This window comes from Pan troglodytes, chromosome 11 (assembly GCF_028858775.2).
Source record: "Pan troglodytes isolate AG18354 chromosome 11, NHGRI_mPanTro3-v2.0_pri, whole genome shotgun sequence".
NCBI classification, from domain to species: domain Eukaryota; kingdom Metazoa; phylum Chordata; class Mammalia; order Primates; family Hominidae; genus Pan; species Pan troglodytes.
In genome coordinates, this window is record NC_072409.2 from 99523348 (window position 1) to 99584295 (window position 60948).

Sequence of the window (60948 nt, forward strand, 5' to 3'; positions counted from 1 at the left end):
TACAAAATCAATGTGCAAAAATCACAAGCATCCTTATACACCAGTAACAGAGATCCAAATCATGAGTGAACTTCCATTCACAATTGCTTCAAAGAGAATAAAATACCTAGGAATCCAGCTTACAAGGGATGTAAAGGATCTCTTCAAGGAGAACTACAAACCACTGCTCAATGAAATAAAAGAGGATACAAACAAATGGAAGAACATTCCATGCTCATGGGTAGGAAGAATCAATATCGTGAAAATGGCCATACTGCCCAAGGTAATTTATAGATTCAATGCCATCCCCATCAAGCTACCAATGACTTTCTTCATAGAATTGGAAAAAACTACTTAAAAATTCATATGGAACCAAAAAAGAGCCCACATCGCCAAGTCAATCCTAAGCCAAAAGAACAAAGCTGGAGGCATCACGCTACCTGACTTCAAACTATACTACAAGGCTACAGTCACCAAAATAGCATGGTACTGGTACCAAAACAGAGATATAGACCAATGGAACAGAACAGAGCCCTCACAAATAATGCTGCATATCTACAACTATCTGATCTTTGACAAACCTGACAAAAACAAGCAATGGGGAAAGGATTCCCTATTTAATAAATGGTGCTGGGAAAACTGGCTAGCCATACGTAGAAAGCTGAAACTGGATCCCTTCCTTACACCTTATACAAAAATTAACTCAAGATGGATTAAAGACTTACATGTTAGACCTAAAACCATAAAAACCCTAGAAGAAAACCTAGGCAATACCATTCAGGACATAGGCATGGGCAAGGATTTCATGTCTCAAACACCAAAAGCAATGGCAACAAAAGCCAAAATTGACAAATGGGATCTAATTAAACTAAAGAGCTTCTGCACAGCAAAAGAAACCACCATCAGAGTAAACAGGCAACCTACAGAATGGGAGAAAATTTTTGCAACCTAATCATCGGATAAAGGGCTAATATCCAGAATCTACAATGAACTCAAACAACACCATCAAAAAGTGGGCGAAGGATATGAACATTCTTAACACAAAGAAATGATAAGTCGTCGAGACGATGCATATGCTAATTACCCTGATCTCATCACTGTACACTATATGTATTGAAACATCACTTATGTACCCCATGAATATGTGCATTTATTATTTGTCAATTAAAAAAATGAAATCAAGAAAATAAAAATGGTACTGTACATGCAGATTTCCATAAAAACTGTATTTTATTTTTATATAATTATATATTAATAACATTTCCTTCTATGTTAATGCATAGAAATTTAACTTATTTTTGAGGGAACTTTATAGCACTAAATGTCCACATCAGAAAGTTAGAAAGATCTCAAATTGACACCCTAACATCACAATTAAAAGAGCAAGGGAGGCAAGAGCAAATTCATCTAAAATCTAGCAGACGACAAGGAATAACTAAGGTAAAAGAAGAATTGAAGGAGACAGAGACACGAAAAACCCTGCAAAAAATCAACGAATCCAGGAGCTGTTTTTTTTAATTAACATAATAGATAGACTGCTAGCTAGACTAATAAGAGAGAGAAGAATCAAATAGACAACAAAAAATTTATAAAAGGGATATCACCACTGACCCCACAGAAATACAAACTCCCATCAGAGAATAGTATAAACACGTCTACACAAATAAACTAGGAAATCTAGATGAAATGGATAAATTCCTGGACGCATATACCCTACCATGGCTAAATCAGGAGGAAGTTGAATCCCTGAATAGACCAATAACAAGCTCTGAAATTGAAGCAGTAATTAATAACCTACCAACCAAAAAAAAGCCCAGGACCAGACAGACTCACAGCTGAATTCTACCAGAAAAACAAAGAGGAGCTGGTACCATTCCTTCTGAAAAAGGAGGGACTCCTCCCTAACTCATTTTATGAAGTCAGCATCATCCTGATACCAAAACCAGGAAGAGACACAACAAAAAAAGAAAAATTCAGGCCAACATCTCCCATGAACATCAATGTGAAAATCCTCAATAAAATACTAGAAAACCAAATCCAGCCCCACATCAAAAAACTTACCCGCCACAATCAAGTCAGCTTTATTCCTGGGATGCAAGGCTCGTTCAACATATGCAAATCAATAAACGTAATCCATCACATAAACAGAACCAAAGAGAAAAACCACATGATTATCTCAATAGATGCAGAAAAGGCCTTTGATAAAATTCAACATTCCTTCATGTTAAAAACTCTTAATAAACTAGGTATTGATAGAACGTATTTCAAAATAATGAGCTATTTATGACAAACCCACAGCCAATATCATATGGAATGGGCAAAAGCTGAAAGTATTCCCTTTGAAAACTGGTACAAGACAAGGATGCCCTCTCTCACCGCTCCTATTCAATATAGTATTGGAAGTTCTGGCCAGGGCAATCAGGCAAGAGAAAGAAATAAAGGGTATTCAAGTAGGAAGAGAGGAAGTCAATTTGTCTCTGTTGGCAGATGACATGATTTTATATTTAGAAAACTCCATCATATCAGTCCCAAAACTTCTTGAACTGATAAGCAACTTCAGCAAAGTCTCAGGATACAAAATCAATGTGCAGAAATCACAAGCATTCTTTTAAACCAACAACAGGGAAGCAGAGAGCCAAATCATGAAAGAACTCCCATTCACAATTGCTACAAAGAGAATAAAATATCTAGGAATACGGTTAGCAAGGAATGTGAAGGACCTCTTCAAGGAGAACTACAAACCACTGCTCGAGGAAATAAGAGAGGACACAAACAAATGGAAAAACATTTCATCCTCATGGATAAGAAGAATCAATATCGTGAAATTGGTCATACTGCCCAAAGTAATTTATAAATTCAATGCTATTCCCATCAAACGAACATTGACTTTCTTCACAGCATTAGAAGAAAACTATTTTAAATTTCATATGGAATCAAAGAAGACCCCATATAGGCAGGACAATCCTAATAAAAAAGAACAAAGCTGGAGGCATCACACTCTCTGGCTTCAAACTATACTATAAGACTACAGTAACCAAAACAGCATGGTACTGGTACAAAAACAGACATATAGACGAATGGAGCAGAACAGAGACCTCAGAAATAACACCACACATCTACAACCATCCGATCTTTGACAAACCTGAACAAAAACAGCAATGGGGAAAAGATTCCCTATTTAATAAATGGTGTTGGGAAAACTGGCTAGCCATACGCAGAAAACTGAAACTGGACCCCTTCCTTATACCTTATACAAAAATTAAGTCAAGATGGATTAAAGACTTAAATGTAAAAACCAAAACCATAAAAAGTCGAGAAGAAAACCTAGGCAATAGCATTCAGGACATAGGCATGGGCAAAGACTTAATGACAAAAACACCAAATGCAATTGCAACAATAGCCAAAATTGACAAATGGGATCCATTTAAACTAAAGAGCTTCTGTACAGCAAAAGAAACTATCATCAGAGTAAACAGCCAACCTACAGAATAGGAGAAAATTTTTGCAATCTATCCATCTGATAAAGGTCTAATATCCAGAATTTCCAAGGAACTTGAACATATTTACAAGAAAAAACAACCCCATCAAAAAGTAGGTTAAGGATATGAACAGACACTTCTCACAAGAAGACATTTATGCAGCCAACAAACATGAAAAAAAGCTCAATGTCACTGGCTATCAAAGAAATGCAAATCAAAACCACAATGAGATACTATCTCACACCAGTCAGAATGGTGATTATTAAAAATTCAGGAAACTATAGATGCTGGTGAGGCTGTGGAGAAATAGGAATGCTTTTACACTGTTGGTGGGAATGTAAATTAGTTCAACCATTGTGGAAGACAGTATAGTGAATCCTCAAGGATCTAGAACAAGAAATACCATTTGACCCAGCAATCCCATTACTGGGTATATACACAAAGGAATATAAATCATTCTACTATAAAGACCCATGCACATGTATGTTCATTGCAGCACTATTTACCATAGAAAAGACTTGGAACCAACCCAAATGCCCATCAATGTTAGACTGGATAAAGAAAACGAGGTACATATACCATGGAATACTACACAGCCATAAAAAGGAATGAGATCATGTCCTTTGCAGGGACACGGATGAAGCTGGAAGCCCTCATCCTTAGCAAAGTAACATAGAAACAGAAAACCAAACACCGCATGTTCTCACTTATAAGTGGGAGTTGAACATTGAGAACGCATGGACACAGGGAGGGGAAAAACACACATGCCAGGGTCTGTTGGGGAATGGGGGGTGAGGGGAGGGAACTTAGAGGATGTGTTAATAGGTGCAGCAAATCACCATGGCGTATGTATACCTATGTAACAAACCTGCACATTCTGCACATGTATCCAGTTTTTTTTAGAAATAAAAAGGAGAAAAAGAAATTTAACATTTTTAAAAAGCAATGGGACAGTATTCCATTGAATATTTAATAATTTATTTAACCACCCCGTATTTATAAAGTTTAGATATCTCTAATTTTCTTTGTTAATATTAGCAATCAGCAATGAACAGTCACGCATGTGAATATTAGTACTTATCAATTACTTTCTTAGAATCAATTCTTCAATAATAATTGATGGGTCCAATGTGTTTAAGTTTTGACACATGTATACAATTGTACTCGGTGAAGGATATACCATTTTGCTTTCTCTAACAATGATGTCATTTCCTTGTAGTTTCATCAGCATTAGATACTATCAATCCTTACAAATCTGATTCATAAAAATAGGTTTTAATTTTCATTTCTTTGCTTATTTGCGGGATTAGCATGTGATGCTGTCTTTGTCACATATTAACATCTTCTGCACACTAGGTCTGTCTAAGGGATGACTATTCTGTCCATCTGTTCATTATCTTTTGTACAAGTCCCTCACTTCAAACAAATTTTGATATCTGATAGCAAGGATCCACCATTGCTCAAAAAATATTAATTGTTCTCACCTATCCATTCTTCCCAATGAATTCTGGAATCCCATTTGTGGTTTTTGGTGAAATTACAACCAGCCTAAGATGTTTATTTGGAAGAATTAACTGTTCTACAGTATTTAGTCTACTCGGGTTCTATCCAGAAATGAGCTATCTTTCTCTATTTAAAAAATCTTCCATTATGACCTGTAGTAGAGTTCTGTTTTTAAAAAAATATGGGTTCTTCATGTTTACTGCTATAGTTTTTCTTAGTTATTTATTATTATTATTTTTTGAGATCGAGTCTCACTCTGTTGCCCAGGCTGGAGTGCAGTGGTGCGATCTCGGCTCACTGCAATCTCTGCCTTCTGGTTTCAAGCAATTCTCCTGCCTCAGCCTCCCGAGTAGCTGGGACTATAGGCGCGTGCCACCACACCAAGCTAATTTTTTATTTTTAGTAGGGACGGGATTTCACCATGTTTGCCAGGCTGATCTCAAACTCCTGGCCTCAGGTGATCCACCCCTCTCAGCCTCCCAAAGTGTTGGGATTACAAGCGTGAGCCACTGCACCCAGCCTCTTAGTTATTTTTTCTTAAGTTACTTTTATAAAGTCTTTTTTTTCCATTATACTGTATTATTATATGTTCAATGTATTATGTTTGGTATGTAGAAAAATTATTTTTAAGTATTTGGTCATTTTAACTACTTTTGTTATAATAATTTTCAAATTTTCTTATCTGGTTTTATAATTTTGACATCTGGAAGTAATAATTATTCTAGTCCTTTGTTTCTAATAATTATGTTTCTTACTGTTATATGCCTTTCTTATTGGTTAAAATGTCTATAAGATTAAACAATAATTATGTGAACTGATATATATTACATAAAAGTTATATGTATATAGGTTATATATACATTGGTTATATGATCTATATCTACATATATAATTTATTTCAATAGTTTTGAGGGAGTACAAGTGGTTTTGGTTACATGGTGACTTGGATAGTGGTGAAGTCTAGGATTATAGTGCAACTGTCACCCAAGTACTGTTATGTTGTACAGAAGAGGTGTTGTTTTTCATCCCCTACCTCCCTTTCACTCTCCCCACCTCTGAGTCTTCAGTGTTCATTATATCACTCTGTATGCCTTTGTGTACCTATAGCTTAGCTTCCACATATAAGTGAGAACATGTGGTATCTGATTTTTTATTCCTGAGTTACTTCACTTAGAATAATGACCTTCAGTTACATCTAAGTTGCTGCAAAAGACATTATTTCATTCTTTTTTATGGCTGAATAGTATTCCATGGTGTGTTTTTGTGTGTGTGCGTGCGTGTGTGGGTATATACCACATTTTCTTTATCCGTTCATTGGTTGATGGACCCTTAGTTCCATGTCTTTGCAACTGTGAATTGTGCTGCAATCAACATGTGTACAGGTGTCTTTGTGATATGACTTCTTTTCCTTTGAGTAGATGCCCAGTAGTTGGGATTGCTAGATTGAATGGTAAATCTACTTTTAGTTCTTTGAGAAATCTCTATACTGTTTTCCATAGAGGTGGTACCAGTTTACATTCCTACCAGCAGTGTAGAAGCATTCCTTTTTCACCACATCCATGCCAATACCTACTGTTTTCTGGCTTTTTAATAATGACCATTCTGGTTGGGGTAAGGTAGTATCTCATTGTGCTTTTCATTTGCATTTCCCTGATGATTAGTGATATTGAGCATTTTAAAAATATGTTTGTTGAACATTTGTATATCACCCTTTGAGAAATGTCTATTGATGTCCTTTGCCCACTTTTAAATGGGATTAGTTGTTTTTTTCCTTGCTGATTTGTTTGAATTCTTTATAGATTGTGGATATTAGTACTTTGTCAGATGCAAAATGTGCAAATATTTTCTCCCATTCTGTAGGTTGTCTGTTTACTCTGACAATTAATTTTGCTGTGCAGAAAATTTTGAGTTTAATTAGGTACCGTTTATATTTTTATTTTCTAATTCTGTGAAAAATAATGTTGGTGTTTTGATGGGAATTGCATTGAATCTGTAGATTGCTTTGGGCAGTATGGTCATTTTCATGATATTGATTCTTCCAATCCATGAGCATGGGATATTTTTCCATTTGTTTGTGTTGTGTATGATTGCTTTCAGCAGTGTTTTGCCCTCTGAACAAGGGTGTCTTATCTAAGAGGTGTCATTCACACTATAGGCATAATAGAGGTATATATTGATTACGACAATTTTCTGGCCCCTGACAATAAAATATCTCGTTCTAAAAGAAAGCTGTCTGAACACTTTCTGATGGAAATAGACTTGAGGAGAGGGCAGTGTTGTGTTTCTCCTATAGGTAGGTGTGTTAATTTCAGTATGAAGGTCCTGTATGGGTCATTGATGGCCCTGTTTTGTGGGGGTCAGCATATGTTTGGTCTGCTGAAGTTCTGCCTGGGGTTTATTCTTAGACTGTGCCACTCTTTGTAATGGAAAAGCGGCCACATTATGTGTCAAAGCTTAACCTGGTGCCTACAGGGCTCAAGGCCTCCAACCTTGATGGTCATTTCAAGTTATTTGTCCCTTCCTTCTCATTCCTGTGTCAGCTTGCTCCAGCCAGTTTTTCTCTAGGATAAGCTAGGGGAGTAAATGATTAAGATTTGGGGAGCAGTGGGTGCCTGCCTCTCCCTCATACAGTTAAACTTCGACTGGCAAGAACTTAACTTTCCTGAGCCTGTTTTGCTTTTTTCTTCTCTTCTTTTTTGAGACAGAGTCTCGCTCAGTTGCCCAGGCTGGAGTGCAGTGGTGCAATCTGGCTCACTGCATCCTCCATCTCCCGGGTGCAAGTGATTCTCCTTCCTCAGCCTCCTGAGTAGCTGGGATTACAAGTGCACACTACCACGCTCAGTTAATTTTTTGTATTTTTAGTAGAGATGGGTTTTCACCATGTTGGCCAGGCTGATCTCAAACTCCTGACCTCAAGTGATCCACCCACCTTGGCCTCCCAGAGTGCTGGGATTACAACTGTGAGCCACCGTGCCTGGCCTATTTTTACTTTTTTCTAAAATGAAGGTAAATAATATTTACCTCATGGAGTTGTTCTAGGGTTAAAAGAAATACTCTCTGTAAAGCACTTACCTGGCCTCCTGACTGGTCCAGCACTCAGCACCCCCGTCATGCCTCCTCTCCAGTGCTGGTCCTCTGGGTTTTCTTGCTTTGCTTTCCCAGCCACTGTGCTCTGGTGACCTCTCCCTCCTCGAGGCTCTTCTTTCTGGAGCGTTTACTGCGTGTGGTGCATGTACCACCTTATTTTATGTGTGCTCTCTCCTGATCCCTGATGGATTTTTAAGTCCCCAGGGACATTGTTCCATAAGCCTTCGTTTTCCCCACAAGAAGCAACAAGGTCTTTTCAAGCATCAGAACATTATTACTTTGGGCCAAAGCTATTGCAGAACTGACAATCATTGGGTCTTCAAAATACAACACAAGATGAATGTACAACAAAATCAATGTAGATATTTGAAGGAAAGGAAAAACAATATGTTCATCCTTGTTTTATCGAATAAATCAGGCAAATGCATCAGATTTTTAAAAGAGGCTTTAGGTCAGTTTTGTTGAAGGGACACGTGCAAATAGAGAAACTAGAATTGTTCTATACAGTTGGCAATTTAACTTTTTCGTATGTTTTCAAGAGCTTAGATGTAATGGAATCACATAAGCATCTCCCTTGGTGGTCCTAGTTAAATGGCAAGGATGGGGATGGTGGATGTTATTTGCCGCAGGGTAGAGGGCACCTTAGTTCAGAGATCTCATGGTATCTGTTAAGTAGACTGGGGGATGCTGTGGTTTCTGTGTTCTGTGATGGCTGATGAATGGTTTGGAGGCAACTTGCCGTCATCTCCCCATCACATCCAGTCATTCACATTCTCTCAGGATCTGGCTCCGACTACTATTCATGGCTGTTCTCTTGACCCCTGCTCTGCCCCCCAGGCACTCCCTGTATCAGCCTATCTGGACATCCTGACATTTCTTAGACAGACCCAGCCATTTCCCCCACACTCTCTATTCCTGCTGTTCTTTCTGCCCTGACTCCCCCATTCTCACTTTCCCTGGTAACCTTCGCTCCTCCCACCCCCATCCAGTTGTTACAGTTGTCTTGTCCTTCAGGGTTTACATTCAACTCCTGCCACCTCCAGGTAGAATGAATTACCCTCCTGAGTGATCTCGCTGAGATTTGTTCAAACTCTCACCACCTCATTGACCGCCCTCTGTCTTCTCTGCTGGGTCCTCCATATCTTTCCATCCTCTAAATGCTGGTAGATTGAAAAGCAGAGTCCTGATTTTTTCTCTGCTCTGTCCACACTCGCTCCCTATGCAATCTCATCCAAGAACATGACGTTAAACACCATGAGATCAATATGCAGATGTCTTCCTGACTTATCTCCTCAGCCTACAACTCTCCCTGAACTTTAGGCTTGAATAGTTAATCCCCTCCTCTAGTCTTTGCTTGGATACTAATAGGCGTTTCAAGCACAATGTGTCCTAAATGATCTCCAGGTCTGAGGAAAAGGAGCCAGCATTCATTCACTTGCTCAGGTGAAAAACATTGGCCTCATTCTTGACTTATCTCCTTCACGTCCTCATCCACTCTAGAAACAAATTTTTTGGCTGTACCTCCAAATGCACCCAGGACCCTACTACTTCTTAGTATTCTCTCTTCTGCTGAATCCATATCTCTTAGCCCCTCGTCCCCGCCTACATTCTCCTGTCCTATTCTCCATAGAGCAGCCAGAGGGCTCCGATAAAACAAAAGCATGTGCATGTCATTCCCCGACTCAGAACCACTCTGAAGGCCTCCTGCCATATGCAGAATGAAATCTACCCTCCTTCTGGCTTGCAAGGTTCTCAAGGCTATGGGCCCTGGCTGTCTCCCAGTGCTGTCTCTGCCTTTCTCTCCTGCTCTGGGCCCAGTCATGTTGGCCTCTGGCTCTTCCTTGAACACACCAATGAAATGTCTGCCTGCCACAAGACATTGTACTTTGTCTCCTCTGCTTAGGTCCATGTTTTTGCTCATATTTGCCCCCTCACTGAGGCCTTTGACGACCATCCCTATTCAAAGCAGCAACTCCTCTTCCATCTCCCTCACCTGCTCTATTTTCCTTCATAGAGTTTTTCTGAAACAATATGCCACTTGCTTAATTGTTCATTGTTTGCTACCTACCCTCACAAGAGTATAAGCTCCCTGAGTGCAGCGGCTTGGTCTGTTTTAGTCACTGCTATACTCCAGCACTTCAAAATGCCAGGCACACAGTAGGGCATCAATATACTTGTGTATCTGAATGACTGAAGGACCCTATCCACAGCCTGCTTGATATAATGGCGTTTTTTGCACTTGCCTGTGGCCTCCCCTTCCTCCACCAGCAATATGAGGACAGAGGCCATCTCTTACTACTTTGAATCATCCACATTGTTCATTGGGCCCTTGATCTATGCTTGTGAACTTGGGGTTGAAAGACTTGTCTGAGCTCATGAGAGGTAAGATGAACTATGTGAGCACTCTCCAGTGACTGCTTGGATTCTCTTGAAGGCTTTATTCCCTTGGGCTTCTCCTTGAAAAGGAAGATGGAAATATGTGGAGGAAGCTGGCTCTGGTGCATTAGCTCCAAAGTGGCTGAGCCTATGCAAAGGCTCTTGCTAATGCTTTCACCTCGCATGACTGCACAGGGCTTCCCTCAGACAGCTGGATGTATGAGAAGAGCTGAGCAGCTGAGTTAGTAAAAGTGAACTCTCTGCTGCATCCTGCTGACTGCTCCAGCTATGGTGACTCTGGGTGACAGGAGGTGAGGAGGGGCCCTCCATGAAGCCTCTGAGGGGAGCGTGGCCATCCAGGGTGCTAAGCAGCCTCCCTGGAGAAGGAGCTACCACCCATTATTCACCAGGGGCTTACTCCTGGAGATGGGAGAGGTGTGGTCAGCAGTGAAGAGTGGCCGGCTCATGGGGAAGACTGTCACATATCACAGGAAGGGATCCCCAAGCACGCCCCTCACTATCAGCAGAGTGCCCCAGGTGCCCTCTTTACTTTGTAGTTAACCCCAGTCACCATTTTACTTTTCCCAACTGGTCCCATTCCGACCAACTGAACTAAAGACTGTAAATCTTAGTCAGGACATCTGGGTGCGGGCATCTAAGCAGCCCTGATGCTGATTCCTTAAGAAAACTCATTTCTTGTAATGTGAGCCCTGCCGAGGATGGCCATGTCAACTTATTAGACTTTTTACTTGGCCGTATTGATTCTGCTTAGCCCGATGCGGCCCGTAATGCTGGCTAATGTTATTGACGAGCCATCAGTCTTGCAGAGAAGTGTGGGGCTTGCAGCTCTTTCTGAACCACAAAAACCTCCTGGTGGACAGTGATGGAGAGGAGGAGGAGGACTTGAGTGGAGCTCTCGGGCTAGCTCCACGTAGGCCGGGATACATTAATGAAAGGCACGCACGTGGTGGCGAGAGACAGATGCGCCTCTCCAGAAGCCATTTATTTATGAAATAATTATGAATGCACAGTTGAATCATGGATTTTCATTACTGTGTGTGTCCAACACTCTTTCTCGGTTCATATTTTGTTGGAAATGAAGTGTTGTTGGTTATAGGGTGGAGGCGGTGAGGGGGTGGGGGCAGGGGACACCTTCAGGCAGGAGTTCTAGGATATTTTCTCTCTGTCTTCCACCTAACCTGCCTCTCTCAGCACCATTTGTTGAAGAAAATTCGTCCGTGCTGGGCTCAGCCCTGTGTCCAGAGGGAATTCAATTTTGATCTATCCTGAGAAGGACCCAAATTTTCAACCTCCTAAATCTGCAAATCAAAGACTCACTCAGCAGTCTGCAAAGTTGGTGCCTGATGACTGAGTGTGCTGCTATAGGAAACAGACCTTTGGTGGGGTATTAAAAAGGCAAGAGGACATATTAGCCAGGTGTGGTGGTGCGTGCCTGTAGTCCCAGCTACTTGGGAGGCCGAGGTGGTAGGATCGCTTGAGCCTGGGAGATTGAGGCTGCCATGAGCTGTGATTGTGGAGCTGCACTCCAGCCTGGGGAATAGAGTGAGATACTGTCTCAAAAAAACAAAAAAAGCAGGAGGAAATAAAGTACAAAAGACTCCCTACCCCACCCATTCCCAGCTTCTCCAGCCTGAAGGGAACTTTGACTCCTCAGCTCATCATTTTCAAACTGATCCCAGGGGAGAAAGATGGTCCTGGTCCCTCAGCCCTCACAGTTGCCTTAAACAGAAGGAAACCTCAGTGACCATTTACTACTGCGTCTCATGCTCTGTGTGTCTAGAGTAACAAATCCGATACAGATCCCAGAACACTGATGGGGGAAGACATAAGTAAAAGGTTGGATGTCAGGCTTTTCACTCTCTGCATTGGCATTAGGGATTCAAAGTAACAAATTTGGTCAATCCTGTGAAAGTTCAAGTGGAGAACTTCTGGAAGGCTCTGGTAAGTGAGGTCGCTGTGGGATTATTTCTAGCAGGGCGGCTGGAGAAGCAGGTGCTCGCACCAGGTGTTAGCAATTTCAGGGCTGCTTTGGTGGAGTGAGCTTCTGCATCCCTCCATTGGTGTCCCCAGCACTGATTTTATCTCTGCCTCCCTGTGGCTCTTTCCTGTCACTCCTCCCCCTGGGTTGTGAGCCGCTGGAGAGCTGGGACAGCCCTGACAGCTTTGAATCTTAGCACGTAATAAGCACTTCCAAAGTGTTTACTGGGTGGGTAGAAATGTCTACTTTATTACTAAAGTTAGGTCTTTACCAGAATCTATTACTTCAAACTATTTGCTTCCCAATACTTCTTAAAAGTCTGGTTGGTCAAAATGATCCTTACAGCAGATTTTGTGAAGAATCTGCATCCACAGGTGATTTTTTACATAACCGGAGCTGCCAAAGCATAAAACAGATAACATGGAGCTAGTTAGGTGGCAAAGAAATGGGGTGGCAGTGAGATGCGGAGTCAGGGATCAAGCACACTTTTTCTTAAGGCTCTGGTCACCCGTGTGCATCTGACAGCAGAGGCGCATAATGCAGGAGATATGGAGAAACCAAAGATGATCAGACGGTGTCACCCCATCCCTGAGCCCCACCATTCCCATTACACACACACTCTCACACATGCACACGTGAACACACGCTTGCAAACACACATTCAGAATCACACTCACACACAAACATGCCCACATAAACGCACATGCTCACACACGCCCACACACACATAAGCAGACACACACATATTAAGAGGAAGAAAAAAGCAGCCGCATTTGTTGACTGTTCAAGGGGTGGTCTTTGCCGGACTGTGCACTCTTTGTAGACTGTGGGCCCCTCACAGATATCCAGCTGCTGTCATTCCCTCCAAACTGGGCTCCTCTTTTGACTCAAAACTTTTGGAGTGGTGGCTTCACTCTGATTATGGCTTTATGGGTCAGTTACCAGCTACTAGCTGGGTGACCTTGGGCAAGTTACCAGTTTGCTTCTCAGTTTCTTCCAGTGTAAAATGGGGATAATAAGAATACTTGTCTCAGAGGTTTGTTGAGAGGATTAAATGACTTAATGGATGTAAATACTTGGAATTGTGCCTGGCACAAAGTAAGCACTCAAATCCTGTTCGACATGATCTCATCCTTATAACAGCCCTGCGAGGTAAATATTTTTTAGATGAGGAAACTGAGACTCATGGACAAATAATTTCCCTAAAGTCCCTCGGTCGCCAACCCTGCTGTCAGAGCAGGAGTCCCATCCAGCCACACTGCCTGTTGCTTGTGAGGCATCGGGGTCCTCTCAATCATCTACCATGGGTGGCACCTGCTGGGCTCTTTGTCTGTAGTCTGTAGCCTACTTTGAAGCTACTAACACCTGTGTTTTCACCCTCTGTGAATGTTTCGTCCCTTCAGATTTGGTCTCATTGTCTACCACTGTGGGGTCAAGTAGGATCCTGGTGTCAGGCTTTCTGTGTAGCCCAGAGGTGATAGCCTTGATCACCAGTGTTGGGTGGGTGCTGCAGAGCTTGGTGGGCTTGAGGGAGTGTGCCTGGTCCTTAAGGGAAAGGATTTCGAAAACAGATGCAGTCAATATATACCATTATAGGAGTTGCAGAGGCTGCTGCATTCTTCAAGGTAATGACCTCCCTAAGGGCATGGAGCGTGACTGCTTAATCACCTCCCAGTTGACTCATGGGCGCATTTGTCTTTAATCAGTCTTTTTTTAGCTAATGGTAGCAAAACTAAGAACTTTCCAACTTTGACTTTTTTCTTATGAAAGTGATTTTTTTTTCCTGTTTAAAAAAAGACACATTCAGAAAAATGTAAAATATTGGTATTTTGAGTAGAGAACTTTGGATTGCCTAGGGAATACTCAGCACCAGTGTTGGCTTGTGGGCCCTGCATATGCTCACCAGGCTTAACACATACACCTCGCCATTCAGGGCTGGCAAAATCAGTGTAGTCCCTGCCTTTAGAAAGTTTCTGTATCTCCGCTAAGGGCAGTGGTTCACACTTGTAATTCCAGCACTTTGGGAGGCCAAGGTGGATGGATCACCTCAGGTCGGGAGTTCAAGACCAGCCTGACCAACATGGAGAAACCCCGTCTCTGCTAAAAATACAAAATTAGCTGGGCGTGGTGGTGCATGTCTGTAATCCCAGCTCCTTGGGAGGCTGAGGCAGGAGAATCGCTTGAACCCAGGAGGCGGAGATTGTGGTGAGCCGAGATTGTGCCATTGGACTCCAGCCTGGACAACAAGAGTGAAACTCTGTCTCAAAAAAAAAAAAAAAAAAAAAAAAAAATTCTGCATCTAAATAAAGGACCACAGACTACACTGAAAGATGTTTAGACCAAGTGGCAAGATGTAGTGCTAAGTAGTGCACACTCCCTCAAGCCCACCAAGGTCTGTACCACCCACCTGACATTGGTGCTAAGAGAAATTGGGGAGTACAGAGACTAAGCAAAGGTCATTGGGTAGTGGTCAGAGTTGGGAAGTTGACTGGAAGGGGTAGAACCGTTGCTGCCAGGGATAAGGAGAGAGTGATTGGCGTGGATGAGGCAGACCAGTCATGATCACTGTCCAGGAAACAATCACTATAGAGGACATGTCTTAGGCCCCAGCTAATGCCAATTCATTATGTGGGTATTTCCAAAGTACTTGTGTGTCTATGGTGGACGTGACACTGTGCTGGGATGGCTGAAGGAAGGTCATTCTGTCCCTGTCCTCCGAGTGTTTATAATCTTGAGGAGATGAGACCTAAATGCTTGAAATAATCCCATAGTTACCAAAGGCAGAATTTGTATCTAAATGGGGCACATTTGGAGACAGTCTAGAGAGAAAAGAAGTCAGTTTGTTATCCTCCAGGAATAAATATGGAAGCCTTAGATGGGTGGCTGCGAGGATAGAGGGAAAGCGAAAGAAATCCTTAGATGAGTCTATAAATCTTGAGGACCTGGAAATCAAAGAGGGGGCATGGGACATTGGTGAATCTGCATTGCAAGTTGAAGTTACTAAAAAACCATGGACCCCTGAGAGAAATGCAGATGTTAGGAGAGAAAGCCAACTGGGCTGGTGCCAAGTCATTGAGTTTGAAACTTGTTGGTTTGATCTGGTTATCAGATGCAAAGTAGAAGTGTGCTGGAAGCAGCTCCAGATTGGAGAGTCACTGGCCTAGAGAAGATCATTGAGTTTTGACTTGTGATCCCTGAAGAAAAGGATCCTGGCCTTGGAATAAGCTCAAGAAGAATATAGACAGAAAGCAGTTGGTAAGGTCAGAGGGCTGGGGAAGGGAGACACCAGGCAAGCCCAGAGAGGAGAGGTTTGTGGGGAGGAGCATGTGTTCACTGGGGCACCTGCTTCTGAAAGGTCTGGAAGGTTAAAGATTAAGAAATGGTCATTTGGTTTGGAGGCTCATGCTTTTCTGAAGACGTCTGGGAGAGCATCTTCAATAGAGCCATGAGGTGAAAAAGCAATTGGAGAGAAGCGTTTAGGGAGAGAATGGGAGAGAAGGAGGGAGAGGCAAGAGATACCCACTTCTAGATCCAAAGGCTTGGAACTGAAAAGGAAATAATGTGATAGGATGCAGGCCAAATAGGTCAATGGGGTCAAGGCGAAACTCTTCAAACCGGGTGTGAATGCTGCACGTTTGCTTCAAATGGAAGTGAACAGAGGAGCAGGAGAGAGGGAAGACTGACAGTGGGCCAAGAAGAGCCCAGGAGAAAATTCTCTCAAGAGCTAGTGAAATCACTCTTGCAAAATTATAACTAAGAAAACGATGACAATGAAAGAGATCTGACCTAATCAACTCCATCTTGCTTTGAACCTCCAAGCTGCCGTTGTTCATTCCTGGGCGTTGTAATCCAACTAACTTTGGGAGAAACTTATTGTATAGTTTAACTTTGAAACAAAGACCATAACAACCCTTTCCCAAAACAAACGTTCCTGCCTAGGGACTAGCCTGCCTTTGCAGGACTAACAAATTGGCCGCAAGATTAGAAATTATGGTTTAGGAGTCATGCAGCTGGAGGCTACAAGATTCTGACCCTCCCCAAATTGCTCTTGGGGAATAACATCATTATTATAAAACCTGATACCAGTGCCTAAGATATTTAGCAGACCCTGCACTTGATGGACCAGCTGGCACCACCCAGATGGATAAACTGGCTCATCTAGTCATATGGCCCCTACCCAGGAACTGGCTCAAGTGCAAGAGGACAGCTTTGACTCCCTATGATTTCATCTCGGACCCAATCAACACTCTGGACTCACTGGCCCCCACCCACCAAATTGTCCTTAAAACCCCCAATCCCAGAGTTTTCTTCAAGACTGAGTAATAATAAAACTCCAGTCTCCTGTACAGCCAGCTCTGTGAGAATTACTCTTTCTCTATTGCCATTGCCCTGTCTTGCTAAATCGGCTCTGTCTAGGCTGTGGACAAGGTGAACCACTGGGTGGTTACGTTAGGAAAGAAGGAAGGAAGAGGAAGGAAGCGTCTGCACTGTGGGGAAAGCTGTGAGGGTGGCCAGTGGAGGACAGGCAGGAGGGATTTGGTAGGCAGAGGTCAAGAGGCTGGAGGATAAAACTTCTTGTACCATGTGACTATGGCTTTCTCAAAAGTAGGAGGTCAAGTCAGTTTTTGGCAGAAAATTCAAAAGGAGAGGCATGGAGGAAAGCTGAGGGGCCAGCAGTCAGACCAAGAAACCAAAAGTTCTTCTTCCCCACAGAGTCAGGTGGGGAGGGAGATGGGAAAACTAGTAGGGGAGAGGGGCTTGGAAGAAAGCTCATCCCCTGTTGAGTCCAGGAAGTTAGAAAAGTGTGTCAACTTGGGGAAGAAAGATGAAGTTTGCATTAGAAGCTTCAGGGGAAGGGGACCACTGGGGATACAAGTGAGGGTGCTTCCAGGAACCCGCTTCCCCAAAATGTCAGAGCTACAAAACTGTTTCCTTTCTTCCTGCCTGGAGAGTCAGTACTTTCCTGAGGCATCTGTGGCCTGGTAGGCAGGAGGGGTTAGCCAAAGCAGCTTCTCCACATGCCTGAGGGGGACAAAGCAGGGCTCAGCAAGGGCCTCCCAGGCCAAGAGGAGACACCCTGCTAAAATAGACATTTCCACAAGTGGCAGACTCCAGAAACCAACACAGACTCGGTCTAGGCGCAGAGCCAAGCAGTAGCACAGGAGGCGATACTAAAAGGACGGAAACAAGCAGGTTCCGAGAACTTCGAGCGTAATTACTCAGAACAGTGGGCTCAGGCTTCTGCTTGGCAATGAATGCCCTGTATCTAATAACCCAGGCATCCCCGTCACCAGCCCTGGGGGCCTGTGGCTGAGACAAGGTAGCAGATCCTAATGGGACCCAAGCATTCAATACTACTGCTACTAATATCAGCTAATCTTTTTGGAATGCACTGCTTTAAGTCTTCCATTATCATAACTCAATCATCTTACTAACAACCCAGAGAGATAAGTCCCATCATTATTCCTGTCCTTCAAATGAATACACAGAGGCATCAAGACTTTAAGTGACTTGCTTAAGGACCCACAAGCCAGACTTGGGACAGGGCCTGGACCCCAGCAGTGGGATGTCTCCTGGGTGACACCGTCAGCCTCATTATCTCAAAGCACCTGTTGAATGTCTACTGTGTGTAGGGCACTATGCTAAGCAGCAGAAGCCAAAAAAGGTGGACGAGTTGGGCCTGGCCTTGAGTGATGAGCAGGTAATAGTACGGCACTGCTATCTCTAGGAAATAATAATTAATGATGTTTCCAGGATTTTGTTTCCTGTTTCTGCCACCCTCCCCAGCCCCACCCCACCAGCTTCCTGAATGAATAAATACACAAATGAGGAGATGGCTTTAAATAAGTGGATAATTACTCTGCTCCTGGCTTATGAAATGTGTGAGAATTACCAGTTTTCTGAAGCAAAACACAACAATAAAGCCTTCCATCTTTGTTCCTTGTTGGGCTCAAAAGCCAATCCAGTTCAATGCCTGCTGCAGGCACAGGCAGGAAGGACTGAGAATGTCTCTCTCAGTCTGCTGCAGCTTCGGGTCTGCACTGGGTCCCGTCAAGTCCTCCCCTGACACACAGCTTTCTGTCTGCTGTTTTCTTTACTGTATTTGCCTCCGCACCTTAGTTCTGGCCTTGATCATGTCTTGGCCCTGCGATTGTCATAGCTTCTGAACAGATACAAGCAGGGGCTTCAAAGCCAGCTGAATCTGAATGTCATCTTGACTCTGCTTCTTATTTGCAGTTTAGCCCTTGGGCAAGTGTCTGGATATCTTTGACTTTAATTTTATTATCTGCGCGACATGGAAAATACCACCCTAGCTCACAGTTATGTGAGGATGAGGTGGGAGTGACCACATCCAGTGCCTAGTACAGAGTCCCCCGCGATGCTATTACAGTTCCTGGGTATTATTATTATTAGTTCTCCCACCTCTAAATCAGCCTGTATGTTGCTGCCAGATGAATCTTACCCAAATACAATTGTGACCATGTCATTTCCTATCATTCTGCAAAAGCTGCAGTTGCCAGTGGAGCAAGTCTGTTTGTAAGGGGAGTTACTTACCTCATTTTCCCATTCTGGATGCCAGAATCTTGACTACCAGAGTCAGGTAGCTCCTGCTCAGCCCACTCTGTCTATAAAAATACCTGGAGAGTTTCTCAAATTTACAAAGACAATACAAGGGCTTGTTAATGGTGGTGGAACCCACTCAGTGGGATGAGACTAATGTAAGTTTCACTGTTTGATTAGGTTATGCATACTTATGTGATGGGATAAGAATTTTTGGAAATGTCCACAGAGCCCCGCCCCCTAATCATTATAATTTCTTTGGCTCTTTGTCCCCTTCAATTAGGCTAATCATTCTGTATTCATGGTCTTGGGGAAACAATGTGATAGGAGAAACAGAGAAAAGGGGAACTTCTTCCTAGCTGTTGAGTTCCAAAAGCTAAGCCCCTTTGGGGAAAGAAAGAAATAATTGACAAAAGGCTGAAGAGAAATTTTGAATTAAAAGTACGTGACCACCCCAGGTCCAAGGCAGCACTCCTAGGGTTCTGCTAGCTCTTTTGCACTCTACTGAGGATTTCCCTTCACAGCAGCCAGAATGTTCTTAGTAACCTACAGAGAGGATGCGTTCCCATTCCCTGAGACTTTGCTCTGAACCATTTGACTAACTTCTGGTGAACTGCCCTCAAGGTCTCCTCTGGGCCAGCAAGACTTTGTGAACACTCTGCTATAATTGTATATTACAAACAAGATCACTTACAGTGGGGCTGTAATCCATATTAACTAAGGATGTCTCTACTGAAGTCAAACCTAAATGTTCCCCCTGCAAAGAATGAAATAATGGTGAGGTGGCAGAGAGTGGGGTTATTTTTTGAGATGGGGGACCTGCTTGGTGCCTCTTGAAATTGATGCCACATAGGTGATGACACAGAATGTAAATTTCTGACTTGAACAAAGCGCGTCCTATCCCTTGCCCTTCTGACTTGAGCCCTGCCTCCCAGAACCACCTGCTGGGGTGGAGCTTTTGGAGGGAGGATGGATGCTAGGAACATAGCTGACCCAGTGCCCTGGGAGAGGCAGCCAGTGGGTCAGACATCCTGTGAAGCTTCTTGTGGTAGACTGTCCATCAGTGGTGCCCAGTAGACCATGATTCTCTTGGTGTGATCCCCTCCCATATGGACTCTGGGCTCAGCCATGGGACTTGCTTGGCCAGTGAGACATTAGAATGTAGAGACTTGATAAGTACTTGCACAGTGGGACCTCCTTCTTGGGAATCAGCTGCCATTTGATAAGGAGGCCAGTGGAGACTAGTGGAGGAAGAGAAGCCACTTGGAGGAAAATCTACGCATACCAGCTCTCAGCTGGCACCAGTTGCCACACATGTCAGTGATGCCTTCATGGATATTCCTTGGCTGAGTTCTCAGGGGATTGCAGCCACCTAAGAGACCTTAGGAGGGCCCCTCTGAGCCTTGTCCAAGTTGTAGAATTATGAGCCAATAAATGGTGGTTGTCATCTTAAGCCTCTAAATTTGAGATAGTTTAGGTAGTAATAGATAACCGAAATTCCTTCTTTCTAGAGAATATTTTTCCTTTCAATTGCAGGGACTTTCCAGAGGATGGGAACCTCATCCAATTTGATCATTATATCCTCAGCCCCTAACAGCCCATAATAGGTTTCTAATAAATATTTGTGGAATTCATGACACAAAATTATATACTACAGCATCTATACTGTATTACGATGCTCTATTTCCTGACTATTTTTCTCCCTTTCAAGCCATGAGCTCCCTAGCTTTGAAGCTTCCATTTATTGTTGATGAATGGTTGACAAAGTTCTAAGAGATTTATATAAGTAACAATATATTAAATGGAACTTTGACTATTGTCTATGGAATTTTGGTTGACTGAAAGCTGAGAACAGAGCGACAAATACTCCTGCATTCTGAAGATGGGTACTAGACACAGTTGCGGCACATGCCAAAAAATAACTAACATATTTTCAGATGCTTTAGTCCATTCTTCACTTCTACTTAAGAGAAAGACAGAGAGGAAATAGGAATTTGTGATTAGGGTCCAAAAGCTAAAGCCCAGAGAGTCTGAGTTCAAGTTTCCTCTCTGCTACTACTAGCTGCAAGATCTTGGCTAAATTACTTAGCTCTGTACTTTCATTTACTTACCTATGAAGTGGGGTGACGATAGCATCTACCTCATAGGGATGCTGTGAGGATTAAATGAGTTGTTATATATGGACCAGGCAGTTCTACATCTAGAATTCTTAGAACAGTATTTAGCTCATAGTGAGGGCCTATAAGTGTCAGCACTGTCATCCTCAGTACTGTCAGAGTGAGTAAAGATCTCTTTGAAAAGAATGGGCTACCTGGTGGAGGGACATACATTTCCTAGCAGAAAAACTCAAGTTTGGGGTGATTAGCCCGAAGGGGACTGATATTTCACTCATCACTCCACCTCACCCTCTAGCTGAATGATCGTGGAACTGAAGAAACACCTAGACACTTCCATAGCTGCTGTGGGAGTAGACATGGTGAGAGAATTCTGGGCAAAATTAATCCGCATCCTCTGGCACATGGAGGTACTGAAACTGCAAAAGTCCAAAGGAGAAGGTTAGCAGAATGAGGAGAAAGGCTGAGGTGGACATGTCACACACTGCCAGGATTGGAGGGGTGAGGATGCTGAGTTTCCCACTAGCTAAGTGGACACTATGGATGGGCAGTCTTAAGAGTAGAGGCCTCATGATAGGGCTATGCCCAAGAGGATGGCCTTTCCAAGGGCAATCTCAGCCACATGGGTAGAGGGGGGATTGGGGAGGAGGTGCTTCCATGGAGGTAGAGGAAGGCACTGAAGTGCCTGTGGGTGACAGTCAGGGTTTGGCCATCTGCCACACACAGGGCCTCATGCAGATCTTCACAGTGCAGCTAAGTCAACTGACCATTTTAGCCCTTGCTATAAACTAAATATTTGTGTCCCCTAAATTCATATGTTGAAACCTAATGCCTAGTGCTACGGTATCAGGAGATGGGGACTTTGAGGGATAATTAAGTCATGAGGGCAGAACCTGTATAAATGAGATTAGTGCGCTTTTTAAAGAGGCCTTGAGAGCTCCCTTACCACTTCTGCCATGTGAGGTTACGGTGAGAATATAGCTCTCTGTGAACCAGGAAGAGGCCCTTACCACACACCAAATCTGCCAGTGACTTGATCTTGGACTTCCCCGCCTCCAGGACTGTGAGAAATAAATTCTCTGTTGTTTATAAGACACCAGTTTATGGTGTTTTGTTATAGCAGTCTGAACTGTCTAAGACCACCCTTTACCTTTCCTCCTTCCTTCTGCTGCAGTCCTGGAGAGGCCAGAGGAAGTGGAGGAGGGACTGAGAGTAAGGAAAAGCCCCCCCTTCCCAACTGCAGGTTACTGAGCCTGGTGTAGGCCTGAGCTGGGGAAAGAGAGAGCCTTTGAATTGGATGAGAAATTGAAGTTTTAGTGTTAGGAGAATCTGAACTTTATTGATTTCTGAGAATCAAACTTTTCTAATGTCTAAAAAGTGACTGATAATGCTCTGAGCTCAGCCAAGATAGCACTGCTGGAGGAGTTGGGGTGCAAGGTGAGTGGGCTGAAAGCTTATGGTTGAGAATAATATCTGTCACAGCAATATATTCATTTATATTGACATCATCTCATTTTATCTTCACAACAGCTCTGTATTAGTCTGTTTTCACACTGATGATAAAGACATATGTGAGACTGGGCAATTTACAAAAGAAAGAGGTTTAATGCACTTATAGTTTCACATGGCTAGGGAGGCCTCAAATCATGGTGGAAGGTGAAAGGCACGTCTCACGTGGTGGCAGATGAGAGAGAGAGAGAGAGAGAGAGAGAGAGCGTGTGCAGGGAAGCTCCTATTTTTAAAACCATCAAATCTCAGGAGACATATACACTATCATGAGACCAGCACAGGAAAGACTTGCCCCCCTGATTCAATTATCTCCCTCCCACAACAGATAGGAGTTATGGTAGCTGCAAGATGAGATTTTGGTGGGGACACAGAGCCAAACCATATCAAGCTCTTAGAGGTAAATTGCTCTATTCCCATTTTATGTAGGCTTAACAAAGTCAATGATCTTATCCAAGGTGCAGCATACAGCAGTGGCAAAGCTGGAGTTCAGGCCCAGCCTTTTCTGACCACAAGGTACAAACTCTTAAACACTCCTTGGGGTGGACGCTGCCTCTCACAGCTTTGCACCCCCAACAGCTTCTCCCTGTCCCCACATACAGGAAGTGTTCTTGCAGATGAGTGCATTTTCTCAATCAGCAGCTCCCCTGTGCCCTCACTGCAGCTGAAACCACCTCTGGGTTGGCAAATTAGGATTCTTTGCAAGCTTGTCCAACCTGCCTTATTTGGTGGTGGTGGTGGTTCTGTTTTGTTTTAGGCTTTTTAGCAGCCTGAAGCCATGGTTTTTAGTTTCTGTCTCTAGTGATAAGCAGAAAAGAGGGATGAGGAAGGGACTTTACTGGCCCAACCAGGAACAGAAATTAAGAAGCCATGACTGTATCCTTTCCCCTGGACACTCCTGAAGAGCCAAGCACATTAAACTCCAGAGCCTTATTGCTCTGACAGACCAGGAGAGAACAGTTGTACTGGTTGATCTTGGGTACTTCTGACCCACTTCCCACCATCCCTACCACAAGAATCTGCCCTGGAGGAGCTATGGTAGCAAACACTGTGCCAGACTGAAGCTTAGGCTGCAGGAAGGAAACTGCAGCCTGAACCATCTTTGTTGAAGGTCTCCAAGAGCAAAGTTGTTTGCTATCAGGAAATATCTCCAGTGTCCTAAAATACTTGAATAAATTAGCAAGGATTCCTGTGTGTGTTTGCTTTTTTCTCTCTCTCTCTCCATCAGAAGCCATTGAGTGGAATGGGTGAGGGTTCCAGGTAGTTGCTTTGGGAGATGTTTGTAATTTACATTCTGCAGGGCAGCTGATTGCATGGGTGGAAGGAAGGGAGGAAAGAAGCAAGGAAGGAAGGCGGGCAGACCCAGCATGAATAACCCTGAATTGAGAGGGGCCAGGATTCCCAGCACCCTTGGCTTGGGTGTGTTTTTTACTTACATTTGACCGTGGGTGTGTCTGATGTTCTGGGAATTCACATCATTTCAAACAAAAGCCCAAAGCCACACACTGAGAAGATTGTCTCTGGAGGTTTGGGAAAACTGCTCAGTTTCCCTGAGCTGCCCCCAGAGCAGCTCCTCCCCAATTTCATTTGCTGTTTGAAAAGCATTTTCACAGATATCCTTTCATTAGCTCCTTACAACTCCCCCACTGCCTCAAAGCAGATGGAAAAATACCATTATCCTTATTTTTACAGAGTTCTCAGAGCCTCACTGTCATTAAAATTCTTGCCTGGGGTCAAATAGCCATAGGTGAGGGCACCTGGCCTAATTCTGGCCCTGTTATTCACCACATCCCCTTCCCTAGTGGGGTGGCCAGTCCTGGCCGCTCCTAGGGTCATCCCTAGTTCTGAACATCCTGCCTGGGCTGGGACTGGGGCTCTGTTTATTCTGGAAGAGTGGTCGGGTACCTGTGAGCATTGTGTGTGAGGTTTGTTTGCACAATGTCATTATTTTCATCTCCCTTTCTGGTGGGCCTTAAATTTTTCCAGAGTCTTGGACCAAGCAATTCCATTTGTAGAGGTTTGTTTTTAGGGTGTATTCAGACCCATTTACAAAGATAGAAGTCTAAAGTGTTCATCTATAGATAGTTGTCTATAGAGTCAGTCATAAAAGGAACACATTGAAAATAGCCTGGATATCCAAGAAGGAGTTCTTTTACATAAATTACTGTATATTGAATCAATGTCATATTTTCAGCGCTTAAAACCTCATATAGAAGGAAATTGAATGGCATGGAGAGATGTTTCTGGTCCATTGTTAAATAAGCAAAACAGGTGATGTAAAAAGTGTTTCAGAATGGTTCCATTTTGCTTTAACAAATATTTATATCTCTGTAGACATGTTGACAAATACCCAGAAGGCTATATACCGAAACCATAATGGCAGCTGTTTCTTGTTGCCAAGATTCTGGATGATTTGTATTTCCTTCTCTTTGATTATCTATACTTCTTAAGAACTCTACATCAAGCATGAATTCATTTTATAATGTGAGAAAACTATTTGCAAGATAGCAATGAAGGATTAGCTCTATGGTTCTGGCCATTCATTAATTCATCACTCAGCTTTTCTTGTTTAATGTGTTCAGTGCTGGAGATTTGGAAATGAATTCAGAATTCGGTGTGTAGTCCCTGTGCCATTGCCCATTTCCAGGTGCACAGGGTCAACCCTTTAGAAGGAAGCCAACATTTACTGAGCATTTACTCTAGGCCAGGTATTTTTTTTTCACATGATACATCTCATTTAATCCCCAGTGCTGTTCTGCAAGAGAGGTATTATGATTCCTGTTTTAAAGATGAGACTTAAAACGTTAACTAACTTGGTTAAAGTTGTGCAGCTTGTAAATGATGGAGCTGGAATTTGGCCACAGGTCTGCTTGAATCCACCACCCCTGCTTCAAGCTCTGGTTGCCTGGCACCAGGCTCAGCTGCCTCTTGGCTGCCTGTCTTTCAGAAGGACTGATCGAGTGGGCATGAATGGTTTCTGATGCTTGCTCCCTGGTTGGAATTTAGGCGAGTGTCTGCAGGACCTGAAGAGGTGGCTAAATTGCCAGGAGCAAACCCGATGACCTGGTTCCCTGAGTTCTCCCTCACCTAGGAGAAGCCAAGCCAATGACAAGACACAGGGACCCACATCATGCCTGTTCTTCCCCACCTGCTTCCCTGGCGTGGTGTGCCCTGATCACACACTGCTATGTGTTAGGACTCATGATTCCCTACAATCACACTGGAGTGGAGCAAGGACCTTTTGCTGAAAAAGGAATTTTCCAGTTGGCATTTAAAAGTTTGAGATCCAAAGGAAGGCATAAAAGAAACAAAAACCAAAAACAAAATAAAAATCCACCAGCAGGCTGAGCTCTGGGGATCAAATATTCTCTTTGTATTGTGCAGAGTGAGGCGTTCTGCAGCCTGGGCTGGAGTTTTCAGTTGGCCATGCAGAAAATGCTCCTGGGTACTCCCTTTAAAAACTAAATCAACATTATTTTAATTTGTGTTCCCTGCTTCCTCCTTCACCGTGGAGGAGAAGGTGCGAGGCTGAGAAAGAGCATATTTCTCTCACAAGTTAACTTAACATGCAATATGCAGGGGATTACTCTGCGCTCACTCAATACCACAGCCCAGAGCTTTATGGAATTCTATTGATCTTAGCTAAAGCTGTTTAATTTTTTTTGCTTTAATTTTCTTTCCTTATTTGTTCATTAAGTTGAGGTGAGGAAGGGGCGGGGGACTGATGGCAGGCGATGTTCCTTGGTTTTAAGATTGGTCTGGAGGACCAGGGAACCAGTTTGCCTGTAGTCACTGGCAGCAAGCAATGGCAGCATTTTGTCCCCTGTGGCTTGGGATGGGGAGAGGCCACAGGGAAAGGGGAAATAGAATGTCTAGTACCCCCAGATATTTTCTCCTGCAAATTCTCAGAATAAGGACTCTGTGCACAAGACAGAGGCAGAGCTGGGGTGAATCTGACACTGATATGGCCCGCAGGGAGCTTACTATCTAGTAGCAGAGAGAAGCACACTAATCCCAACTGGCACACCCATGTGTCGGCATAACCGAACAAGATATTCATGTTTGCTATTGTAGGAGGCTCAAAAGGATGAGAACCTAATTTCTCCCATCAACCCCTAAGGCTTTTAACTAGGGTGTGATCCCCACATAGGACCATCAGGGACTTAAGTGGGGCTTGCCCTGGAGGGGAAAGCATGGCTAGAGCTTGGGCAGGAAGTGTGGGAGGTGGCAAGAGGGGAGGAAGTAGGGTTGATGGTCTAAGGGTCAGAAACTCTGCCTTCCTCCCTTGCTTTCCTTCCTGGGCCAGGTGGTAAGACTTCTAAAAGGGCAGCCCCTGTGTTTCTGGGTTGTGGATTAGGCTCCTGTGCTCCAGGAGCTCAGGGTGGGGAGTGGGCTGTGGCTACACTGAGTCCTGTGGGATGCACTTCTGGAATATGTCCCCTGTAGCAGAGCCCAGCCCGTGGCAGAGGGCTCCTGCTCCCCTGTGGCACCCTATAGTAGAGGGACCACAATGACCACCACCAAAAATGAAGGAAATGGACCACTTCTTATTTCCTTGGTATAATTTAAGTCCTAACAGTCTCATGGGACCGAACATAGAGCTAAAGGAAAATACAATAATACTAATAATAAATGTCATCTGTGGAACTTTACTATATGCCAGGCACTGTGCTAAGTCCCTTTTGTAGATTATTTTGGTGAATCTCTCACACAGGTCCCATTATCATTCCCTTTTTCATAGATGATGATATTGAGATGATGATCCTGCCACTTAAAATACCATCAATAAGAAATAAGTCAGATCCCTTGCTCAGGGTCTTATGGGTGGTAAGTAGCCAAGGTGGAATTTGAGGCTTGTCGCGCTGGCTGCCGGACTCCTTGCCCCAAACCGTTGTACCAGTGCCACCTCTTCCAAGGCCTATCTGTCCAGAGATGCATCCCTTAGTGGTCATTAGTAGAGTTTTGTTTGGGGGAAAGAAGATTGAAGCAGAATGTTATTTGCAGCCTAGTATTGTGGGACAAATTCACATCTGATGCGAAATAAATACAACAGAGAGAGTGCTATGGGAGTTTAGAGCCCAAACAGCTTACTTCTGATGGAGAAAATGTGTGTTTAGTGGGGCTGTGAATGCACAAGTGAACATGCAAAAGAGGAGGAGTTTTTTGGACAGGGTGACTGAAAATGAGGCATATACCTGGAGACAGTTGGTAGTTCCATTTGACTATGGCATGGGATAAGGAAATGGCAGGCAATGAAGTGGGAAGTGGAGGTTGCATCCAGATTATAAAGGGTTGAGGGATCAGACTATGCTGAAGTGTTTCATGCAAAAATATTTCATCTCACGGGCTGTGTGGGATTGGTAGTGGCTTTCTGGACTGTTCTGCATGAAGCATACAGAGTCAATAAGAAAGAGAGTGGAGCAAGTAGCTATGTGCACCATAGGCTGAGATTTACCGATCTCACTTCTTGTCCTGGGGTTCAACAAAGGACTCTGAAAGAGGACAGTGAGGTTTGAACCTGATGGGGATGTATACATGCCCCACACTGTTACCAAATATGCAGTATTTCTGGGGTACGGAGAATGGTTCCTTTATTTTGTCAATTATTCCTTCTCTCTCTTCCCTTAACACCAATTTTATTGGGAATGCCTGGAAATGGTGAAAGCAAATATGTTTGGGGTTGGATGGGGAGTTCTGGTTGTGTGTGCCTCTGATCTGGAACTGCTGGGAGTCTGATACAAAGTGCAGAATGCCGTATGGAATTCTAGAACACCAAGTTCTAAGCTGGGCTCTGCCAATAACTGCTGGGGCACTTTAGGCCCACACCTGAGCCTCCCCAAAGTAGTCCTACAACACAAAGTTTCGGTGACAGCAAAGGAAGTAACTGTGACACATCCTTGAAAAAACCACAATAACTAAAATATGCCTTTCTTGTTTAATGCAATCAAAGAAAACATGCCATTGCTTATAGGATATTTTATCATTTTGTGTATCACTGAGATGGAAAAAATCCTGCCAGTTACAATACCCCATCCACTGTCAGTCACATTCTATATAGCATTTTAGAATCAATTAAATGTAGTAGATTTTGACAAAACTCCTGCTTTCCCTAACTAGGCATGGTGACTCATGCCTGTAATTCTAGCATTTTGAGAGGCTGAGGCAGGAGGATTCCTTGAGGCCAGGAGTTCAAGACTAGTTTGGGTAACAGTGAGATTTTGTCTCTTAAAAAAAAATCCAGCTCATAGTTACTAACCCCTATTTACACAAGTTAAAATGTGTTTGCTAGGATTCCAGTTTAGGTTCCTGAAGCATGAATTTCCATATTCAAAACAACTCATATTGTGTAACACAAAAATCTGGTCTCCCATTTTTTTACTTTGTAGCTCAAAGTTGGAGAGATACCATTCTTAAGGGGAGACTGTCCCAATTTACAATGACTATGAAAACATTAGTTTGACGGCTGGTTCAGATATAACTGTCTCTAAATCATATGGGCTGCCAAACAGCCCTGATTAAGCACTTGCTAGAAATATTCCAAGGTCAGGGAGCCCTGTGATTCTGTTGTGTGACACAGTAAAGCTGTGCTAGACAGTCCGGGGCTGGCAGTGGGAGAGTGTGGGGCCCAAGCTGATGTTCACAAGCCTGTAATCTGCCCCTGATCTTCATTTAATTATTTGTGCACTCCTTGAGAATAAGCTGTGTGAACACAGACTATCACCTAACCAAGCAGGCCCCCTTGGGGAATGTATATGAAATATTCCTGGGAGCCTCAGGTTAGTCTGCTTATTTGAGTTTACACAAACCTGGGGATCTTTTGGTGAAAGAGTTTTGAGAAACGGTAGAAGCATTTACAAGTCTTCCCTTTGCAAAAAGTCTTCTCTTTGCAAGTGAGAGAAACTCAACTTCAATTGGCAATAGGAGGATTATAAAAGGTCTAAGAGATACCCTGAAACCTGGGGACATGATGCTGCCAGGTCTACTTTTGTGTCCTTTGTCTCTGCCTCCCTCTGTGTTGACTTCACCTCCTCCTCTGCAGACTGGCTGCCTTCACCCAGCTGGGAATGCAGCTGTTGACGGCTCCCAGGACTGTATAGAACAACTTCACCACCAAGGAGGGCCTGAAATGCTTTCTCTAGCTCCAGTTTGAAAAGCCCTAGAAAGAAATCTGATTGGCCCACTTTGGATCATATGTGACCCCTAGACCACTCAATTGTAGCAAGAGACTAGAGTGCTATACTTTTAGACCCCAACCACAAATGGATGATTGGACAAAGAAAAAGGAACAACTTCCCCAAAGGGGTAGCCTGATATCCAAGAGGGAAGGAAAGTGCTGGCAGACAAATAATAGGTGCATTTCAATGATCACATTTATTCTTAGAAAAGCCCTTTCATTTGATGATGGGAAAAGGAAAATACCTTAGAGGTACGGCTGATGACAAAATAATTTTATCATAATAAGAGTCAGGCAATGTTACCTTATTAAGGTAACCATTAATAATGGGGTACCGGGGTCTCCACAGAAAACATGGCCTTCTTGGTGAGGGCTTCACACCCTTTCCTGCAGAGGATATACTTTGAAAGGCAGTGTGTGTCCATACTACAGAAATTCCTGACATTCAAAGTATTGTCATTGGAGAACTCAGTCAAGTTCTATCTGTTCAACTGCACGTGTGCTTTGTGGAAGAGTAAATGTGTATGGGCTAATATGCTCAGAAGGACTAGGTCTGATTCAACTACCCAAACATACAAATAGAATTTGAAAGTTTCTTAGGAAGCCCAGTCACATGTGTGTTCTTGACCAAAAACTTGGTCTCATCATCTCATAAGACACAGACTATGAAACTCATTGCCCTGATCAAAGATGCTGCAGAAGATGTTATTTATTATTCCCAGGGATGCTCAGGAGAGCTATTTTATTGTCTTGGCATCAGGAATGGCTATGTTGCTTCTCTGAACAACTGGCTTATTTTTACTTTACAAACTCTACATCTCATGACCTTTCATGTTTCTCTCTTTATAGTGACTGCTAGGAAGCTCAGAGCCAACTTTATGACCCGCCTGTAGTCCAACCTTGAATTCCTAATGGCAGACATTTAGGGACTAAAACTACGTCTTTAATCCATCTTGCTTCCTTGATCTTATTTTCCCTTATTTTGAAACTTATATAAGAGTTATTTAATTTCATGATAAAATTTGTATCTTAGCTAACATAAATCTTTTTTTTTTAAGATTAAATTGTGGAAATAAGTAATTATTTAACCTTGGACTCAGAGGTTTTGAAGGTGCTTTCTGGCAGAAACCATCTTGGTGGAGTGAGTATTTATGGTGCCACTCCTCCTGGAACCCAGGTGAAGTCTCAGGGACATCCTTGATATGTTGTCCCTTAGCAGATATCCTAAAGTCACCTGCTCACCTTTTAGATAAACTACATTGTAAATTTGATTTTGATTCCTAAGAAAACAGAATGTTATCTTGTGCTCTTTTCCAAGGCTTGGGAGGTAAATTCAATACCACTTCCTTGTGATCATGAATTCTAAAGGAGATTCAGTTTCATTCTCTACTGTACTATTATTCCTTGTTCAAAAATATCTTCAAGCTGCCACAAGTCTGTCGTTGCTGAGAGATATATAGTTAACAATGAATCTCAGATATTTAGCCTTCAGGCATTTAAAATGCCAGCAATAATGATAACAAAACTAAAGCAATTGCTGTCTGTAATAATGAGCCATACCAATGAATTTTAGAATAATATTTGATGAACAATTTTTATCCCCATGATTGGGGAGTAGGGTTGAGAGCCTGCTGAAGTCCACCAGATTTAAGAGTGGAAAATTGGATAATCTAAATGAGCCACTCATTTCTCAGGGATGTGGCAAACACTCCTCTGGGAGATGGGCTGGTTCTTTTCCGTCATTTGCTGCAGTTTTGTTCTGGGAGTGTTTTAAAGCTTACATTCAAGGTGTACATCCATACGGGCCCTATTTTTCTGAAGCTTCTCCAATGACATGAAAATGAGGCAAACTTTTTCAAAGTAACCTGCATCATATTCTTCTTTGTGCAAGTTCATATTTTGGTTGAAATGATAACTATAAATATTTAACATCCTAAAAGCTGTGGCTTTCCAGCCCCAACCATCTGATGGGAGACAATGTTGCAGACATTAATTTGCAACCCACTTTCATTTCAAGCTGATCGATAATATTTCATAAGGTAGGAAACCAGACAGCGTGATTCTGGTGGAAAGAGGAAAAGAGAAGAGGGTGCTTAAAGACCTAAAGACCAAATTCTGAGAGCAGGAATGGAAGTTGCTTTGTGTTTGAGGCTCACTTTTTGTTTTTTCTTAATCATAACAAAAGTTTGATTTTCTCAAACTGAAGAAATTAATGGTATCATTTTGAGAGGAAGAAGAGGTGAAGGCACTTTTTCTTGGGCTGACTCCACCCCTGCCATCTCTGTCTGTCTGCCCCCCACATCTCCCTCTCTCTCTCTTGCTCACTCTCACACGCACACACACCACAGAGCAGAGTATGTCTGAATGAGGGGTACTGCTGCTCAAGGGACCAACAGCAAGAAAGAAGGAGGGGCTCTGTCCACCAAGGCTGGTCACCGTGTGTCTATGCATTTGACGCAGTTGAACAAAGGTGTTGTTTTGAAAAATGACCTCACGCTTGACATTTACATGATACTGAATGATCTATTTGAATGTCATTATTTAAGTGATTGCTTTTCCAGCTTGCAGACAGTCTAGTTCCCATCAATTTCACCTTTAATCTAGAAGAAAAATGTTAACCAATGTTGAGAAGAAGAAGAAGAAGGAAATCACCCCCAACGGAGGCTTGTGTCCTTAAGTTCCAGGGTGGTTTTTCATTCAGAGTGTTTTCTGCAAATGTGATTTTGAATAAACCACAAACTGACAAGTAAACAGTTGGGTAGAAATAAATTCTTCCTTTTTAGTGGAGATGGTAGAAAAACAGGTGACTAATAAAATATTCTAATTATGAAAGCACTACCATAGGATCTGTTAAAATACATAAATATAAAGTCAGTCACATGAAAGTAATTGTATATCTATATGCTGATGTGTGAACCAGCCACTTTTACTCTAGATAACTGAGTGGCTATTGATTTTTTATTTTATATGTGTAATAACATGCTCCTAAGTTCAAAAGAATCAAAATACTGATGTTCAGCGATTTTCACCTTCAAAGACATTTACCAGTGTAACTAATTAAAGCTCAGGCATCATTGCCCAGTGCCTCAATGAGATCCAAATGCTGAAAGCAGAACTCCAGGCTAGCAGCCCAGAGCCAACCATCCTGTGGGACTGACTCTTTTCTGCTTCTTTTCCTCCCGATCTGAAAGTCTCACACTAGGGTAATGGCAGCAGAGGCACAAAGCTACATCACGTGCCCATAGTTAGCACACATATGGACTCTGGGCTGGGCCTAGAGTCTGAGTCTGTTGTTTGTGGCATATGTTGAGACCAAAGGCCCCTGAATCTCCATTTTCCCCTCAAAGAACTGTTAGTCAGGACTTGTGTTACGGAAAATGACTAAAACAACCAGTTAGACAATGAAAAACATGTATTCGTTCACATAACAAGAGTCCAGTAGTCAGACAGACCTCAGGTCAGACTTGGTCCAGTGCCTCAAAGGATACCCCAGGACCTGGTTTCTCACCATCTCGCTCGTCTGCCTTTTGTGGTGTTGACTTCATTCCTGGACTGCTCAGAGTGGCCCCTCAGCAGCTGCAGTTTCTTATCTGGTGGTTACAAAATCACTCTAGCTGGTCAGATTTCACACCCTCATGCCTCTCCTCATGCGGAAGGGAAAGGGTCCTCCTGCAGCTCCTACAAGTCCTGGGCGTCTCTCTCTTTTGCTCCTGTCACTGGGGAGATAGGATAAGCTGCTTGAGTTCAGCCAATCAGGACTCACCCCTGGAACTGGGGGTGTGGTCATTCCCACCGATGCCCACTTGGAACCAGAGTAGAAGAGAATGGAAGAGGGGTAAATTGCTGAAACTCAAGGTACCATTGAAGGGGGAAGATGGAGGCTGCAGATGAAAACAGCAATTGTTCACTATGACAACTTTGTGGCTTCTTCGAAAGGAATACCTTTTACTGGACATCTTGATCTTATTTGTGCTTGCCACAGTTACCTGAGGAAGTTGAAGTCGGGTTGCAGGCTGGATTAGGACTCAGATGATCCTTTGATGTTCATCTCCAAGTATTGGTCCTGTGTCTCCAGACCAAGGGGCTGGCAGTGATGGCAGACACCTGGCACACAGGCCCCACATTCCCCTCTCATCCTATGGCAGACATCATCAATCCATCATAGGGCTTCTCCCTGTGCAGTCCAGATGTGGCCCCAGAGACCTCCTTAAAACAGTCCTCTGGAGCGCCCCTACCAATGCATTGGTGTTGACAAGTGAGATAAAACGTACTTGCCATTTCTGGAAAGGATTGCTCACCAGCGACCCAAACTACCAATGCATTTCCCTCATACACTAAGAGCATTCACAATCACATACTCACACCACCCTAGTGTTTGTCAAAATGCGGCTTACAGATCTCTCACATCAGAATCTCCTTCAAAGACCTTTAAAATGTCTTTTTTTAAAAAGACCTTTGTATTAAAATGTGGATTCGTGAGACCCACTCTAGAGCTATAGAATCAGAATTTCCAGAGCTAGAGTTGTACAAACACCCTGGGAGTGGTTTCCAAACCATATTCTCAAAATAGCAGGCTTAAAGACGCAATAGGCTAATACATGCAATCAAATAGTAAGCTTCAATCATGCTAGGTCCCTGAGATACTGGCTTATTCTTCATATATTCTTTCAGCAGAAGTTTATTGAGCTACTACATATGGCACTGGGCTAGCTCCTATGAAAGTGGTGAGAGTGGTGCAGTTAAAGGTGTCGTAGAACTGCTCAGTGAAACACACCAAAAAAATGCTCTGTGTAAGGGGTTAATTGACACAAGAAAGGATGAGGGCTGTGGGACTTCACATAAGGGCAAGATCTCATCTACATGGTGGGGCTACAAAGAGAGAACTTGTCATGGAGAGCTTGGCCCTGGAGCCTTTGACGTCAGGAACAGCTGGGTTGTGGGATGAGGAGAGTCAAGCCTTCTGGGAGGAGTAAGTGGCAATGGAAAGGGGTGACAATGTCCAGTGAGAGATCATGGACAGGGAGTCATTTAATTCAGGAATTTAAGAAAAGAAGGTGGAAAGACAGCGTTCAGTTTTCATCACGGAGGGTTTTGTGGGGTTGGCTTCAGTGTTTACATTTTATTTTGCAGCCTATTGAGAGCCAGTTTAAGCAAGGGAGTGACATGATATTAAGCCATGCTTGAGGGTGTGGAATCGGAAAATGACATTTCTACATGGGGAAAGAAATAGAGCAGGACGGCTGATGGAATGTTAGCGTAATCATACCATTGAGAAGCTGGGGTCCAAACAGGAATCTTGGCCATTGAAATGAAGGGGAATAGATGCAAAAGACATTTGGGAAGGAGAGCCTTTGTTTGTTTGATAGCTTGGCCAGACTATTAAGGGTGCATTAATCAGATGTGCTGGGCCATGCTGTGATAACAAATTAATCTTGAAATCTCAGTATTTATCATGACAAAAATTGAGTTGCTCATGTTTTACATCCAAGACTGGTTAGCAAGAGGCCCCACATTATGCTCAGGGACTCAGGTTGAGAGAGGCTCTGTGGTCTTCTAGCAGCACCATTTGAAACACGTGGCCTCATGGGATGCTGAAGTACCGGAAGAGAGGGAGGGAAGATACACACAAAGACTTTTAACTGACTTGACCCAAAAGTGACCAACACCACTCATAGTCTGTTGGCTTGAACTAATCACATGGCCCCAGTATGACCATACCCATGTGTCAGAAGTCACATATCCACATTGCCCCTAAGAACATAGAAGCTGCTAAGAAATTAGTGGAAGGAAGAGACTGGAGAATAATTTTTGTAACCCACCCAATCACTCCCAAGGTTGGTGTTGTGATTTCAGGCTTGTGGGTCGTGGTATATATGAACCTGATTGGTTCTGACTTAGGGTTTTCGTCTTTAGGAGTCAGTCAAATGAGCCTGACTATGATTATCTGTAGTAGTGAACACACTTCACATAAGACAAACAAAAAACAGTGCTCACACCCACATGTACACACACACTCCTGGGTTTTAATTAATCTATTTTTGCATAAAACAAAAACAAACCCCTCAATTCCAAATGTATTTATTTTCCTCAAAAACCTTAGAGGTTTTTTAGAAAACACAAATACTTTTGTGGCATAGGAAGTCTTTGGTGGCCCCCAGTTCCTATTTTCTTTGAAAGTACTCTGAGAGAAAACCCCTCCCTCCTGAATTTGTAGCATCATTTCCTCCAAAGAAGTCATGGCTATTGTGAAACAGACACATGCATGGAGGACATATACATTTTCCATGTGCCCATGGAGTCCCTGGCACTCTTCTCGGCCCTGGGAATACAATGGCGGGGATGTTGCCTTTCTGGAACTTATATTCACCTGGGGAGATACAGAGCTACTCAGTACACAGCTGGCACTTTGACGGAAACTTGAGACTCCAAATCCTCTGCCCTAGCATGTCATGCTAAAGACTCACCTGTTCTTCAGAGAAGTCTTCCAGCTTTCTGTCACTGCCACCTCCTAAAGCATTAGCACTTTTCCAATCCTCCTGAAAAATCACAAACTGGCCCAAGCATATTGAGCAGGATGCCAGGCTGTGGTGCTATGAGGGATGCAAAGATAAAGCTTTCTCATTACTTGCAGAGGGGCTCCTGCTCTCACTTTGGGGTACCAATCTTTTTCTGACATGTCCCCTGAATTCCCATTACTGATCTTTGTTTTAATCAAATTTCAGTGCCATGCAAGAGCAGTTAAGCAACCAACCGTGACAGCAGCATGGCCAGGAAAGTGAAGACCTCTCTCTGCCCTCCTTAGGAAGGATAGGGAGATGTTCAGGGACTGGATGGGGGTGCCCTTCACCCCTGCACCACTACCAGAACCATTCTGTTCATTTAATAGATGCGTTTCCAGGGAAAATCCAAAGCCATCTTCTTTTTGCTCCTGGGGACAGCGGCTCTACCAGAAAATACTTGGAGTCATTGGGGCAGAAAATAGAAGGCTCTCTGGGAACATTGTGCCTCTGATCCCATTCCTTTCATGCCCCAGGAAAAGAAAAGAGGCCCATGCGAAAACCCCTCCTGGGGCTTCCCAACCAGTTAAACACCAGGGAGAGAGAGAAAAGGGAAAAAAAATTCTAAATAAAAGCAAAGTCTTTGAAAAACTTCAAAGAAACCTTTCTCCTGTTCAGAAGTCAAGAGCACATCTGGCTGGCGGTAAAAAGAGAAGTGGTGTCATCTGAGCAAAAATGTTCTCTTCAAATATGTCCTTTAAGGAAAGCAAGAGAGGAGAGTGCGAGAGCTGGAGAGGAGAGAAATAATGCAAGGAGGGAAAGGAAGTCAAAGGGAAAAAGAAGAAAGGAAAAAAAATCCCTCATAAATCTTGTAATGTTTTAGGAGGGCTTATTAGAGCGAAAATTAAGTGTCGTACAGAGCTCTGCTCCAGTATTGATGGCTTTTATTCAAAGAGCCATCACCCTGTAAACTCACTTTAACAACTCCCTTCAGATGAAATATAAAAATTAAAGACATTTACAACACAGCTTAGTAGCAGATGTAGTCGTCCTGTTGGGGCTTAGATCAAATAGTGATGTAAACCCCAGCAGGGTAACAGGTCTTATGAAAAAGTCCTTAACAACAGCCCCCAAAAATCTTGGAAATCTTACAAAACATGTTTCCCATTCTCTCCCAACCTCAAGTCCCCCCACTTCTTTTACCTCAACCACCTCCCCTGATCTGCTAGACTCCTTTTCCATCGTCATCTTTGTCTGGAGTTCCTATGAGTCACTCTACACTTAGCAATTCGAAGAAAAAAAAAAAAAAAAAGCCTGGTCGGGCTCCTGGTTATCTTCTCCATGTACTCATCTTCCCTTGTTTCCTGAGGGAGTGCCTGGGTAGGGAAGCACTGAGTAGTCTGGGAAAAGGACTGAAGTGTGCATAGAGCTCATGTGGGCATGAAGGTCTGACCTTCATCTTGGTCAGTTCTTCCCTATTTGCCTCTCCTCCTCCTTCAGCTCTCATCTACCCACCCCGAGGAGCCTGAAAGGAGTTTCTAATTTGATTTGAAGGCTGGGACACTCAATAGGGTGGGAAACATTGATATCTGTTATAATGTAACTAACACAGGTCACGGGCTTCTCCACACTTCACCCTTTCCAAAGAAGATTTTCTTGAGGATTTATTCTGGGAACCATCCTCATTCACACAGTCATCCACCCATTCATTCATTCATTATTTCAAAAACTATGCTTGTGTGCTTACAACAGACCAGGCCCCCAGCAAAGTGCTGGGGCAAGGGCATGACCGTCCCCTTGGGCAGAGTTCTCTTTGCTCCTGAGTCGTTGACAAGTCCATAGCCTGCCTCTGGAAAGAGAACAAGGTTGGGGGATGAAAGTGGAGGGGGTAGAAATAAGTTCTATCTGAGAATTTCTGGTTGTTTGTCTAGTTTCTCAATTTCCTTGGCTCTTAAAAATGAAGCCCGTGACCTTTCTTGCCCTCTCAGTGTATGAGAAGAGTCAAGTTGCCCCCAGGCCCAAGGTTTTGTTCCTGAGCTCCTCTTTTCTGGCAGACGAACATTTAGCCAGTAATTTGGGAGTGGCAGTGTTAGATGTTTGGCTGTAGCTTGGCCCTTGGACCAGGCAGAGGCCAAGAGCCTGGAAAATAAGAAAGAATCCGAAGGGCCTTCAAGAACAAGGGAGCAAGCCCCAACTTGTAATGAGCTCCACTCTGAGGCTGGGTTGGGGCCCTGCTCAGTCGGGAGCAACCTGATAAAAATCTAAACAAAACAAAATAAGATGTTATCACCTCAACTGCCTAAACAAAGGCCAGTGAGAAAATTGTCCTAGAAAGCTCTGAAAGCAGCAAATGAGAGGCGAACTTGGATGCCACATAGAGCTTAAAGAGGCTGGAGACTTTCCAGGGCTAAGTGGTGGCCTTCTAAGGTCATGCAGTCTAGAGTTTTCCAACGCCCAAGCCAACAGTTACAGCTTGAACTCATGACCTCCCTGCCCTCTTGCTTTACCCAGGAAATCTGTAATATGATTGAGTTACAAATACTGTCGGGTCCATCCTAAAACCTCCCGGCAGGCCCGGCTGGATTTTGTTTCACACATGCTCTAATTTGAAAACAAATGCTGAACATCATCTGATAAATTGGGAGGCCAAGTTGATACGTCCAATGACCAAGGAAAGTCCTCTCTCTGGATCCCTGCACGAAATGACTTCAAAGGTAGCTTCCTCACTCACACTCACATGCATATCCTCCCAGTCACACACGCATCCTAGCACACACTCACGGACACTCGCACACGCACACAGATACAGACAGCCTCAATCCCACTGGATCACTTCACGACTTTCTGGGCTATTTGGCCAAGAAGGAGGCAGCATTTACCTCTGCTAATGCAAGGTCTAATCTGTGAAGAAAATGTGTGCTTATGTAAAAAAAATCAAAGAAGATAATAGTTACAGCCTATGTCACAGGCGTGGGCTAATCTTCGATTAAATAATGGTATTCAGATGACATTTCTTGGCAACTGGCAGACCAGCTGGAAAAATAAGTCAGAATTTCCACAGAGAATAGACTGTTTTGCCATCCAAAGCTGGCCAAGTACAAACAGCAAAGGTTCTAAATACATAGGAATAAAAGGTCCCAGCACTCAGCTTGCAAAAGGGCTCCCTTTTCTCTATGCACAGATACCGCACACACTGGTGTGCAGATGTGTGTAAAGTGCAGATGTAAATTTAATATCTACTGGTATACACTGTTCTCTTTCTCCTGGGATAGCTGACCTTTGAAACCCTCTAATTCAGCTCCTCATTTTTCAGATGAGGAAACTGAAGTCAAGAGAGCTGGGGAGCTGGAGGGACTTGCCCAAGGTCACACAGCAAGACCTTGCTTCACTCTCCCTCCAGAGCTCTTTCACGTATATTCTGACCTCTACAGAGCTGAGGGGTGAAACGTGGAAGTGCCTGTCATGGGATGTGTGTATGTGCACAGGAGCTGGAGTGGCTGAGACTGCTTGTGAAAAATACACACTTGTGTGTAACATGGTGTGATGGGAAAACGTGCACTTCGGCTCCAGACAGACCTGGTCTATTGTCAGTATCCCAACGGGAAAAAGATGGTGACCCTAACATGGGAGCTATGTACACAGAGGTGGGCGGGGTCAAGAAAAGCTGTAAGGGATGGTCAGGGACCATGTGAGCACCAGCAAGGAGCTGTTTGCATCCTTAGACTTGAGGGAGGGTAGTGGAGGGAGAAGCTCTCCAACCCAGGGAGATTAAGATTGATCTTTGATGCTGCCACTCAGACAACCAGGGTGACCTGCCAGGGAAGAAGCTGGGAAATCAATAGTGTGTTCTTACCCTTCCCTATTCACAACTCCTGCTCATGCCTCCCAGTGGGTGAATCTAACAGGAGCCGGAGGCAAGGGGGCCATGATGTGGTCCATAATAAGCCTCCTAGGGGAAGAGAGGGGCAATTGCATCCGGAGGGGCAAGCAGAATACCCAGCACATCTGGGCTCCGATCTCAAGTAGCTTTGCTACTTCCCAGTGCTGTAACTCAGGACAAGTGACCCAACTCACTGACTCTGGCTTCCTCGTCTGTAAGCTGGTTGTAATGCCATACACCCTGAGAGGTGCAGTGACTCTCAGAGCCTATGTGTGTGAAGCTCCAAGCTTAATGCACAGCACATTTGATCAGTTCCAACACCATAGGCCTGAGACTATTAGGCACTATCAACCAGAAGGCTTACACTTTTGCAGACCTTTGAATCCAGCAATTCTGCTTCTAGGGACGAATCTCAAGGAACAAATCAGGCAAATGCACAAAATTATAACATTGTTCACCACACCACTAGTTAAAATGTGAGAAATGAAGAACAGCTTTACTGTCTGTATCCATCAGGATAGTTGCAATCAATAAAAACTGGGTTAAGTAGAAAAAGAATTTATTGAAGGAATGCCGGGTGACTCATAACTGCCAGAAGAGGCTGGAGAACCCAGCTCAGAAAAGGCCCAACAATAGTAGATAGGCCAAAATGTGATGGTGTTCCCCTAGCATGGACTGTATTACATTTGTGTTGAAGATCTAATAATGTAGAAAGATATTGAATAATGTAGGCATGATACAACTAAAAAGTGTTGGTCACCGTAGAAAGACATCTGAAAAGGTACATGCTGAAATATTGACGGTGGTTCTCCCTGGATTGGAGAAAAATGATTTTTTTTTTGCCTTTGTATTCTAATGGTATTCAATGAACACATACAGCTTTCATAATAAGAATGAAATATCTAAAACAGCAAAATGACTTTGGATATTTGGAAGATGTAGAAATCTCCATTCTGGGCCGGGCGCGGTGGCTCATGCGTGTAATCCCAGCGCTTTGGGAGGCCGAGGCGGGCGGATCACGAGGTCAGGAGATCGAGATCATCCTGGCTAACACGGTGAAACCCTGTCTCTACTAAATATACAAAAAATAAGCCGAGCATGGTGGTCGGCACCTGTAGTCCCAGCTAGTCAGCAGGCTGAGGCAGGAGAATGGCGTGAACCTGGGGAACGAAGCTTGCAGTGAGCCGAGATCGCACCACTGCACTCCAGCCTGGGAAACAGAGCAAGACTCTGTCTCAAAAAAAAAAAAAAAAAAATCTCCATTCTGGGCGGTGACTTCTTGCCTTCTTCCTTCTTTGAAGGGCCAGTGGCTTCCTATCCCTTGAGTGTCCACAGGCCCAGCTATAACCTAGGGCCCTGGCACAGATCTAGGAGTGGCATGGCCAAATCACCTGAACACCAGCACACCCTGACAAGCAGGGATGGGTGTGTGATGAGACACCTAGAGTTAGAGAGAGGGAATGGGAGACTAGGGGTGGGCTAAGTTGTTATCTCACACATAGCTCTGGGAAGCTGTTTATATAAATTGCCAGAAACAAACAAACAAAACTGACCGATGCTGTATTTGGGGCTGGGTAGGGGACAACGAGACCCCTAGGACAGAGTTTTAAAATACTATATTTTACTTCCCTGCTTTCTCACTTGAAGCTAATTTCCTAAAATTAAAAAGTACTGTTTTCCACCAAAGTGACTCCGAACTGCAAAGGGAAGGCTGTGAGCACATGTACACACATGCGCACATATACATGCACACGCATACATGTACATATACATGCATGCTCATGCATAAGCATGCAATACATGCAGATGTATACACATATACATGCATACACACATGCTTGCACACATGCACACACAAACTCATTACAAGAGAAGAAGATCCTACAGCTTCCCTGAACACTTTCTCTCAATCTCTAACACCCAGCAGTTGCTTGGGAGCTAAATTCCTGGTTCCCCCTTGCATTCCACACCTGCTCCTCCAGGCTTCCTGGGTGGGTGGGAGGAATTGACCTTTTCTTACATACTTGAATTTGTGGCTGATAACTGGTGGATGTTGGTGTATAAATCATGACCCCGGAAAGCCGGGGTACCAAATAGTTTTGGGCAAATCAACTTGCTTCTACCACCCAAAGTTGTGTTTTGTGGACACATACCTGATGTACAAACGAGATGGGGGAGACATGGCTCAGGACCACCACAGGACAAGACTAAGAGGGGTGGATCCACCCCATGTGGACCCCTGCCCATGCATGTGGTTTCACACTGAGGTTCTGCAAGGAACCTGTTAGCTCACCTTTGTTCACAAGAATGTCCTTTCAGAGGTCACAGATAGACCAAAGTGATGTCAGGGGAACGTGGATCTGATGCTGGCCCTTCTGACTCTTATCTGCCTGTAACTGTCCATGTTGAGGCCCCACCCAGATGCCCTTTCTGGGGCCAGTGCACCTGAGACTTTTGGCTGCTGACAGCTCCCAGCTGTCACCTTCTTTGTTGAGCTGACTGCAGAAGCTGCCTGGCTGGGGCTAAGTTTATTCCTCCCCAGACCCCTAAGAGTCAGGAGGACAAGACCTTACCTGAGAATGTATCCTGGCTCTACTCTTTCTCCTTCTCTGACTTTCCTTCCTCCCTCCCTCTATGGTTTTCCCTGAAGAACGCTCCCTTGATACATCAGGTGCACTCAGTCCCTATCTCAAGCTCTGCTTCTAGGGCAATGGATCCAAGCCACCTCCTGACATAGACTCATGTCTGGTCTGGAGCTCATTTTGTATGTTCATCTGGGCCTTGGCCTCTGCCCTCTGCCTTTTTGTTTCCAGTCTTTATTCTATTTCTAAGTGCAGTGTGATAGTGAAAGACAAGAAGTGTACAGTGCTGAGGGCAGGACTGGGGTTCACTCAGGGCCACCATTTTGCTTTACCCTCTCACAGGAGCCAGTTCTGTGTGATCAGACTGGGGTGACTCTCCCTCCTCTGAGCCCCCCAGAACCCTGTGTTTACTTCTGTTGTTACTATATTACAATCTGCCATTTTCTTGTCTTTCTCCCTGAAAAGACCAGAGCACTAGAGCTAGGCAGAGACTTGGTGCCTGCTCTCAAGAAATGGAAGATGGAATGATTGCCATTATTGATGGGCACACAGGTCATCTTTGTCAAATGAGTGAAAGAAACTCCAGAGGACAAGTTTCCTCCCACTCATTGTCACCCTTTGGGGAGAGTGGATTTACCCAAGAGGCAGGCTGTGTTATCAGGGTAGCCCATAGATCAGTTTAGACTGAGAAAAGAGTGAGCACAGATTCTCATTACATGGAAGTTATTAAGCTGTGATTAGGAAAAGGGAGCAGGGAAGAGATGAACATTTGTAAAGGGATACAACATCTGTATTTCTGTGTACACAGATACCACATGGGACCACCTGGCTACCTTTAGTGAACAACATACATTTCCGTGGACCGTATTTGTGTACCTGCTTTGTGCTAGGTGCTAGATGACATAAAGACTGTCAGTTGAGGTCCCTCTCCCCAAGGACCTCAGAATTTCATTGGGAAGATAGACAAAGAGGCAGCCATAATAATGGATAATATTTATTGAGTGTTCACTATGTACCAGGCATGGTTCTAGACATTTCATATATATTAATTCATTTAACCCTCACTGCAACACTCTGAGGGTTATTTTACAAACGTAGAAACTGAGGCACAGAGAGGTTGATCAACTTGCTCAGAGTGACAAGCTGTGTTTCCTAGGTGGAAAAGCCAAGATTTGAACCCATAGCCTTTTAGCTCTAGTGCACTTACCTCACATCTCTGTAACACTCACTGTGAAGTATATGCCAGAGGAAGCCCACCCTTCTTCCTGAAAGTCTTTTCCTGCCAGCACACATACCCACAAAAGGAAGCATGTCTTCTGTCTCTGATCATTTCCCCCTTCTCCACCATCTGGCCAACCTTGTCTATATACATGCAATATGATCCTGCTATTTCAAAGGAATCTCAGAGCTGTCTTTACTCCATCTCCTGTATCCCCTGTAACTCTACCTGGTAGTTCAATCTGCTGAATTCTGTATTGGATAAAACTCCATAACTCACCCCCTTCTCCCTGTTTTCTTGGCCCGAGGCCTAGTTCAGGCCCTTCACGTCTTGGTTGGATCATTGCAGTAGTCTCTGACAGGTTTCCTGATTCTTGCTCATTCACCTTTCCACACACCTTTCACACTAATGCCACTCTTCACCAGGTTCACGTTAGCCATATTGTAAGCCTTCAGGAAGGGACTTAGACTTTGGTCAAACCCGTCATGGTAGGCTTGGGTTCCACCTTTATAAGAATGATTATGGCTAGAATTAGGAAGTTACTCATATCCCCAGGGCAGAGAAAGAAAGGCCAACAGTGTGCACTAGAAATCACACTGTGTCACAAACCTTAATGCCCATATGAGTCACCTGGGAATCTGGTGAAAGTGCAGTTTCTGATTCAGCAGGGTTGGGGTGGGGCCTGGGATTCTGCATTTCTAATGAGTTGCCAAGTGAGGCTGATCCTGCTGCTCCATAGTCTGAATAGTAGGGTATCAGAGAGCAGCTTCAAGGACAAAGGCAGTCACAGTCTTAGGCCAGGACAAGGGGAGCTGTAGAATAAACTTAAATAAACACAACACTTTATTGAGCACTAGCTATGGGTTAGATGCCATGCTAAATGTTTGTTTTGCATCGTCTCACTTAATCTTTCCAATAACCCCAGAGGCTTCATGGCATTATTATTTATACTTCCTATATTAGAGAATAGAGGCTTAGCAAGATGAAGGAACTTTGCTCAAAGTTACCCAGGGCTGGGAGTCCAAGATCAAGCCCGTTAACAACTATGGAGTCCAGCCATGAGTCCCTAGTTTGAGATGACAGGATGGTATCGCATTTATATAGACAAGGTTGGCCAAAGGAGAAGGGGGAGATGATCAGGGAAAGAAGGCATGCTTTCCATTTTGGACACCTGGGCTGCTGTGGTCCATACAGCCCTTGCAGTGGCCTACCTGGAGCCGGAAAGGCCAGAATCAGGAATTCTTGCCCTAAACAGACACTGCCAGTAGAGTTACACTCAATGTAGACTCCCAACAGAACTGAGAGTTCTCACCCTGGTTCTAGAGCAAAGGACCAGTGTGATCCTGAGCAGCCATTTTCCCTTTCTGGGCTTTTTTTTTTTTTTTTTTTTAATCTGTAAGGCCATGCGTAGGGCTGGCTATATAATTTGCAGGGCCCAGTGTACAATAAATATACGGGCCTCTTGTTAAAAATAAATTCTGAATTTCAAGATGGTGACAGGAGAGCTTTAAATGAAGGGTAGGTTCTCCCAAGTGTGGGGACCTGTGTGACTGAATGGGTCCCATGTCCCTGAAGCCAGTCCTGGAGACAGGGTGAGCCCATGCGATATTTAATGTCCTTCAAGCTCTATTATTCAATAAAATTGGTTTCCTTTTGTTTTCTGCTATTATTCCCTCCTTACTGGTTTATTCTTAGGTCACCATGAAAATATTTGAGACAGCCTTTCCACCTGACCGTGTCTCTCTCTGGCATCTCATAGAATCATCTCTCTCCCCGTTCTGTCTGCTCAGCCATCCAGAGACCTTGTAAGGACCACTGTGTCCTGAATGCATGAAACCCTCCAAGATCTGCTGGCATCTTAGAAGGGACAAGGAGCAGATGGCTTGGAGGAAGGAGAACATGTTATTTTGCGGTCCTGAAACTTACCCTTTTCAGATAGCTTCTTCATTTCCCAATTCTTTCCCAACTTTTCAAGTATCAGAACGGAGAGGCAGTGAGAATGAGTCAGCAGCTCATGCCCTGTCCTTGGCCAGCACCCCCAACCCCAGGGAGTGAATACCTCAGTTCCCAAACTCTCTGAGTCAGGGAGGTCACTCTGAGGACATCTGCCTGTTTGTCTAAACCATGCAAAGCAAGCAACAGCTGCTGAATGAGCCCAGGAGGCATCACTTCCTGTCAGCCAGGGGACCAGACCAGGTGGCCTCCTTGCCCTCCTCCCTGACTCCTGCCACACTGCCCAGGTATCCCAGTACGGGGAGGGCATTTGTTTTCCCGTCCCATTGCAGAGATTCAGCCTAGGGACCAGGAGCATCTTCTCCTGGGATGCCGAGCATTAGGTTTATCCAAGAGTGGAGGCAACCCCCTGGACAACCCAAACCCTGGAGAGACAGAGCACAAGCTCAGTGTCTGGAGTCCTGGGGTCTCTCTTGGGTTTTACCACTGACCTTAAGCAAATCTTATCACCTTGACCATTGACATGGTTAGGCTTTGTGTCCCCATCCAACTCTCATCTTGAATTATAATCCCTGTAATTTCCAAGTGTCAAGGGAGAGACCAAGTGGAGGTAATTGAATCATGGGGGCTGTTTCCCCCATGCTGTTCTCATGATAGTGAGAGAATTCTCACAAGACCTGATGGCTTTATAATGGGCTTTTTCCCCTTCACTTGGCAGTTCTCCTTCCTGCCACCTTGTGAAGAAGGTGCCTTGCTTCCCCTTCACTTTCTGCCACAATTGTAAGTTTCCTGAGGCCTCACAAGCCATGCTGAACTGTGAGTCAATTAAACCTCTTTCCTTTATAAATTACCCAGTCTTGGGCCATTTTTTACAGCAGTATGAAAACAGACTAATACAGACTAAACAGTTTCCTCATCTGTAAAGTGAGAAATCTTCTTTGTCCCCTTCCCCAGGTGGAATGAAGTGGTCATTTTCTGGGAGCCCAAAACATATGACACATGACTTGATCTGGGCACTTAACCCATTGTAATCTGGTTGGCTAATTATGTATCGACTCTCCATCCAGAATATCAGCTCCTTAAGGACAAGGAGCACCTTTAAGTCTTCCCCTGGTGCCCCATTTAGCTCTAGCCCTCCATCATTCTGTATCGTACATGCTTAGACTGCATTGAGAGGGGCTGCTAGTGTAGAGGAAACAACTGCATTTCACACATTTATTAAGGTGACATTATGACATCACTGCATATCCACCCCCTGCAATGCTTGAGGATAGATTCAAACAAAGAGAAACCCATGATCTCTAGTCACGATGCAGGACCAAATAACCGTAGTTATAAACATGCCCCATCCCATCACTCTCTGTCCCATGCCGGCCACTCACCTGTGCTGAATTTTTGATCTTCTGTTATCTGATGACTAAAGTCCTGTGTTCCATTGACACATGTCTTGGGGTAAAGACAGATGCTACAGTGCATTGGCTAAGGACCGGCTCTATGGGAGAAGCGGAAATGACAAGGTGCCAGCCATTCTCCACTGCGTCCGTGCAGAGGTGTGCTGATTTTGTAAGGGTTTTCATCCCCACAGGGGGATAGGATCCCCCTCCTTATAGGGTGAGCAAGAGAGAGATCTTGTCAGAGGGGGCAGTCATTAGACCACTTAGTGTAAGACAGGCTGGCATTTACCAGAGTTGTCTGGGAACACCAGCTTCCAGCACCTGGAGCCTTGGGACCTATGTGGTGCCGCAATCTTCCTGCAGAGGGAGGACACTCCGTCCCATGGGCAGGAGAACTCGGCTACAGACTACCTTCCCCTACTCCCCGACAAACCCTAGGGAAATTTGGGGCCTTTGGTTCCAGCAAGATCATTGTCCAGGTAACCCAGAGTGTGCACCAGGGTCATTCCAGATAATCCAGGTATTTTTGTTTAGGCCTGGACCAGAGTAGTTGGGAGAATGATACTTCCCTAGGGTCAGGCTGGTGGGAAGGGGACGCAAAGGCAGCAAACCCAAGAGAAGGCCTCTCTCAGGAAGAGCACGGCCATCTGATCAGCTGCCCCTCCACGTCAGGAGACTTTCCGTCCTGGGGCTGATTTGGAAGACTATAGATTTCATTCTTATTAAGGGCAGTGGCTTCCTTCCCCAGGGTAGACAGATGAAGGAACGAGATGACCATGGCAGGACATGATGTACCTCCAGGCTAATGAGCCCTGTGGTTTCACGTGCTCCTGAGATTGCAGTGGCATCCTCTTTGGGGGAAGACAGTCATTGAGTGGGCACGAGGAACTGTGATTCTCATCTGTTTGGGTGAGAGGTCCAGTTTGGCTGCCAGATGGGAATCGTGCCAGCATTCTCAGCCAAAGCTTTCTTGGGTGGGTAGGATGTGCCCAGGCTCTTTTCTTCCCCATCTTTGGCCGCCTTGTTTGGCCCAGTGAGGGCTTGGGATGTGAAACATATTTGCTTGTGCTGGGCTTTGCTTTTCTCCACAGACCTTGGTAGCTAGAATGAGTACCGCCTGTAGTGTGTGTGTGCACACAATGGTACACATGCATGTGCGTCTGTGCATGTGCTGGCTCTGGAGCCAAACGGAATAGAGACAGGATAAACCTGGTGGGGCCGGCTGCCAGGTATGTCCAAAATCTCCATCTGCGGCCCCAGATCAGGGTCCACCTTGCAGCAGAGCTTCAGCCAGAGCTCAGACTGTCTGTAGTGAAGGCTCACACCTGGGGCTTCAGAGGGCCGCAGATGGTATGCAGTCCTGTCCGGAGTCTCTGAGAGGCCACTGGTCCTGCAGTGCTACAGAGGCATTACCCCACGCTCGGCACACCTGCCTGCCTTCTCTGTACACCTCTTTAACACATTCAGCCTCCTGTCTTTCAAAGCCCAACTCAGACACCCCCAGTCAGTCATCTCAGCTGAAGGTGAACTCTCTCTTCAAAAATTCCTTTTTTTTTTTTAAAGAGACAGGATTTCACTCCATCACCCAGGCTGGAGTGCAGTGGCACAATCACAGCTAATTGCAGCCTTGACCTCCTGGGCTTAAGCGACCCTTCCATTTCAGTCTCCTGAGTAGCTGGGACTACAAGTCTGTGCCAACACGACTGGCTAATTTTTGTATTTTTTTTTTTCCGTAGAGGCAGGGTTTCACCATGTTGCCCAGGCTGGTCTCAAACTCCTGGGCTCAAGCAATCTGCCTGCCTTGGCCTCGCAAAGTGCTGGGATTACAGGCCTGAGCCACCACACCTGGCCCAGAATTCTTAAAACAAGTAGCACCAAACTCCTGGCACATGCCACGGACAGCACCCATGTGAATTGTAGTCCTGTAAGTATATATTTACTTCCCCTGCTGAACTGGGTCTTGTTGCGGGGCAGGTGAAGACACTGGCAGAAGCATTTCTTGCTCCACATGGTGGCTCTCCCATGTACTGTCCAGCTAATGTGTGTTGCTCTGTCAGGGACTCTCTGCCTCTCACATCATAGTCTTCCCCTAGTGCTGACCACCTGCCCTGCTCCTCTGCCTCCCATCACCCGAAGGGGTTTGTCTCTATTGGTGCCTGCTCTGGAGCCTGACCATGAGCTTCCAGGCTGACTGCTCCCCTCCAGCTCCCTGGTAGGTCTGACTCTATCAGAAGCGAGCAGAGAAAGCAAAAAAAATCACCCATGACTTTATGTAGTTTCACCACTGTCTGTCCTCCCTCCACCCTGGGCAATGGTTCAGCTTTGGTAGATTTCTTGGTCACTGTCTTAGTTCAATCAGGTGTCCATAACAGAATAACAGACTGGACAGCTTATAAATGATAGAATTTATTTCTCACAGTTCTGGAGGCTGGGAAGTCCAAGATCAAGATGCCAGCAGCTGGTTCTTGTGGTGTCCTTGCATGGCAGAAGTGGGGAGGGAGCTCTCCTGGGTCCCATTTATAAGGGCACTACTCCCACTTGTGGGAGCTCAACACTTACAACCCAGTCATCTCACAGAGGCCTCACTTCCAAACACCATTACACTGGGGGTTTCAACATTTGAATTTGGGGAGGAACAAAAACAATCTATAGCAGTTACTTCCCTCTAATATTACTTTCAAAATAAATGTTAAAAAGTCCAGTCCCATCTAATACCAAAGCTTCACTCTCTCACCCAATTTAAGGGCTTCCCCTATTCCCAGCCTAGCCCCGATTCATGGCAAGGGGCTGTGGTTGACTTCTTTGCTACTTTCCCTTTGCTTTCCTTTTCTACTGACTATGGAGTTTGTGCAGCCTCCAGGTTGGAGCAGGGGACAAGAGACAAATGGCAGAGAAGGTATTTCTTGCCTGGCCTCTCGTAATCTGGCCTTGGGCACCCCAGGCCGGGGCAAGCTCCTTTTCTTGTGATGAGCTTTTGTGGATCCTCCTGGGGCCCTCTGCTTTGCTTTTCCTTGGCATGGGAGACAGTTTCTTCTTGATATCTGATAACCCTCCCACCTCTACATTCTCTGGATCGCCTCCAACCTCGTTTGTGGGGGCTGTCTTGCCCCTGCCAGAAAGTCCTCTTGTCTGGAAACCTTGATCAAGACAAAATCAAACCTGCTGGCTTCTGTAGGTCTGCTTGGTCCAAAGAAAATTGCCTGTGTCCTCTTTCTGCCTTTGGTGGAAGCACAGCTTGTTCCCGTCGTCACCTTCTCTCTGTCTCCTGCTTTGGACTATGTTTCTCCAGTCACTCATCTTGAGAATTCTCTAAGTAAGAGTCCAGCATCAGCCCAGTGTTCTCCACTCCAGGGGATTCATGACAGGCTCTATTAACAGAGCCTTTCATTACTGGTGACACCAGGGCACAGACTGGTATAGCTCAGAGAGCATCTGGCCAGAGGGCTGAGGTCACTTTCTCCTCATGAGAAACTTTATAATTCTGTATGTATGGTTCCCTTGAAGGCCCCCTCATCTGGCTGGAGTTAGGGGAACCTCTCTCTTCCTGGCCCAGGAACAAGAGCAGCATTGCTAATGACTCTCCCTCCAAGGAAATTGTTTTCATCAGTCACTACTGATCAGTCCTCTTCTCTGCCTTGGAGAATATATGTGGACTAAGGGAATGATCTTCAACTTTGTTGTCTGAGGACCTCCTAAAAGGATTTTGGAAAACTAGTCAGCCTCTTGAGCGTTAGTTGACATTGAAAACATTTTCATTATAAGTTTAGTTACCAAAAAAACATGATTTCTGGTGTATTGACTATGACATAATATGATATATGTGCTTTAAATATTTAGAATCCTGAAGCTTTAGATTTGGGCCATTCAATTTATAGGAGATATCCACTGTATCACATCATTGGCCAAACCAAACAGCTAAATCAGAACTTTTTATAAAAAAGGGAAGATTCTGATTTCACTTTTCACTATGAATATGCATTTTTATATATACTTGAAACATTTGTATTCTGATCCCAAGAAAGACACATAGGCAGGCAGGGGAGGTGCAGAGTTTTGCAACGAGCTTGTCGCTCATGGTAAATATTTTTTGCTTGGATTTTTACTGGACTTTTTCTTAGAGTCCTATGTTTGCTGCCCTGAGGATTTTATATCCAGGGGAGATCTAGCACAGCCAGATTCAAGATGGGTAAAACCTTTCTTTGTTTTGTAGGAAAACTGGAGACCCTCAGTTTATGCTCAGACAAATTGATTTTAGAAAAGAATGCCTAGATTGGAGGGGCTGGAAAGTGATGTCCCTAACACTGTGTATGCTGCGTATTCTTGGGAAAGTCTCCATGTGTCCCCAGGGGTGCCCAGTTGGAAGGCTGCTGTGCTAACTGCTGGATCTTTTGTGGTCACCCCTTAGCAGGTTTGGCACAGGTGGTTTGACCCCCTGAGTTACCATGTGGGTGCATTAACACCCTCTGTCTCAGAATCGAGGTCTCATCTGAAATGGGAATGACAGGCAAGTCCCATTTGAACATCCTGCTTGACTCATGAGGGGTTTAGTCCATGGTGGGTGCCCAGTGAGGGTCAGAGGGCCAATGTCCAATGTCAGTGGAGGGTCAGCCCCCAGAGTCCCTGCTGCCACTATCCCTGCCTCCTGCCCCACCCTGCGTGGGAAGGGGTGTGATGGGGGAATTCTGGGCTGAGCAGCCATTTCCGTGTGGTCAGGCCTTTGGTGTGGGCGGCAGTGGGAGACACAGCTGGTCGGCAGGGGCTGGGGATGCCTCTGGGGGATGAGGCCTGGGCCAGGGCAGAGTGTGTCAGCCAAGTGGAATCCCCGTGGTCCCATTTTCAAAGCCATTTGCAAGGCTGAGCTATTCCTTTGTCTGTGTCTGAGGACCCCCCACTTGGGGCCGCAGCCTGGGAAAATGTGTGCAGTCAGGGCCACTGTGGCCTCTAGAAGCAGTAGAAGTAGTGCAGGCAGCTGTTCTGCATCCAGCCTCCAAGGAATCCGTCTGTCTGGCCCATCACCAGCCTTATGCTAGAGTTGGCCTCTGCCTGGGTGGTGAGATTAGAGGACACAAGGATGTGCTTGATCCAAATATCTCCCACACCAGTCTGTCACGATGCCTGACAGCCCACCATCAGAGAGATGAGAGAGAGACAGAGAGAGAAAGTAAGTAGGTCTTGGGGTTGACACATATCACTCCCTTTGTTTGTTCTTCAAATACTTGTCCCTGGGGAAGCCCCCATGCCTTTCCAAGCCTCAACCTTCTCTCTGTAAAATGGGCCTGGAATACAGGGTTGAATGGATAAAATGAGATCAAGAACATGGAGGAATCTGGCACACTGCACGTGGCCAGTAAAGTCCTGCTTTTCAGAGATGTCCATTAAATCCCCCAGATCTCTTGGGCCTGCAAAAACCTAGAGTACTAAGGCCTGGACTCCCTGACCATAGCCTACTGTGCTGTGGCGTCCCCTCTGCCTAGAGGTGTCAACTCATAGACTGCCCTGAACCAGTCAGATTTGCTTTCTTGGGGTCTTGGAATGAAGAGAAACGAGGAGGGAGCTGAGGTGTGGGAATAGTTGGAAACTAGGAGAGTCTGAGACCTCTAGTGCTGAGCCCCTTACCCACATATGGCCTAACACAGGAATTGTCACACTGTAGTAGAGGGCTTGGAGCGAGGCTTATTCCTGGGCCCCACCGCAAGAATCAGGAGGCCAGCTCTGTGGACTAGGGCAGGGAGGTGGTCTAGGTCCTTGGAAGCAGATCCCTGTCTTAAACTCAACACCTTGGCTTCTCCTCAGACCGAGACTGCTAGAGGCCTGGGCAGGAGCAGGTTGAACATGATAAGGCTGTCCAAAAATGGCACTATCCAGATAAGAGCATCTCATGATGGGCCCATCCCTGAAGGGGGAGGTGGGTTCTGGGGACTCAAGACAGGGAGAGGAATGGGAGGAGGAGAATTGTGGATTAGATGCTGGAGGAGACAGCAGGAGATATGACCTGCATCTGGGCCTTTGCTGGAGGAATGTCCAGTACTCAGCCTGATCTTGGGGCTCAGTTGACTTTTCCTCTGCATTGAAGGGTGGTGGTAGCTGACTCATCTCTTTTGGGTGGCAGGGAGATCACTGCTCACTCTGGTCTGTAGTGCTGGCCTAGACTCCCCTTTTGACCACACACAGCTCCTAGTGGGGGAAAGAGTCACCCAAAAGACAAATTGTTGCAGACTCAGCTTCTTTGATTCCCCTGACTTAGGGGCAGTCTGAGGACTAGAGCGCTGGGCCAAGAGTGGCTGAAAATGGGCATTAGCACCTCTGAAGGCCCCATTTTTCTTCGTCTTTTCATCCAGGGCTAGATCAAATGCCTCCTCCAGGAAGCCTTCCCTAGTTACTCCCTCATCTACCGCCCCCTTGTGCCTCAGTGTACCAATCAAGCCATTCTGCCTTGTGTCATGATTCTGTCTCCCTGAGGGCACCTGTGCGTCAGTAGGGACTCTGTCCTCCCTGACCTGGGCTAGGATGGAGAAGTCTGTCTGGTCCTAGGAGGTCGGATAATGATGTAACAATTAACAGCTCTGCTTTAGGGCCTGAGAGACCTAGATTCAAATCAAATTCTGCCAAGGTGAAACCCTGGGGGAAGTCGTTTAACTTCACCGAGCCTCAGTTTTCCAACTGTACAAATGGAGGAAATAAGCATTCTTACCACATATGGTTTGTTGTGAGGATTGAAAGACATAAAGACGTGAACCCTATACAGTATCAGCACTTTACACTTGGAACACTTACAACATACTTGGAGCTCAATAAACGCAAATTATTTCATTAATGTTCACTCCACTCCCTCTTCCAAGGTTACATGTCTGCCATCTGTCAAGGGCTGAGCCATTTCAGGGGATAGCAGGGTGAAGAAGAAACCTCCCCATCATAGGACAACTCGAGTGATGTGTTATCATACAGATATGGCCGGAAGACTCAGAAAGCTGGAAGAGGGGTTGCTCTTACTAGGCTGAACTGAGATTCAGTGCAGGGTGTCTTCTGTTAGGGGGGGTGACAGGAGGCTGTGACTTTGCACAGGGTGCACAGCTTTTTATAAAGCTGAGGATAAGGAAGACAGGCATTCCAGGCAGAGGAGAGAATACAAACAGAAGGAGCTCTTCTCAGAAGGGAATTCCCAGCCACACCAGGGGAGGAACAGAAGAGGAGGGAGGGGCTGAAAACTAATTCAGGGAACACCCTTCCATTTGCCTCCCACTGGAATACAACAATTCAGTCCCTCTAATGCTGGTTCAAACCTGTGCACCAGACCTGGGGAAGGCTTCCATGGAGGGGCCCTGAAATGTCAGGTGAGGCTCAAGGAACTTGGGGCAGACAAGAACAGAATGGGCAGAGTGAATATCTTTCAAATGACAAGTCCATCCCTAAGGCCCCCACATGCAAAGAACCAGGTTCCCAGCACAGAGCCCATCTGTGGACCTCCAACTGGACAGACAGAAGGCCACCTGTGGATCATAGAAGAATGGCTCTTATGGGGACATGTGGAGGCTCAGGTCACACACGGGGAACTGGGCTTTTCTCCCTCTTTGTACCTCTGGTCCTGTAGGCCAGGACTGGCTCTGCCTAGAAGTGGCTGCAGCCACAAACATGTCAGGCAGCCCTCGCCATCCCAAAAGTGTGTCTTTTTATTAAAGCTCATACATCACACACTGAAGCAAATACCCGGCGTGGGGGAATTGGAATCATTCAGCGTGGACCCAGATCCGTCACCTTCTAAATCAGGTAGATCAGCCCGTGAATCAAACGCATCACCTCTGGATCCACTGGACTCCCAGTCGGATTAGATGCATCACCTATTGAATCAAATGCAACTCTGATTGAATCAGGAAATGCACGTCACCTAGTAAATCATCTAAATATTACCCACATTACAGGTTTGGAATGGCTGCCTCACCAATACATTTGAACAGACGACATGTTAAAGCTGCCGTAACATTTAAACAATTACCTGCAGAAACGAACTCAATACATCCATCACTTGGGCTGGCGGATCAGCGTTTCCAGAGCAGAAGTCGCCGCCCAGATGCATGGGCTTTCCTTTCCCCTCCTTCTCCCAGCCACCCTCCTTCCCCACTGGCATGCTTTCTCCTCCAGAGACCAGCTGAGGTAGGGCAGGTGGGAGAGGTGGGGGCGCTCCACCACAGTCCCAAGGAGGCTGGCATGGAACCTAAGGCAGCAGAGCAGATATGGGCCCAGCCGGCTGCAGACAGATTTTGCTTAACCTGCACAGTGCTTAAAAAACCGTGAATGCTTCAAAATCAGAAGATTCACCATAAAAACTTGGATTTCTCAGCTTCTCTTAACAAAGTGAGATATGGCAATAATAAATCTGCATGCCCACTATCAGCTGAACCTAGCCAGAGTAACTATTGCCAGGCGTGGTTTCACATACATTTCTGTATCCTATCACGCAATGCTCAAAACAGCTTTATCAGAGTTTAGCGTAATAGACTATTACTATTTCCATTTGAGGAAACCACAGGCACAGAGTGGGGCAAGTGACTTGTCCAAACGCACAGCTGGGCAATGGTAGAGGCAGGTGCACAGCAGCCCACTGAGAGTGTTGTGGAGCCGTGGCTGCTGTGTGCTGCCAGGAAATGCGCTGCTTGGTTCACCTCGGTCCCAGCAGTCCTGGACAGTGAGGCCTAGTGTCGGGGCCTGTTCTTTGAGAACAGATTTACATCCTCCTGGTTTCCTCTGGGACATCACCTAGCTGGCCCTTGTGGGCATTTGTGTTTGTGACCCCATGTACAGATGGCAGGAAGAAAGGTACCCTCATTCTCTGCCTTTGGGCTCATTCTGAGCAAGCCCTGGAGCACCTCGGCTCTCTTGCCCACAAGTGTGATCCTGCATCAGTGAAGAAATGAAAAACAAATCCCACAAAACCCCATTCTTTGTATCATGCATCTGGTTCTCAAATGGTGGGTCATGACCTATTAGCTGGTGGCGAAGTTAATTTAGTGGGTTGAGGCCAGCATTAAAAAGTTGAGTGAATAAGAGAAGGGAAAGTGGAAGGAGTTGAGTGCCGAGGGGCATCTGCTGAGGACAGGCCAGGAGCGCCTGCAGTTCCAGAGCTGGGGACGGGTGGGAGACAGAATCAGACCAGGGCATGTGCAGAGCCACGTGCAGATGACGGGTCCAGGGAGGGGTGGCCTGCAGATCCTGGACTGAAACAGGGACAAAGGACATGATGGGGCTGAGCCTCCATGAGGCTGTGCCTTATGTCCTGATCCCAGATGTCACCCGCCATCACGTGGACCACAGTCTATTCTGTAAATTAGGCTCCGCTGTCTGAAGGCAGCAATATCAAAGGCTTTGTGGGCATAAAAGTGGACATTTTGGAAGCCACCGCTTAGCTGTGCCTGTGGTGATGTGAGGCCCTGGACGTTTCACAGACAGGACTGACACAGTCGGGTTCGCATTTTTTGAAAACTCACTGGCCAGCCACATGGAGATTAGGCTGAAGAGAGGAGAGGTGGGGGTTGGAGGAACGTCAAGGGAGCGGGGAAAGGGAGGCTGGCCTCGCTAAACCCCTATGCCATTGTGTTCCACCCACCTCTCCAGCAGCCAAAGTCCCTTCCCCATGGTAGTGCCTATCAGAGAGGGCCTCAGCTCCAGACCTGTGTATTATCTACAAGAAAATAGGAGGCTGTACTGGCAGAACTGGAAGAAATGTTCATTGCACCGTTTTAAAGTTGCATCCTATGTACTATATTACCTTGAATATGGTGCCATATCATTCAATATGTAAATTTAAAAATAAATTCTGTCTTGCATTGTAAATGATACAATTACACTGTGTTGTATTTCTGTGAATATGTAAGTGTTAATCTCTTAAAAGTTAACACTAAAAAATGATAGCAATAGCACGGTGTTTGAAACCTTGCTTTGTCTTTCTTTCTTTTTTTTTTTTTTAATGTACCAGAAGCTTGAGCAGGGAAATGGCCCAGCCTTCTGCTCCCAAGAGGCCCTGCTTGGGCATTGTGGTGGTCAAGGCTGCCACCCTGGGCTCACCGAGACGGCGTGTCCTCTCTGTTAGGAGCATCTATGCTCCTGCCCCCACCCATTCCCAGCCTTTGGACTACAAACAAACCAAGTAAAATAAAGGTGACAGTTCTAGACTGCATGGTCTTTGCATATCATGTAGCTCTGGAAAACTTAGTAGAGATGACTGGTGAGTTTCCGAAGGAGGGCCTAGGAGAGGCCAGGCTCTAGGTCCAGGGAAGCTCAGGAGCATCCCGGGGCTCTGTGGGGACTGCCCTGCAAGTCCCTGGGAGCTTTGGCTGCCAATGCTGATTGCTGTGAGGCCACAGACAGGATGGGACCAGACCAGGGGCAGCATCCAGGCCATAAGCCCAGCCCGAGGGCTCCCCTAGACTGACCAGGAAGCAAAAGAAAAGGCTCCTGCATTCTCTGCAGGAAGCTTTACAAACTATGGTGGTGATGTCCAGTGTTCAGGCCGCAGAGCTGGACATCTCGCCCATGGCCAGGACACTTCTCCCCCAGCAAGCAGACACTGGCTGCTCCCCTCCCCTTCCTTTTTCCTCAGCTTGGGGGCCTGGTTGAGAGGGTGGGGACACTCCCTTGAAAAGTACACTCATCCTAGGCCACACCTTTTCTTGCTCTACTATATGCACTTTGCATGATGGGTCCCTGCAAAGCTGGAACTCCCTCTGCCAAGAACCCCTTCCATCCCTTATCTGGCACGGAGGGATTTCATGGGAGGCGCAATGCCTCAATGCTTTCCATTAAGTGAATGCTTTGTAAGCTTTAAAACTTCTTTCTTAGACTACTAGCTCCACTTCCCCTTGTCCTCATCCTTACATTGATATAATAGGAGTTAGACTTTGAATATTTGTTATGAGAAGAGGCAAACTGATCCAAAAGCTGCCCGGGGTGAAAGAGTGCATATCCTTAGTAATGGCAGCACCTGCATTCCTTCAAAGGCAGCTGCACAGATGAACAGGACCTGCATGATCCTGCCTGGACACTGCGGGTGAGTGTTGGGCCTGGCCGTCCTTTGCGGTCAGTTGGAGAACCCAAGTCCAGAGACTTCCTTGGGAGTCAGGGGCAGCTCATTGAGGTGTTTGTTTTGTTTTCTTTTTCATCTGGCATTCCTCCTGGCCAAAGAAAGTCAAAACGCTCTAATTCACAATCCACTCCTCCAAACCAGCTTATTCCCCCTCCTACCACTTTGCCTCAGTGTCCTTGACTTTGGAAAAAGGCTCAGGAGCAATGTCTGTCCACTTCTACATTTCCATAGATAATGGATGGCAGGGAGAGCCTGCGAAAGGCATGCCAAGGAATGCTTGTGGCTGTGGCTGGAGGCAGGGCCCATGGAAAGCCTCTGGAAGCTTCTCCGTGGGTGCAGTGTCAGGAAAGAGGCCTCAGGTGTTTGGGCCTCTCCCATGCAGAGGCTTCAGTTTTGTGGAGGTCCGGCTGTCCCTCGGGGTTGCCCTGGCAGGTGGTTGCTCAGTCTTGACATTGGGTTTAAGCTGGGGTCTTGTCCTCAGCCCAGTGCTGCTCCAGTCCAAGGTCCTCAAGGAGACCCTAGGAGAGGGCTGCTCCCGAAAGTCGTGCAAATGCATGCAGGGGGTATGTCCCAGACATGGACGCTGGTGAACGACACACAGGCCAGCAGGAAGGACAGACAGGAGTGCTGGACAGTAAGGACAGTTAGCCGTGCAGGGGCCCAGCACTGGGCAGGACGCTGCGGAGGTTGGCAGGAGAAGCAGCAGGCAGGGCCACTGGCCAACATTAGTGAAGAGGAAACAGACAGGGGAGCAACAGGATCTTCATCCTAATGATTGAATGTAGTGGAGTCAGGCATGTCCTAAGTTCTTCTTGTGTATTATCTTATCCAATTCCTACACCCCAAAGGTATTGCTATTATTTTTATTTTTACTTTATTTATTTATTTTGCACTCTGTCACCCAGGCTGGAGTGCAGTGGCGAGACCTCGGCTCACTGCAACCTCTACCTCCCAGGTTCGAGTGATTCTCCTGCCTTAGCCTCCTGAGTAGCTGGGATTACAGGTGTGCACCACCACGCCTGGCTAATTTTTGTATTTTTGGTAGAGATGGGGGTTTCACAATTTTGGCCAAGCTGGTCTTGAACTCCTGACTTCAAGTGATCTGCCTGGCTCAGCCTCCCAAACTGCTGGGATTACAGGCATGAGCCACTATGCCCAGCCTTTTACTTTTATGCATGAGATAACTAAAACACTGGCAACTTAAATAGCTTGTTCCCATTTTACAGGGTAAGAAAACTGAGGCTCAAAGTTATTTTCTTGTCTAACCAAGATCCCAGAGTTATCAGAGTGGTGAAGATGGGGTTTAAAATCCAAACATGTGGCCGGGCGCGGTGGCTCATGCCTGTAATCCCAGCATTTTGGGAGGCCAAGGTGGGCGGGTCACGCGGTCAAGAGATTGAGACCATCCTGGCTAACACAGTGAAACCCCGTCTCTATTAAAAATACAAAAATTAGCTGGACGTGGTGGTGCGTGCCTGTAGTCCCAGCTACTAGGGAGGCTGGGGCAGAAGAATTGCTTGAACCAGGGAGTCGGAGGTTGCAGTGAGCCAAGATCGCACCACTGCACTCCAGCATGGGCGACAGAGCAAGACTCCATCTAAAAAAAAAAAAAAAATCCAGACATGTTTGACTCCCCACCCTGTGCCCTTCAAGATCCTGGCAATGAGTGTGAGCTTGTGTGGTTGGTGCCAGTTGTGTCACGGACATGGCCGAGGAGGATGTGGACAGGCTGTGACTAATACCCAGGAGGTGGAACATTTGGTTCCACTTCTAGGAAGAGGCTGTGCTACTTCCCACATTACTTACTCCACCCTGAACACCCCCAATTTTTATTATACCTGGAAGTTTCAGGTGGAAACTCATGCCTGTGAGTGCCTGGAATTGGCTCTGGTTGGTTCTGGGCAAACAGGGTTGCTCTGGCATCTTTCATGCCAATGCAGTTTGCAGTTTCCTCTGAGCAGCCCAGGGAAGATGCAGTGGATGCAGCTGGAGGCTGGAGTGAGGTCTGCCCCCAGGCCTCTTTGTGCCACACAGCCACTGCCCGGCCCCCACTCACTCTGCCTGCTCTCTGCAATTAGTAGCTCGGCAGCTCAGCCACTCAGCTGACAGCCTGAACTTTTCTGCCCACAGTAGCCTTCAATGCCTGAGGTCCCCAGAGATTCTCAAAGGTCACAAGAAAAGAAATGCTTCTGTGGGCTCCTTCTTATTGGATGAAAATATTCCTGGCTTAACATTGCCCTGTTTGTATTCAAGGACTTTCACTCTTTGAGGCCATGAGTGTGTGATTACAGGGACATTGAAAGACCCCTGTCCCTATCTGAAATGCCCCGATTTGCCACTGCTGTAGGCTAAGTAGTTTTCAAACTTTCTTTAGCTGCAGAATTTTTTGTTCAAATATCTTATACAGAAGACCAGTTGATAAAATAGAGAAAAGTAGAGTATCTCTGATTGAATAAGGGTATGCACTGGGGGACCTGGAGTCCTTGTCTGTTGGGCCCTCCCTCACCCCAAAAGCAAGACTAGCCAGGCTTCCCAGCACAGTTTGAAAACCTGTAATCTAGTCCGTGTCGT

The 60948-nt window shown here is 45.3% G+C and overlaps 1 long non-coding RNA gene across 4 annotated transcripts; it reads right to left on the bottom strand.

Annotated features, from left to right (window-relative positions):
* Positions 1 to 33172: 33172 nt before the first annotated feature.
* On the bottom strand, positions 33173 to 42416 carry LOC107976848 (uncharacterized). Of its 4 annotated transcripts, none has more exons than XR_010148498.1 (4): positions 42309 to 42416; positions 36243 to 36368; positions 33765 to 33914; positions 33173 to 33494 (listed from the first exon to the last, which is right to left on the bottom strand). It is a non-coding gene; the product is annotated as an uncharacterized LOC107976848 (long non-coding RNA). The 4 variants fall into 4 exon arrangements; XR_010148499.1 differs by lacking the exon at positions 33765 to 33914 and adding an exon at positions 38023 to 38124; XR_001721126.2 differs by lacking the exon at positions 33765 to 33914.
* Between the last annotated feature and the right edge of the window lie 18532 nt (positions 42417 to 60948).